Raw genomic sequence first — 72,089 nt, forward strand, 5'->3', positions numbered from 1 at the left:
TCTATTAATTAATTTTTCTCTTGATTATAGGTCATATTTTCGTATTTTTTGCATGTCTACTAATTTTTTATTGGGTGCTTGACATTGTGTATGACACATTGTATCAACTGTAGTTTACTTTATCCTATTCTGCAGAGTGTTCTGTTTTATTCTAGAAGACAATTATTTAATCACCTTAAATATGAAGAAACTTTAATTTGTTGAGTCTATTTTGGTTTTTCCCTTAAGTGGATATCTTATTCTTTGAATTGAGTCTATACTTCTATGGCATAGAGTTTCAGTAGAAATTCCAATGTGTTACAAATGCTCTCTAACTTGGAAGGACTTGAATTTTAACTTCAGTTTAAACTGCAATGGGCAGCAGCTGAAATCTCTGTCCACCTCTCTGTCTTCTACCTTTATTTTCCCCCCACTGGGATCCTTAAAGTGTCACCCAAGGAAGCACAGTTCAGAGATCCAACCAAAAATTTGCTGTTTATGTGCATAATTGAGAGCAGCTCCTCTTTTGGGTTTCTTCTCACTGGAATTTTTTTTCTTAGCTACTAGATGTTCTGACAGTCCCAATTTCCATCATCTGACTTGATTTCTGCCTGAGTTCTAGCTTCCAAACGCATCAAGTTTGCAGAATTCTCTCGGGGAAAACCCGTATAAAAGAGACCATATATGCAAAGATAAATGGTTCAACTTGTCAGTTCTTTTTATTTTGTGGTCAATCGTTGACCAATCTGATTTGTATGGATGTGTGGGTATGTGTGCTAAATTTTGTGAATATGGTAAATTGGACTTTAATTTTATACCGCATGAAATATATAATTTAAAATTGTGTGCTATTTTATACTATTGATACATGGAGACAGCATCAACTAGAAAAAAATAAAAATTCATTATACCTTTAGGTGTTGCAGAAAGAATATAAAGGTTGGAGGCAATAAAGTGTCTCCTACTTCTGGAGTTTTCAAAAGTAGCTGTATGATTTTTGGGAAATCACTTAATCTGTTTTTCAAATACTCTTCTACTCTAAAGGATTACAACTTTTCTGCTCTAGCACTATTGCTTGCATAGACATAATTCAGTTACTCATTCAAAAATATTTTCTGAATGCCTACTATATATGCCACACATTGTGTAAGTACCAGAAATAAAACAATGAATAAAATGCTGATATTTTCATTCAGCATGGAACTAAATTTAACTTTTAATCTTAAATTCAATATGGGGGAACATAAATTGATATACATTTTGAAAAGGAATCATGCAGTATGTCTCAAGGACCCTTTTTAAAAAATATATATTTTTGACAGCACAATGCTATTTTGGGAGGCTAAGAAACTGATGAAAATGCATTAAAAATGTATTAATAATAGTAAGGACAAGAAATAACTCACATTTTCATAATAGAGTTATGATTAGTAAAGAATGTTATGACTATATGACAGTAAAGTGCAGTCATTAAAAAGATTGTTTACAAGAGATGTTTGATGATGTGGGGAAATGCTTATGATATAACAATGATTAGGAAAAAGCAAGATGGTTTACAGAGTTTGTCCTCAGAGATGCATAACAACGGGTACAGAAAACAAAATGTACACTAAAATGTTCATAGTACTTATATTTCCTAATATTTCCCCCCTCTCTTTTTCCTACTCCATTATTTAAGGAGTATTGGTTGTGATTAATATTAGAATGTAATCTTTAGGGTATAACATATCAAGGCAGCTGATAGAACTAAAAAAAGCAAGTATGACTCAGATAAGGATGTTGTGACTGGTAGGACTTGTATCATCCCTTTTTGGGAAGGATGTAGTTTTCTTTAATCTTATAAGGACTAGTCGTGTCATGGTGTCATTGCTATTTTTACTGTTTGGCAGTTCAATGTGGATAACAGTTGGTTTATGAATGTCAAGAAGACAAAGGGGTACACTGTTCCACATATGGTCGTGGCTACTCAGCTCCTGTTTTCTTTGTATTGCAAGGATCTGGGAGCCTGTAAACAACAATTCCAAGATTCCCTAGGCAGCTGGATTGTGATTAGGTTCTATCAACGGAGGTCACAGCTAAGGGATTAAAATATGAAGGAAAGTGTCATGTTATACTGTTCCCTGTGGAGAAGTAGCAGGCAAATGCAAGTGACTGAGAGCATCAGAAAACTCCATCCATTTCAGTATGTATAATCACTGCTACTCAGATGCAGGAATGATGTAACAGCATCAGCAGTTAGAGTCAATAACTTCCTGATCTCTGGGTGACACCTTCTCCCTTTTGGACTCTCAGTCCTTCCAACATATTACTTTCTAATTCCTATGTTCCATCTCTATTTCCTTTACTTATTATGTTCCATCACCTTTGTTGCCAGTTCCCAGAATTAATCCCTGAGGTATCTAGAGTGAATTCTGTCTTCCTGACTGAACACCGACTGATATTTACACTTTCTGACTATAAGAGAGGATGGAGGAATGTGGTGCGGAGGGAGGGATTGGAGAAGGGAAAGAAACAAGTTAAAGCACTGACTGCAGTATTCTTCAGAAGAGCAAACTTTGTACAGCAGAATATCTCGATGAGCCATCTGGTTGTAGAATGATAGCCCTAAGCACACAGCAGGGTCTCACTAAGAAGGAGACCACATAAATAAATTCACGAGCATAGTAATGAACACAGGTATTTTGGTATTTTGCTAGTATCCAGAGATGGAGTCTGTAAGGAAGCCAAGAATCTAGAGCAGGGTTACATGGACAAGACAGTTCTGAAAAAATGGTGGAAATCCAGGACCCAAAAAGGCAAATAAGTGAGAAAGTCTTCATGGTGAGAATGACAAATGGACAGAAGTGACAAATGGACAAAAGGCAGAATTGTTCTGTGTTCCTAATATTACATAGGCCTAATATTCATTGTTAAATTCTTTCTTGCTGTACAGTAATGTAACATCATTGCCCCAGATATATGACATGATCTTCCACCATTCCCACAATCCACATTTTCCAGTAAATCTATTACACATAAATACCTAGTGTTTTGGAAAAGGCAAGGAATCAGGGTTACTTTCCACAATTGGGTTGATAGTTGGAGAAAAAACGTCAGCCTCAAAAGAGGCATAATGTGAAAGGGATTATGTATTCCAAGGAAGCAGGAAACCAGAAAAAGAGGTAACTAGAACAACCGTAAGCACCACTAGAAAACCCAGAGTATAGTTGAAATGCTAGGTTTCCCATTGTGTCAGGGGAATGGAGATTCAAGCTAACTTGATTTGAATCGTAATTAATAAATATTAGGAAGTGCTGATCCTTAGGTCACACTTTTAAATAATTATTTGAAGAAAGAACAAATTTAAACTCTTTCCTGCTTCATACATGATGAAAATGGCAATTAGTCCTGGCAATATTTATGAACTGCCCTACATATTCCTAGGTATGGGCTGCACATACCGATTTCCTTCCAAAGAACACAGCATGGAGAGGTGAATAGAAGAGTAACTTAGTAGTGGAAAAACTTGCTAAATATTATTTCAGCCAGGTGATCAAAGTCAACATTAACAGTGATAAGTCATCCTGATATTATATAACCTATAGATGATGTGATAAAAATGGGATTTTATATCTGTTGTCTTCCCCTACAAAAACACACAACCACAGTGTAATTATGATGAAAACATCAATTAAAAGACATTCTACAAAATACCTGACCAGTACTCCTCAGAAGTGTCAAGGGCATCCGAAACAAGGAAAGTCTACGAAACGGTCACAGCCAAGAGGTGTCTAAGGACCCAGGATAACTAAATGTAATGTGGGGTTCTGGATAGCATCCTGGAACAGAAAAAGGACATCAAGTAAAAACTAAGAAAATCTAAATAAACTATATACTTTAGTTAATCATAATGTATCAATATTGGTTCATTAATTGTGGCATATTCTACCATAGTAACATGAGATGACAATAATGGGGGAAAGTGGATATGGAGTGTATGGGAGCTCTAAGAACTATCTTCTCAACTTTTCTGTAAATATAGAGCTATTTTAAAATGTAAGATAATTTTTTAAAATATACGGACTGCATTATTCCACAGAAAAGCAGAGTGGGCGCTTGAATATATTGTCCTGGTAAAGTAGGGGGCCGCTCTTTAGGAAGATTCTGTGTGCTGGGGCTCTTGGTAGATCAGCTTCTTCGTTGTCATGGGTCCCTATAGCAGCAATGATCACAGAATATTCAGGAACCTGTAAAATAAATATTGTCCCATATTCTCTGATTTTCACAGGACTCAGGGGCCTCCTAAGAAAGAACGTGAGTCCTGTCAGAAGGCAGAGTTCAGACAAGTATTGAATATTTAGACAAATATTGAAATGTCCAACTGACATGAGCTGACCCAGACCCCTGCCTTAACTTGGTTTCTCATCTGTGACTGTATCCCTGTCACTTATTCTGTGTCACCCACAGTGGCCAGCTGGCTGTTTCTCAACCTACAGACAAATGGTTCACAAGTCCTGGCTGAGCTGTGGACCGAGGTTTGTGCTCATTACATGGATTTCACATGCAGTTAGTTATCCTGGGCATTTCTCGAAATCATAGGACTTCCTGTTAATCAGTTGGGTTTCAGTGCCTTGAGATTTGGGGAATTATTGCTCATAGTTAATGTGACCACGGCTGTACTTAGGATCCAATGGCTCCTTGGGTATTTAATTTACATCTTTCTAGAACCACCCATACTTTAGTCATCTCCAACCCTGCACTTCATAGAGTCAATCACAGATTCTCAAGATTTAGTGTTTATTTCACTACATTATGGAAGAGTTTGGTATCTGACACAGAAGAACTTGCATATTTTCTTCCTTTTCTCTGAACGAGTGTCCTTTTATATGAACTAAACTAGATGTTAGGGTCATTTCTTAACCCTACTGCCTTTGAAGTTTTAATTTTCATCACCATCATGCATCCTACAGCATAATGCTTTTACCTCATAGATGCTTTTAAAGCTAATAGTTCCCATCCATTTGTGGCACTACCTAAGAAACTTTCTTTGAAGCACCACAGTATCAGCCGTCTAAATGAGAAATTAGAGGCTTTAAAATTAAATTATTTAATTCCAAAAGTTTAGTGCAAAAAAAGTTGTTGCATATCAATATGAAAATTAATTAAATGTGGATACCCTCTTCGTGCGTGTGTGCATGCCTGTGTGTGCGTGTTTGTGTGTGTATGGTGTGTGTACATTTCATTTGATTTTGACTTTAAATAAGTCACCTCTCAAATCTCAAACAAATCACAGTGGACTGAACGAATCCATTTCTTCTCAAATTCTGCTGATTCTAATACCACTTGAAAAATATGTACCATTCACCCAAACTCGAATTTTTGTATTTTCTTTCAGGTAAGAGACTAGGTAGAGACTAGATAAAGGCATATAAAATTAATATGATTGTATAAATGTGTTATATTAACTTTATATTAATCTATGTATACACATATATTTAAAACATTTCTTCTATCTTATTTTTATTAAGCTTTCTTCATACAGTTTGAGTAGTGAAAGTGCTGTCTCAAATGTGACTGTTTAGATCAATTAGTAAATTAGATATATTGGATATTCTGCGGTTTTATCCAAAGAAAGTGTGGTCACCTAGTATTGTACATATTCATGAGGTCCCTTCTTTTAAAGCATTGGAACCATGATAGAATCATTAAAGGTAAAACTTATTAAGTGGCTTCATGAATTTCTTGCTGTGAAAATTTAAATAACTAAAGCATAGTGAGATGACAAGTGAACTAATAGCTAGTAAATGACCAGCCTCAAAGACACAGAAGTGCATTGGGGATGCTCAAGAAATCATGTCTCCTTCAGAGAAGCTGAGAGTTCTAATGCTGAATTTTGAGCCCCAATCTTGGCTAAATTATTCATAATTTCTATGGTTGGTCTCAAAGGATGGCAATTCTAACTACACGATGTAAATTCTTCTAACACTCTAGAATTGTAGACCTATTCATCCTTGATAGACCCTCCAAATGGTATTTATTCAGTTATTGAAAGTAAGTGAATCTTGATCTAAACTCTTGCATAGATTGACAGTACATGCATTTTACAACTGATTAATGATGTACTCAGTTCTTTATTAACAAGAAAACACTGTAAGACTTTTCATAGCACTCAGAAAAATAATTTCGGATTTTAACTCTACAGGCAGACACTTTGAACAGACTAGTCTTTTACATTAGCAGAACTGTTGTTAGTGTTTCTTCAAAGATTATATCTAAACAATTCTCTGGGACATCCTGTGATTTGCATTGCTACATTCAGTGAAATCATGAGACCATGTAGGAAGAGGAGGAAGAATTTCATTGAGTTATGATCCAGGATTACAGTCTCTTTTTTATGAGGGGAAACTCTTATTTGATATTTGTGTTGTGTATTGGTTACACTATTTTAAAAGATATTGCTTATTTTTTCAAGGATTCATAAGAGAAATTTCTCATTAAATTAACTGCTACAAAAGTTTTTTTCTCAACATAAGGATATATGTATGGACCAATTTTATATTAAACATTGATTGAATATATATTTTAATTAGAAAAAGGGAATTCAGTTATTCAATAGTTTTTCTTTATTCTTAGATATCAGGAAACTCAAAATTTAGATTTAATACTAGACTGACAACTCATTTCAGGTTTCAAATAATATCTAATTTGCTGTTCCTTCAAATTAAATTGACTGTCTTTTATCATTATGGTATTGTTTTATACCTTAATTAATTTATGTACATTTAAATGCCTTCTATAGACAGAATGTTGATTAAACATTATTCAAGTGACTGAAGTACATTGGATAAAGATGTCATTTGCTGATTATTGACCTTGAAAAAACATTAATAAGAAAAAGGCAGAGGTCATTGGGATTTAGTTTTGTCTGAAACTGAAAGGAATATAAATCTTAAAACAACATAATTAAGTTCCTAATATAGAAACACATAGGATTGTTTTGGTTTAAAAAAAATAAAAATTTAAATAAAATATAAGATTCTTATGTAGGAGGAGAAAAAAGGAACTGACAAATTCTGACATATTTTTCAACTAATTGTTTGACCCTGGTTTTGCCAGCTATTCTATTGGGGGTCTCAGTTCCCCAGCTCCAAAATGAAGGGTTTGGACTAGATGATTACTGATGATTTCTCCACCAGAAAAATTCTCTAACTCCATGACACTACGTATTTCTGTAACTCCATGATACAACAAACTTCTACAATTCCAAGACATAGCAAAATTCTGTAACTCCAAGATGTAAAGAAAGTCCATAACTCATGATACAACAAACTAAAACTCCATGACAATTCTGGGTATCATCTGTTAATTTTAATCTTTGGCATTTTGATGGATGAAATAGCATCTTATACTATATTTCACACATACATTGTATACTTATATTATTTTGCATCTCTGATTTCTAGGGAGTTCGAAAATGTTTTAAAACACATAAGCCATTTAAATTTTATTCCTCAGTACTTCTTTTCTCATTGAAATGCAAAGGCCCTTACATATTAATATTGACACTATACCTGCTGTACCTACTAACGACAACTTTTTTTCCCTGCTTGACAGAAATTCCTGGAGCTCATACTAAGATGAGAAGCAACTGCTCCAAATTAATTACCAAAATTTGGGTTGATTTGATCACAAGAAGTTGAACAAATTTTGATCTCTTTCTATGTGCCAAGTGTCACACTGAGTACAGAATGAGAACACATAGACCCTGTGCTCCAGTCACACTCAGGACACAGGGGGATGCAGGTACATAAACAACTAATTAAGAAATGGTGCTGAGGCTTGAGACATTTACATGCTGTGTGGCTTCCCTGGGGAAGTGAGAGCAACCGGTATTGTTACTGAATTCCCTTCCAAACCTTATTTTGCTCTGAAGAAAGGCTCACATACACACTACACAGACATCACACAGATAGACATAACACACACACACACACACAAACACATCCTCTCTTCATATAGTCTTTTTACAGATGTTTGCAGAAAAGGCAGCGTGGTAGGTGAAGATGGAAACAGAGGACAAGGCAGGTCTGTTAGAGTCATTACTTCCCGCAAGCAGCCCCTTTGGAATTCGTGTTCCGGAGACACTGTTCACGCAAATAAAGCTCTTTGCTTCCCAAGCTCTCTCTGGCCCCCCGCCATGCTAATTACAGAGGAACACAGGCCAGGCTCAGCTGTGAGATAATCATTCCACGTCCCACTGACTTCCTTGGAATTTCCAAAGAAGTGAACCAAGGGCACAGCTCGGCTAGCTGGCAGATTAAAAAATAACAATGAAACTTGTTTCAGACAAAATGATAAAATGGAGCTGTCTCTGTCAAAATAAGAGACACTTAAAATACTTTCTAGGATTATAAAAAAATAACCATTTAGTGTTCCGAAGATAAGCAACATTTGTCCCTGGAAAAGGGATAGACACCTCCTCTTCTGACATTTTCTGGCCTTTTCAAAGGTACCCTAATTTACACAGGAAATAGAATATATTCATAAAGTGACTTTCATAAGTGACACAGGTAATCAAAAGCAATACTGGAACTGAATCCAGGTATTAGGACACTTGGCCTACTGCTCATCTCATGCACAACGTTGCCTTCCCATTTAAGTATATGAAATATAGGCTTGATTTGCCCAAGCAAACCACTCATCCAAGAAAAGGTATATGGGCCATATGGGGGTATATTAGGTAGATGCAGGAAGAAGGCGAGTGAAAGGCAGGGGATTAAGTGAGGCCTGGAGGGGACAGTCCACAGCAGGCCTTGGCAGAGATAGTGATGTCCTAGTTCAGGCAGGCCTTTGTCATCATCATCACTATTAGCATCATCACCGATACACTGCCACAGCCTCCCTACAACTTACTGTTGTGAACTCATTCTCTTCAGATCATCCTCACACAGATGCCAAGGTGACATCTGTAAAACTCTTACCTGACTGGCTCACCCCTTAATTAAAACCTACTACCTATATGATTAAGTTTAAGCTAACTAACATGGCTCCTCTGTGGTCTGTCTCTGCCTACTCTCCAGCCCCCCTTTCCATTGCCCCTGGTTTGAACTTGTTGCTCTAGGTTTAGTTCATCCTTTTAGGAGGTCTCCTCTATCCCCTTTAGCTGGGTTACGTGCCCATCTTTGGAGCTCCTATATATTACTCCCATACTATACTTAAATTTTATTAATATTTTCTAAAAATCAAAGTCTTATTTTTGTGTTTGACTATAATAGGTGCTGGGACATGTTAGGAAAATCCACTGAATTTGGTAGTTAAGAGCATCAGACTCTGAGACCACATCTCTGGGTTTGAAACACAGTCCTGACACTTGGTAATTGTATGACTTTGTACAAGTTACTTAACCTCTCCGTTCCTCAGTTTTTCTGTCTATAAAATGGGACTAATAAAAGTCTATAGTGTTTGGGGGAGGGTTAAATGAGTTTATATATATATATAAAGCACTTAAAAGAGTCGCTGGCAAATCCATGCCATATAAGGTATAGAAGTATTTGCTATCATGATTGCAATTAAAGGCACATATAACACGTACCTGACCTCAAGGAGCATTAAAAGAACTACTAGAAAGACAAAGAATATATGTAACAAAAAAGGAGAACTAATAATTGTATTCAAACGACATTAGCATTAAACATACAGACTAGTAGATAAGAAATCTTTCTGCATTTCAGAAAAGGGGTAAACCATTTCAGGTCCAAGGCAGTTGGACATCAAAAAATTCTTGGGGGTAATAGGGCTGGAGGGATGAGCAAGATTCAGGGTCTGTGCTCTCAGTCAGGCTCGATGGGCATATGGCACAGAGCAGTTCTCTGTCTTCTGTTGTGTGCAGCCGTCCATACATCATGGCACTGCAGACTGCTAACCACCCCAGCTCCGGGCGCTTATTGCCAGTAGCACCCCCATTGTGACAACCATAAATGCTGTACACATTTCCAAACATCTCCTAGGAGAGTGGTACTGTACCTGGTTAAAATCCTTGCAGGTGGAGAAGAGTAAACATGGACATTCCAGGCAAGAATAGCGTGATCAAAAGAATGACTATAAGAATGCTCAAAAAGGGTTACAGGGCAGGGTGTAGGGCGAGGTGTAGCAGAGATATAATTCTGATAAAGACACCAGGGACCAGAATGTGAAGAAACGATGCTTGATTGAAAAGAGAGATTTCTCACGCTCTCTTCTTATGTCTCAGTTGCTGGAACTGAGTGGAAGGAATATAAGCTTTAGAATCAAAGAACCATAGGTTTGCATTCTACTTCTACCATTTACTTGGTGTATAAGTCATTTCATCTCTCTCATCATCCATAAAAGAAATATATGAATGGATCAATGTGAAGAATTAAGAGGTACATTAGTTAAAGCTCTTAGCAAAGTGTCTGGAACATATGACGTGTACCAAAAATGTGAGTTCGCTTTTTGAAGTTCTTCTGTCTGCCACCATTTCAGGTTAATAACTTGCACCTGGATAACTTTCCACTTCATTTTATTTTTAACTTTAAACACACCCAATTATCAAGTTTAGAGATTGGGAAAGGATGTATTCTGCTCAGAGTGTCTGCAACAAATTATAGTTTCAAGGCTCAATGGTACATTCCTAGGGGGTGCTGCACTTAAGGGGGGCCACTTGAGAGTGGTTTATTTAGAACTCTCATAACAAAGCATCACAGAGAGGCAATTATCCTGCACCTTGAATCTGGTAAGAGGAAGAAGACGATTACTTTGGCAGGCAGAATGAATGTTCTTTTTTATATATGGCCTATCATATATTTTTTTTCAATTTCACTGAAAAGAAAACCTTTAGAGGCAGATTTTTAAAACCTATTTTGAGGTCTCTTCAACAAGCAGAAATGTGCCTATAATTGGCTCTGCGGCTTCCATTTCCTATTTAATATGAAGCCTCTACCTTAACTGCATCTCCCTGCTTATTGTTTGTTCTTTTAGGGGATGCTTTGGGTACCCACACTGTTTCGTATCAAATGGGTAGTTGAATGATGGGTACAGCTTTTTGCATCTTTGTAAGCAGTGTAGACGATGGAAAGCAATCTGGCTACTGAAAAGAAAAACAAAAAACAACTCTTCATTTGTTTGAATGATACGATTGTATCCAGTAAAACGTCCAAGGTAAGAAGTCTCAGAAACGTAACTTTCCAGCCACTGTCAGAAACTCAAGCTTTTGACTGTTTAGAGACTAAGGTGTCTGAATTACTGGCTGGAAATTCCGTGCCTTTCAGCTGCCTACCTTTAGGATTTTGCTCTGCTCTTTGTGTTTCCAGGGGAGGACATAAAGAAAAGAGAAACTAGGGACTGGGCAACAGATTGTTGGGAGAGGAGGCTAAACTGAAATTTGGGAATGAATAAGGCCTTTAATTTTCCCTTCTATTTAATCCAATTCATTCAACTGAGTTGTTTAAAATTATGGAGCTTTGTTCATAAATTTCTGATTGGATTTGTGAATTGTATTCACAAATGCAAAGGTTATTTTTAGGACACATTTTTTTGTTATTCATGTACTTCATCTATAACCGTATCTAGGAAGAATGACATAGGCTGTTACAAGTTGAATTGTGTCTCCCTGCAAAAACAAAGATATGTCAGAATCCTAACCTCTAGTACTTCAGAAGGTGATCTTATTCAGAAATTGAGACTGTCATACAGAGCGAAATAAGTCAGAAAGAGAAAAACAAATATTGTATATTAACGTATATATGTGGAATCTAGAAAAATGGTATAATTGTATTTGCAAAACAGAAATAGAGACACATAGAGAACAAATGTATGGACACCAAGAGGGGAAAGGGAGGTGGTGGGATGAATTGGGAGATTGGGATTGACATATATATACCATTGATACTATGTATAAAATAGATAACTAATGAGAACCTACTGTATAGCTCAGGGAACTCTACTCAGTGCTTTGGGGTGACCTAAATGGGAAGGAAATCCAAAAAAGAGTGGATATATGTATACGTATAGCTGATTCACTTTGCTGTACAGTAGAAACTAACACAACATTGTAAAGCAACTCTACTCCACTAAAACTCAGTTAAAAAGAAAGAAATTGGGTCACTGTAGATGTAATGAGTTAAGATGAAATCATTAGAGTGGGTCTTAATCCATTATGACTGATATAAAAAGGAAAAATCTAATCTAAGGGACAGATACACATAGAGAATAAAAATTGTGAAGAGGAAAGCCGAGGAAAGAGGCCCAGAGCAGATCTTTCCTTCACAGTCATCACAAGGAACCAACCCTGCTGACACCTTGATTTTCAGGCTCCAGAATCGTGAGATGATAACTTTTTATTGTATAAGCCACTCAGTTTCTGGTACCTTGTTAGCAGCAGCCTTAGGAAACTAATACATAGGTTTACACTTTATTTTTTAACATCTTTATTGGAGTATAATTGCTTTACAATAGTGTGTTAGTTTCTGCTTTATAACAAAGTGAATAAGCTATACATACACATATATCCCCACATCTCCTCCCTCTTGCGTCTCCCTCCCTCCCACCCTCCCTATCCCACCCCTCTAGGTGGTCACAGAGCATGGAGCTGATCTCCCTGTGCTATGCAGCTGCTTCCCACTAGCTACTTTACACTTGGTAGTGTATATATGTCATGCCACTCTCTCTTTGTCCCAGCTTACCCTTTTGCCTCCCCGTGTCCTCAAGTCCATTCTCTAGTAGGTCTGCATTTTAATTCCCGTTTGCCTCTAGGTTCTTCGTGACTTTTTTTTTTTTTTTTTAGATTTCATATATATGTGTTAGCATACGGTATTTGTTTTTCTCTTTCTCACTTCCTTCACTCTGTATGACAGGGTCTAGGTCCATCCACCTCACTACAAATAACTCAATTTCATTTCTTTTTATGGCTGAGTAATATTCCATTGTATATATGTACCACATCTTCTTTATCCATTCATCTGTTAATGGACACTTAGGTTGCTTCCATGTCCTGGCTATTGTAAATAGAGCTGCAATGAACATTGGGGTGCATGTGTCTTTTTGAATTATGGTTTTCTCAGGGTATATGCCCAGTAGTGGGATTGCTGGGTCATATGGTAGTTCTATTTTTAGTTTTTTAAGGAACCTCCATACTGTTCTCCATAGTGGCTGTTATCAATTTACATTCCCACAACAGTGCAAGAAGGATTCCCTTTTCTCCATACCCTCTCCAGCATTTATTGTAATATTTGCAAATGAAGCAACTGACAGAGGATTAATCTCCAAAATTTACAAGCAGTTCAAAAAAAAAAAAAACCCAATCCAAAAATCGGCAGGTTTACACTTTAAAATTGCTATTTCTTTCTTTAGACATCATATTGTTTCATTAACATTAACTGTGTTACTCTAGATATTTATTATAAGAACAATTTCAGTTGAAAGATCAGAAAGAAGACACTTATTATACTTATAGTTTATTTTCAGTGAAGTTTCTAAAAAGCAAAATTATGCCAACACCTGTATCTGTCCTTACTGATACCACCGTGTACTATATTCAACCTATTTAAGCATCTTCCTGATGTGGTTTAGTTCCCACCCGGAAGCATTGAACAAATGGGTTCTGGACTTCAGATTTCCTCCTGCTTCTTGGCCGGGACAGCAGTTGTGTCAAATTAAATTTCAGATTTCTGAACATACCCTGAGACACACCTACATCAATTTACCCATGTCTCTCTTGACAAATCATACCCCAGAATACCCAACATACCTTGACTAATTGTGAGTAGGAAGAAGTGATAGAGTTTGTCAGGCCTTAAACAAGGAATGAGAACATGCAGTGAGACCTACTGGATGATTGTGGGAATACTTGGAAACCGTGGCCAACACACCCTGCTCTCCAAGCCTCGGTGCAGGGACCTTAACTCTGAAAAGCAGTGAGTAGTACCTGCTTTTTTATGTATGCTTGGTAAATAAATGCCCGAATAAAGGAATGAAAGAATTACATAGAGATAGACATGAAGCAGCATGAAGAAGTATGGATGCAACTGTAGAGTCTTCTATTCATATCACCCTCCTTTCTTACTGGCTTTAAGATATACAGGAGGGTTAGAGAGAGGTCAGGATGAATAATGAAGAAGAAAGTGGAGAAAGAGGCCAAAGAAGGCAGCACAGTGGGAGGTACCAGCTTTCTGGGCTTTGAACTAGACTAACTTCCCAGGCCCCAATCAGCTGTGGAGTGCTTCCTGGGGCGTCCTAGGAAGGAACTGAGTTACATATACCATTGCTTCCAATTAGTTGTGTAACCTCAGAAAAATCACGAAATCTCTTTGAACATTCCAGCTTCTTAATCTAAAGTTTGTGAAAAAATAGTCTTGATCTCATAGACTATAATGAGGGTTAAATAAGAATGTAAGGACTTCCCTGGTGGTGCAGCAGTTAAGAATCCACCTGCCATAAGACAGGAATAAAGACACAGACCTACTAGAGAATGGACTTGAGGATATGGGGAGGGGGAAGGGTAAGCTGTGACAAAGCGAGAGAGTGTCATGGACATATACACACTACCAAACGTAAAATAGATAGCTAGTGGGAAGCAGCTGCATAGCATAGGGAGATCAGCTCGGTGCTTTGTGACCACCTACAGGGGTGGGATAGGGAGGGTGGGAGGGAGGGAGACGCAAGAGGGAAGAGATATGGGAACATATGTATAACTGATTCACTTTGTTATAAAGCAGAAACTAACACACCATTGTAAAGCAATTATACTCCAATAAAGATGTAAAAAAGGAATCCACCTGCCAATGCAGGAGACATGGGTTCCAGCCCTAGTCCAGGAAGATCTCACATGCCACGGAGCAACTAAGCCTATGTGCCACAACTACCGAGCCCGCGCACCACAACTTCTGAAGCCTGCGTGCCTAGAGCCCGTGCTCCACAATGAGAAGCCACTGCAATGAGAAGCCTGTGCACCGCAACAAAGAGTAGCCCCTGTTCACTGCAACTAGAGAAAGCCCACGCACAGCAATGAAGTCCGAACGCAGCCAAAAATAAATAAATAAATTTATATATATATAAAAAAGAATGTAAAACATAAAACACAGTGCCTGATACAAAGCAAAAGCTCAATAAATATCAGTTGTCCATGTGTGCTATCTTTTTCAGGAAGAAAGAAGTTAATAGAGATTATTCCTTTCTAAGACTAGGTTTAAGGCTCTAAGTGCAAGGTGTATCCCTCCCACATACCAAAAATAATAATTTACTTATTCAACAAATATTTTTCAGCATCTTCTAACACTATGCAAAAACTGAAAATGTTGAGTAAAACAGTCTAGCAAGTAAAGAAGATGTGGTACATATATACAATGGAATATTAGGCAGCCATAAAAAGGAATGAAATGGGGTCATTTGTAGAGATGTGGATGGACCTAGAGACTGTCATACAGAGTGAAGTAAGTCAGAAAGAGAAAAACAAATATCGTATATTAATGCATATATGTGGAATCTAGAAAAACGGTACAGATGAACCACCTGCAAGGCAGAAATAGAGACACAGATGTAGAGAACAAACGTACTGGCACCAAGGGGAGAAAGTGGGGGTGGGGGGTGTGTGGGGTGGTGGTGGTGGGATGAATTGGGAGATTGGGGTCGACATATATACACTAATATGTATAAAATAGATAATAAGAACCTGCTGTATAAAAAAATTAAAAATAAATAAATTTTTAAAATAAAATAATAAAAAAAATAAAAAATTAAAAAAATGTATTTAAAAAAATAAAATAAATTAAATTAAATTAAAACAAAAGGTCTACCAGGTAATATGGATTTATGGCAGAGGTTATAAAGGATGAAGACCTCTATGACTCACTCATTTATTCAGTCATTGTCTCTTATGTGTTATTGCTACATAATGTGCATACCTAAGGATAATTTTAAAATCCCTAATCTGTCCAACACACTTATTTAAAAAGTCACAGAAGCTAGCATCTCCACTTAAAACGTCAAAATGTTTGTGGCACTGACGATAAACATCACATAGAAATTTTTTTTCTTAAACAGCTCAGCAGTTGTAAATTGTGCATTTAAGAATTATTAAATCCACAGTGTTACTCAGCCAAACAAATATTGACATGATGTATCATCACAATATGCTCTCAATAACAGCTTTTACATTGCTAATGAGTTTTGCCAGAAAATCACAGATTTATGCCAAAAATCTGGCTCTCAGCACTTGTCTGCCAACCTTGGCCAGTGTTTTACATCCAGACAGAATTTCCACAACACCCCCTATATAGCAAAGCAGGTAACAGGGCCATAAACCTACTTTTCCAATGTTCACAATTCTCTTTGTAGTTATAAATGTATATATATTTACTAAAAGAGTCTTAACTGTGTAGATTATTGAGTGTTCAATTTTTCAAGCAAAGTGAGATCACAGAAATGGTCAGTAGCAAGCTATGAGGTCCTCCCCAGATGTATCCTTTTCCTTTTTCGAAAATACTGCAATATAATTCTAGCAAAAATCATGGCCAACAAACCACAACACACGGTGTGGATTTTATAACCCACAGACCTAGGAGCCAACCTCATTGTTGTAACTTTGAACACAATAACTTAAATCTTGGCTCCCTTAACAGTAAAGAAATGAACACAGCAGTTTGTGAAGAGATTAAGGTTTAAATGAGATAATGTCGATTTCCTAGCTGTGCTCTGCCCATTAAAAAAGGGTTTGAAGTATATACCCTTCCATATAATTACTTCACTCAGCAGATTTTGCTGGTTTTGAAATGTATAAATTTTTGAGAGCCCAAGAAAAAGGAATGAATCTTAATCACATTTCATCTCCAGTATTTACCAATATCCATAATACAGCTGATGATTAATATATATTTGTTAAAAAGTGGGAGGATGCTTCACACTTTTAAAAGAATGATTAATTCGTTTCTGAGACAGGGTAAATCCCTGCTACAAGAAGTGGTGAGGAAATATGGGTATATTGGTTAATTAAATATTCTGACTAAAGAAGTTATCAGGTAGGAGACACTGTTGAAATTTTCAAAGTTTTCATTCTTTTACATAGTCTTTTTTTTTGGCGGTACACAGGCCTCTCACTGTTGTGGCCTCTCCCGTTGCGGAGCACAGGCTCCGGACGCACAGGCTCAGTGGCCATGGCTCACGGGCCCAGCCGCTCTGCGGCATGTGGGATCTTCCCGGACCGGGGCACGAACCCGTGTCCCCCGCATCGGCAGGCGGTCTTCCAACCACTGTGCCACCAGGGAAGCCCTAAATAGTCTTTTGATTATAAAGTCCTTACTGGGTACCTGCTATGTGCAAGGCAATTTTGGAAATCCAGTTTCAGTCATGACCTTATACTTTTATAAAATTTATAGTTTAAATCAGAGACAAATATAATTCTGTATTTAATAATTGTTGTAATGGAGGAATGTACAAAAGGCAATGGGTGCTTAGAGAGCTAAACACCTAACTCTACTTGGGAGGAGTGAGCAAAGGCTCCATGGCTTCTAAACTTGAAGAATGAGTCTGAGGCTTTGCAGGCAAATGGAGAAAGCAAAGGCATGGAAGCATAATATGGTACATCAGATACTGAATATTATTTGTAGTTCAGTGTAGCTGCAGTGTGAATTGGAGAAGGAAACTGTACGAAAGAGAGTAGCAATAACAGATGACTCTGAACAGTTCAAAGACCAGTTCAAGGGCCACAGATGTCATGAGAAGTATTTTTGTTCAGTGGGATTTTGATTAGTGGAACTACATGATCATATTTCCATGTCACAAAGCTCATTACAACGAAAGTGTGGAAAAGGAAATGGAGACTAGAGGCTTTTATAATAGCATATACGAGAAACTGAGGGCTTTAGATCATGGAGATGGCTATGAGATTATATTCTGTAAACAGAATCAATCGAATTTTATGATTGGTTTGCTAAGGCAAGATAAAGGCGAGAATCTAATGAGTTTCAAATGCCTGGCTTAGGTAGTTAGATGTGGCTAACAGTTTGGACAGATTGAGCTCTTTGAGAATGTTTATTTCAATTAATGGTTTAATTAAACAGCCTGGTTTAAATAGTGATTTACCCATCCCCGGCACTATGAGAGGGTACTTCCAGAATTTCTGTATTGGAGGCGCTTATAGGCGAGTCTGGTGGGAAGAGCAGGTTACTGGGGAGCTAATCTTGCAGCTGCGTCTGCAAGACACACAAGGTTCAAAAACATAAACTGTCTGATGAACGCGGAGCCATAGTCCCACTCCCACCAAGCCACCCTGTGGAGTCACACCAGACTCATAATCACCTTTATTTGATTGGTTTTTACTTAATGTCCTACAATCATACCGTATTTACACCATTAGTAAGTAATGCCATTCATGATTACACACATACTTGGTACTCTGAAATGAGAATTTAGGCCTGACGCGTTTCTCTTATATTTTTACATTTATAATTCAATATAGATCTAGTATATTGTGAAAAAGATACTGAAAAATTCTCCCAGTATGGTATGGAGAGTTCCAAAGTCAAACAAGGAGTCAAATTTTAAATCTCAACCTCTTTAAGCCTCTTTCTTCTTCAGTAAAATGGGAATAATTTGGCATTGTTGTGAAGAATGAGACGTGAAAGTAAATATCAAAATATTTGATGTTCAATACATATTGAAACTGTGTATTCATATTCAATACATATTTGTGCAATACATTTCTTTTAGATGAGTTACATATGTAAATTATATGTGTGTATATATATATATACTAATTCCACAGGTAAATACATAAAATAGATATATGTATACATACACATATATATGACTTACATATGTAATACGCAGTTTATAAATAGCCTTGGGAACACTAGTATTTGGTCAGTTAATTTATAAGTGCTCCATTAGAGTACATAAATGCTTTCAAGTTACAAATATTTCTAGGTCTTTGGGTAAAGACATGGTGGGTATTTTTAATGTCTTAATTTGGGGACTGGGGAGCTTAAATTGGACTGAGTTTTCTTCCCACTGGCTTTTCTTTCAAATAACTAATCTTAAGAAATAAAATATCCAAAAAACTATTGGACGTGGAACACTTTAAAAGGAGGCTTTACTACCGGTGAGTGAGAGACTGTTATAGCATCTCTGCACTTAGCTACTGGAGGAACAAGCAGTGGGATGTACACTTCCCAAGATTCTAGAACATATTCTAGTTACTCTGACCCCTTACGCTGCATTTTGTTCCTCTACAAAGTGAAAAGTTATCATTAATTCTCAAACTGAGCTGCAAAACAGAAATCATCAGGACTGCTTTTATAAACAGAAATTCTTATACATCATTCCAGATTAATGAGTAAGAACTTTAGGGGTGGCTTCCAGAAATCTGTATTTATAATTTCCGAGGTGATTCTGATAATCACCCCAGGTTTATTTAGGACCCACCAACCTACACACTTACTATAGACACTGTAACTTGAATTTTTTTCCAAATGGACTGGCATTTGGAAATATATATTCATTTCTAAGACCTACAGCCATTAATCATTTTTGCCCTTTGTTTTTTTTTTGGCTACATTTGTTATATACTGGCTCAAAAGGTGTGCTAATTAAACACTAATAATAAGAGTAGACAATATGGTTTATGGTATAAGAAAATGTATTTTCACAAGAGTACCAATAAAGCATTTAAACTAAATACAACACTTCAAAACATTCTGCACAAAGAAGTTACAGATCACATTTATTTAATAACAAAACGCCTAGTTCTTTAAGAAAATATTTTTAAGACCTTACTGCAATACAATTTTCCAACCAAAGAACAAAAATATTAAACAAATTATGGTAGAAGACATCATAAAACTTATTAATGTAACAAATTAGGCAGAATTTTGTGCTAGAAACAGAATGGGGGAAATCTAAATAAAACAAAAAATGCAGAAAACTGGGTATTCATAAATTTCTGGTTAACTGAGGCTTAATGTTGTTAAAGACCAGGAGTCTTTAAGCGTCAGACTTTGTTTATAAAAAATTCCCCAAACATTAGCAACATACTACCTCAGCACAATTTTTTTTCCCTTTACAATTCAGAATCGTGCTGTTCATTTGTCAAATATATGAACAATATCTAGTTACTTCCTTAAACTTAACCAATATTACTCTTTGGATACTGATTCTGTTGCATTGTTTTTTTCCCAATGAACCTAGAGCCTATGCATACTTGGATAAAAATTGGTCTTAGAAATACTTTATTCATGAATAATTCTACACATATTCATTGAAGGCCTACATTTCCAGGCCTAGAAAGAGCAAGACAGACACCAGGCCTGCCTCCAGAGCTTACCATCTAGAATACAGCAAGTCAAGCACTGGTTCTCAATCACTACGAGCCTTCGTTTCACCTTTCAAGATGTGCATAGATATTGATGTCCTCTCTAAAGGCAAACTAAATCTTCCCTTATGCATATCATTCCTTAGATTCTCTATGGGGAATTTTGAAATCTGTATGTTGACAAGGCCTATGCTTTGCTTTCTGTGATTGCCTTCTGCTCCTTATAACAATGTCAAGTATTTTATTTTCCTTTCAGTTCTTCCCAACACAGCCTCTGCGGTTTTGTCCATACAGTTTGGCCTTTTCCGTGACACTCGTTACAGCTTTCTGCTCCCCTTCATTTTTGTTTCTTTCCTTCTGACTAGAAGCCTGGTCATCTGGGCTTCCCCATCTTCCTTTCCTAGCTTCTTATTCACTCCAGTAACTAAGCTTAACACTTCCTTAAATGTTGGGTCTTCTGTAAGTAGAATTAGTGAGCATTTCAATTAGCATTTCCTTGAGCTCTGTTGTGAACGTCAGATCCTGTTTACGACAATGCTTTCTCCCTGAACACTATTTAGATATATTATCCTCAAAAAGATGGTTTCTTGAGGATTCCTGTTTTGAAGGTTTTTTTAAAAAAGAGATCAATAAAGGAACGCATAATTCAGCAACTGATGCTTCTACTTCAGTCTCAATTAAACCCTTTGGCGTGGGATACCAATGTCACACGTAAGGGGCTAGATCGAAAATTCAAGTTTTGGCTCTTTGATTTTTAAATTAAAGTTTATAAGAACTCAAGAAGTCTGAAAACTTCAAAGCAAGCTAAATGATAAAAAGATAGTTATTCACTGATGTGATCCTTTATCATAAACGATATTAATGAAGAATTCAACTATTTTTGTGTCTCCAGGTCAGATGCTATCAAGCAAATTGCCACATATGGATTGATAATCTTTTTACATTATTAACTCAAAGACAAATAGGAAGATTCAGTAAATATTAATTTTCCAAATGTTCTCAGAAAGAATGATCAGAAGCATCCTCCAGTTATAAGACACAGTTGGATAATCCATTTACCCCCAATGAACTACCTGTGTGTGCAGTGAGGTAGTAACGTGATCTTCTGTGGTGATGACACCCTCAACAGAGAAGTGTCCCCTCTTCACGTGAAGAGTGTGAATAACAAGAAGGGACAGTCACCTTTCATTACTTCATCAACTATTGGTGTCTTCATAGGATTTCAAATGCCTGATTCCAATTTTACAACAATAACAATAACAATATTTATTCTGGAAGGGGATTTTATGTTCCAAGCAGCAGATATTAACAACTTCCAACACGATCTCTAGGAATTATTCGCAGTTCTGAACCGTGCTTTAGAAAAACATTTCCTATACAAACAAACAAAACAAAAAGTTAGGTATTTAAAAAATGACACACTATCTTAACATTTCAACAATTATTATGTAAAAGAAACAAAGGAGTGTCAAGTAGGTACAAAGCTCAAAGATCATTAGAACCCGCGTCCAGGCTTAAGTCTTGTGCCTACCCCTCTCACATCTTCACAACGCAACTAATGTTTGAAAATTTTAAATAAGAACACTACCCAAAGAACTACTACCAAAACCAATCATCAAATAAAACATAAGGTAATTTAACCATCAATACTCACTTTAATATACAATAAAATACTGAGGGGCAGGAAAAATAATAAATCTAAATCTACCCCAAGCGACAGAAGTTTAGAAACCCTGACCTACTTTGGGTCTGCGTTGCCTGCTGAGATTTTCTTCACACCTCGTGATGCCCACAATTCAATTTTATAGGGTACTCCAACAGGCAACATGTCAGAGTAAGCAATAACTCAAATTAATGTAACTACCAACCATTTCTAGAGTAGGAAAAGCAAAACCTTTAAACCTAAGTTTAAAGGCATCTATACAACAAAATGCCTCCTGATTCTCAAAAAACAGACTTTTTAATTTAATAAAATTATACACTTAAAACAACTGATTTATGTAAAAAGAAATTATTTAAAATTCCTCTTCATTTGCTGTATGGCTAAATTTCAAGCCCAGGACCTAGGAGGACAATATAATTTTGTAGAAGTACTTTAGAATATTAATAGTTTAAAAATAACTATTTCTCAAGACTGAGGTTATATTATATTAAATCATGCTTAATTTCAAAATATAATTAGACTATAAGCTAAGGAAGGTACATCTAACACAAATATACAACTTAAAAAGTTTACTTTTACCCTTCCTGCTTGTTAGGACATCAATATTTAGCACTGTATAATGGTAGCAGCTTGAAACTCTGAGTGTAGACTAGGCCCCATGAAATTTAAATGACTGTACTTCTTTAAAATAATAATAGCCAGCACTTATTGAATGCTTACTATAAATAATGCAAACTTTTAAGCACTTTACATGTACTACCTCACAACTAGCTTATGACGTAGCTCAAAATCATTATTCCCACAAGAGCACAATCTTCAGACTTTTTGTTACATGTATTAAATACCTTTAAAGCTTATTGGTCAGGTTTTCTCTTTCTTGTAGCCAAAAGCATACATAACTGATACATGGAAAGAAACAAAGTACTTACACACATAGGTAAAGACTGCTATACAATCCCTAAAAATCAACTATTACCTTGGTTAAATCCTATCAAGTCTAATTAGAATGAATTAAATATTCAGTATCAATTGATAAATATAGCCTCACCACACCTCCATGGATTTCAGATAGATACTCACCAGCAGTCTGTGCAGGATTTATTCCTATTCCATCTAGAAAATAAGTCGTAAAATCATCTAAGTTATTTCTAAAGCTAAAAGGCTTTAATAGTAACAAGAAGAACTGTGCCAAAAAAGTGCTGCTGTGTACACAGGCATAAGCCAAACAGTTATACTGAGAACACGAATGACAATCTGTCAGGTGAGTTATCTGTTGAAATCTCTCACTATTATGTATTCACACATATTGCTGGATTAGACAAGAACATCTGTCAACACAATGATCCTGGTAAGTTTTACAAAGAAGATAGTTTTTTATACTATTTTGCCACATCCAGTGAAAAATAAAGCCAAAACACCTTAGGTATGTCATTAATCATTTAATATTGCTCTGAGGCATCAAATCCTAAGGCTGAAGAGCCCACGTAGTGATGTAAATTCCACTGACACTTGATAAAAGTTTACAAAGCACTTTCCCAATAGCTACTCATCTGTGAATTTAGAACTTTCCAGAAAAGTAAGATAGCTCTCATCTAAATACAGACACATTTCAATGTGACAGCATGCAGAATGTTTCAGAATAAGAAATTCCGTCATATCTAAACTAAATCATACTAATTATTGCACATTAAAGCCACCTTCTTGGGCTTCCCTGGTGGTGCAGTGGTTAAGAATCTGCCTGCCAATGCAGGGGACACAGGTTCGAGCCCTGGTCCAGGAAGATCCCTGGAGCAACTAAGCCCATGCGACACAACTACTGAGCCTGCGAGCCACAACTGCTGAAGCCCATGCGCCTAGAGCCCGTGCTCCGCAACAAGAAAAGCCACCACAATGAGAAGCCCGCGCACCACAATGAAGAGCAGCCCCCGCTCACTGCAACTAGAGAAAGCCCGCGCGCAGCAGCGAAGACCCAACGCAGCCAAAAATAAATAAATAAAATAAATAAAACATTAAAAAAAAACCTACCTTCTTTTTTAGTCTATCTTAACTAATCCCGAACCACTCACCAGTATCTGTGAATATTACTTTGTATTCTTGAAAGATAATAAGCATTCCCTGCAATCTTTATTCCTCATCTTGTTTCAGTATTTTCTCATAGGGCTATTTCCATTAAACTTAATTATTAGTAGTATCCTAAGACATTCAGAATTTAATTTATATATCTAACTGGATAAAATCCTCATTATTGCAGTCTATAAGAAATTGTTTTCTACCAGGAAAGCAATAACAAGGTATAGCAAAGGTACATTCCTGCTTAGCTTCCTATATTCTAAAAGCATTTACCAATATAACTTATTAAAAAAAAAACCCCAAAACCCCTTTTTAAATAAAATGACAAGTTATTTTTAATAATAATTTGTCATGAAGTTATAAGGACACAAAATATTATCAAGTGCTGTACTATATAACAAAAGCACAAAAAAATGAAAAGAGACAATTATGAACAATAACCTTGACTTAGTGTTTACAATCAAGTATATCATTTATCTTGATATAAGTTTTAGCCTTTTATATTTAAGTCAATTTTAACTAATTTGGTTTCTTTTAAACAATTTCTGTAACTCAAAGTTAATACATAGTTTTAAAATGAATTCTTACCATTGGTAATAATTGCACTTGTTGCTGCAGGAACTTTAAACTAAAAGGGAGTAAAAGATAAAAAAATACATATATATATATATAATATTAACTATGAAAGATGGTTAGCAAGGATGGGGTACATATAATCAACTCTATAATTCTAAAATGTGGTTTATCTTTTAGGATAAGTAACATCATCAAAGAATACTATAACTTGCTTTATCTTTAAAGGGCAACACTGTTCTCTAAATACTGCATTTCATTGTATCTAGGACACCATACATTGTAAAATGCATCTTTCTTATGCACTACAAAAAAAGAAAAACTGTCAATGAATCTATGACCCAATGTTTACTCTTTCAGACTTAGACATGATTTACTTTTGTCATATATAATGCTCAGGCATAAGCAAAAATAAAAGCAAAGCAACTGCTTAGAATATTCCTCAAATTTCTTTGTGGAAATAGTAAGTTCAAACAAATGCTCTCTTGTGTTTAATGGGAGGCCAACCAAGGCTCATATTCCCTCCTCAAGTTCTCCTTAAATGATTTGCTGACTTAAACCTCATGGGATTGCAACAGTCCAATTATGCCACGAGGAAATATCTCTAAGTACAAGTAGGTGCAGGTGATGTCAGCTAGACAATTATGTGACTGCCACATGGCCAAGCATGACAGGAAGACTCCACTGAGATGTAAAAAGAAGAGCTTTCTGAATCAATGAAATGTGGTATGGAGCTTATCAGTAGCTAAAAGCTAAATTCTCCTTTTAATGCTCCAGAGACCAGTATTTGTCAAAGTGTGTTCATGTCCTCATAGTTCATTCTTCCAACAAATATTAATTAAGCACTTCTATGTCATGGACTAACTTTATAAATATTAGTTGAGTTTTGTAATTAAATAAGTTTGGAAAACATTAAGTTAAACTACTAGTCTTTTCAAAATCCTTTAATATGAGGCTAATATAGTTTATTTAACTCCAGGCAAAAAAATAGTCAATAATGTGTTTCCCATACTTTTGGGCCACTGATCCCAGTTTTTAATTTTTTTTTTTTGGTGGTTCTGGTGGTCTGAGGAAAACACTCTCTCTGGGAAATGCTGCTCTTGGTATTTATAGTGGTCACGTATCATAGTTGAGAAAAACAACTAAAAGCTTATTTTAATTTATGAATTGAACAACCAAGTTTTAAAATAAGAACTTAACTATGCATAAGAACAATTACTTGTTACGGGCTTATGTACCTAAAAAACAAATAATTTTACTGTTCATGTCGCACATTCTTAAGTGTAAGTGTCCTCTTAAAGTTTTAAAAATTTTAAATAAACCTAATTTAAAGTAACTTCAAAATGTACTTTAATAAATTTAAAAATACTTCAAAAGTTTTTATAGAGGCTGTAATACTTATTAAAATTTTATCAAACACCTAAATTAATTATAGTCAATTTCAGATGTCTAAAACTTGAATATGACAAAGTTTCTATTTGTTATTCTTAGTTATGTCCATTTTAAGATAAGCTATGCGTTTTCTTAGTGGTAACATATTTTGTGACATTAAAAATCAAAAGCAACTGCAGACATAATTTCTTCCTTTTCCAGCACGTAGCAACAATGGTTAAACTGACATCTGGGGAAGCATTACCAGTGATGTACATACAGCAACTACCACTTCTGTCTACAGTACTGACAAGTTTTTTCCCAGATGCAAAGTGCACTTTATGTTCCTCAGCTGTCATTCATTCCTATCTCATATCCCACATGTCTTATAATTTAGGATGTTAAGAGGCTCTTTCAGGTTTGACAACTCATTCCTTAAATTAATTCCCAGTCATATGCTGGGGGATTTTATTTTATTTTTTATTAAGAGAATTTTACTAGGGATTTATATCCACAGACTTCTGGTTTCTTAAGTCAAATCTTGTTCTTACTGAAAGAGTCTACAATGTCATCTTGTGAAAGGCCTTCTCACTGCTGCCTTAAAGCTATATCCTTTCTAAGTGTGTAACACTCGTGATTCATTATAATTAAAAGGTACACTAAAACCTTAATCAATACATGTGGTTGCGTGAAGTTTGTTCATTTTCTGCTGCACACGTTAGGATTTTCACAAGCTTTACTAGAAGACCCAGATCACAACAATGCCTTTGCCTTGTAAAAGGACACACTATAAAATAAGTACAAAATTTAATAATAAATATTAATTATAGCTTGAAGAGATCTACTTCTCAAATTGGAATCTGTGGAACCTGCCAGGCCACAAGCCAGGAGCATTTCAACCAAGTGATCTGTGTAGCAAAAAGTAATCATGCTGTGTTCAGATTTGTTCCCCACCTCTTTTTAGTTATTCTTTCTGCATGAAGGATAGATCAAAATTGACAATAAAGCAAGTAATACCACTTTTCAGTTTAACTCTGAATGAGTGATGAACGATGGCAGTGGTCCCTGACAATAGTTTATAAGGAGCCGGAAGCACTAATGGGCTGGCTGATTTTCCATTAATTCCTTAAGTACAGGGCCGGACTATGGATTAAGCCGGTTTCTTATTTATTTAATTACTGAATTTTTTTCTGTGACTGTAAACTTGTAAGATTTCGAACGAAATATTCTGAGTTGGGTTACTCTGTACCTGCACTGCACCTTTAACTCCACAAAATTTTAGTAACTGCTATTATATTTTTACACAAAATCACTTAATCAGGTAGGAACGGTAGGCATTAACTAGTCCCATTTTACACATTAAGAAATTTAAGGAAGAAATTCGTGGGCTGGCCCCACGTCAAACAGATAATTAATGACACAGTTAAAAGAGGAATGCTAAGTCTCCTAAATCACATTTTCAGGTTACTTCCACCAGACCAAGTTTCTCTTCTAATTGTTAAGTCCAACGAGTTACTTTACAGATGCCTCTGATAAAAAATTCTGATGAAAAAATTTTATTTCTTAAAAACAGAAACCCAAACATATCTTTAAAAACACTTTTAAAAACAATAAATTTTACTGACAGTCCACATGCTTTATAGAGAAAATCTGAAAACTAAGATAAATATATAATAAAATTGTACTTCTAGAATCAAAGCTAGTAAAACAAAGGCGTACAGATTACAGTGATATAATGTTTTTTTAAAAAATTGACATATCATCACTATCTTTTCAATTTCAATAAAAATTCTCCTTATAATTTTCCATGATTACATTAAATAGATGTGTCCATTTAAGTCATTCTTTTATCGGTGAGTCTCAACTTTCACTCTACTTTTATCTATAAGTGAGGCTTAACTTTTTGACAGCGTAAACCTAGTAATGAACCCATGTGGCAGTGGTGGGTCAAGATGCATGCAGATTTTTGAGACACATCACTAAACTGCACTCTCTACAGGTTGTTCCAATTTCTGTACTTACTTCTTCTGCTGCAAACTTTAAGACTGCTGTAAAAGGTGTACTTTCAGGAACACTGAGTCTGCAAGAATTAAAAAGAATCTTTTAAAAGGCTGAGTTTTTTTTAGGTCCTCTGTTACTTATTTCGGCTACTGACAAAGCTGTCTTTTGAGTCTGACGTTGACGTATTATGATTGCACACTATGTTCATTAACTCTACCAAGAAAGAAAGCAATTATTAGCCTTATTGCTGAGATGGTGCCCTCGGCTCCGCTTGAAAATGAATAACCTACATAGGTGTGGATTTGTACATGCTTCATACTTTGATACAAACAGGTCTAGCGTGTAGGTTGCTTCTTGTTTCTAGAGATGGGTTTCAAAAAGTTGAATCTCTCCTCAGTCTTCAGTACACTTTGCCGCCTCCAGTTCATCCCATGCAAGAATGTGATCATTTTCATTAGAAGAAGAGGCTACCTGGGAAGCATCATCAGATCATAAGTCTTTTCACGAAGCTTTCTGTGAACTTTCAATCATCAAGTCTAAAATAGTAGTCCAAGTTGATGAAAATGAGTATGTTTACTATGGCGAGATGTTCAGTGATTTTCCACCTTTATGTCATTTGAAAATGGGCTCACTCAATACAAACATTTCAGAGAGTGATGTGTGATTTTGTTAACTGACCTGTACAGTGGCAAGTGTATTAAAGAGCACCAATAAACAGTCAATCCGCATCAATTTTCCAACTTAAACACTAAAAATTAATTGACATTATACCTTAAGAAAGCACTCAAAGACACAGAAATAAGTTAAATAAGATTAATAAGAGTCCTAATGTAAAATAAATTACAATGATTAAAGATCAAATCCTCTTTCAAAGTAGGGAAAGCTAACATTTCTCTTTGAAACTTCTCTATTTGTCACCACTGTATTGTTCTCTAACGACTTAATACCAACTACTACTATATAACACCCTCAGGTATATGTATCATCCCCTCACTTAGTCTACAGATCTACTGCTGAATATAAAAATCATTGTATCTGACACAGCACATTACAGCGACTTTCAGTAAGGAAAGTGTTAATAGATTTCTCAGCTGCCCTAGTCCACTCCCCCCAAATAATGCTAAAGAGTGAAAATAGATGTCATTTTTTTCCCTTTCCTTTTTTATATGGAATAAAAAGAGAAAAAAACAAAATTCTAAAGGATAGCCATTTGATTAAAAAATATCTAATAAACTGGCAATGTAAAAGTTTACAAAGCTGGGAACAGTACTTTGCAAGTATTTCTGTAGTTTATTTATAGTTTAGAACCTGAGACTCACTGTCCTAAAACTCTAGAGGAGAACTTCTTAAAGTTTGCGGTTTCAATTCACTTTTGGACTAGAGACTGAAAATGTCCTTGTATCATATAATAAAATGTCATGTTGATATTCATTAACGTAAGTTTCTATCTGCATATTAAATTGGTGAGACTGTCCAAATAAAATCCAATAATACAGAAAATAAAAACATATTTTAGTGCATGTTCTAATTAGCAGAAAATTGCAGAGGGACTGGGAGTTACTGCAACTCCAGAAACCTTACCTAGATTTGAAGCTCTTGTGTTTGCCAGTCACATCATTTTGTAAAACTTACGCTTACATTACATTGGTGTTTTGAAAAAATAGGAACTATCCTGCATATTAAAATGAACTTTTAAAGTAAATTACTGGCAAAATTTGTTTTTTTAATAAATATTTCACATAAACAGAACCATGGCATAACTTGACAAGTGTTATTATAAAGAATAAAAACAAAGTTTCTATAGGACACTATGGAAGGGTGAAATGAACTCCCTAGATCATCACAGAAATTGTCTCAGAGGTGAAATTTTGATCATTAAAGGATACTGTCAGGAAGTGGTAGTCACGAAACTACATTAGAAGCACACAGGAGAACGTGTGCTAGACAGCGAGGATCCAAAGACTTGCTTGTCAATTTGGGAACAGGATGGCTGAAACTTTGATTAAGTGATGGTGGTGGTAAGTAGCCGGGGGTGGGGTGAGGAGGAAGAGGGGGGGAGTAAGACTGGAAACACTGGAATTAGACTGAAAGAGCCAAAGGTGTTTTTTAACGCATCCTGTATATGAAAGAGAATGTTTGATTTCAACATTTCTATAACCAAGTAGCAATACCAACAGAGAATCTATCAACAAACAAAAAAACAAACAAACAATAAAAACCCAGACATTCCCCCGAATAAATCCAGGACTGAAACATCTTTCTTAGAATTCAACTATTAGCAACTCAAGGAACATTTCTCTATCGAAGTATGTATTTACCTGCCTGACAAGTGAAAAGTGGCCTTAAAAAGTTAAAGCATGTTTTCCCACAAATCTCAGAGCTGCTTTTACTAGTACTCAAATACTAGATACCATTACTTTGAATAGGAAACATAACATAATGACCCTGACACACCCATACATGTGTTGTGTCTATTTTATATACACATACCCATACGCAAATTACACATACATACAACTATACACACACTGAACTAGAAGTGTGCTGCTCAATTCATTCAGTCAACACATACTGAGTGAACTGGTACCACGTTCCAGGCACTCTTATAGACACCGATGCTGCTCTACTCCTTCATCTTTCTCCCTCCCGCCTTCTTATTCTTTTTTTCTACAGCCAACTTACACGTTGATGAAAACAATCCAATGTAAAGGGCGAAATCAAAGGTGAGAGAGGGAGTAATCTCTCTACTTTGTGAAGTCCAACTATCGAGTGAGTCACCCTCAACGAGTATCAGGAGCCTGACTGTTCTAGTAATTTCGGAACCCGGACTGGGATGCTTTCCCTTACTTCCTCTAACAGCTGGTCAAAGTGGTGAAAGGCCTTTCTCATCACGAGCAGACTGAGACTGTTTTAAGGACGCCAGCAAATCACCAGAGCCCCGTCCACACGTCCTCCCACTCCGTAAGCCCCCAAAGAGAGCTCGCAAATCACCAGCAACGTTCCCAGCACACATATCCGCACAGCCCCGCGCCTGGGCAAGCTGACACTTACAGGATATCTCAGTTCGAGTGGGATGTGGGAAGCTCAGGGGAGGAAAGGAACGCGGACCACTGGTGTGGAAGCTGCGGGGAAGGCTCATATCGCCCAGCCCATAGCGACCCCCCCCCCCCGCGACCGAGCTACTCACACTTTGTACGGCAGCCGCGGGTCCGACGTCAGTGTAATCTTAAAGGAAACCTTCGACCTGTGGAAGAGAGCGGGAGAGTTAAGGTCGGGCAGCGGGACGGGGGACTGGGGCGGGTGGAAAGCAAACACTTACATGGTGCTGCCGGTCTGGACACGAACCTCACTCCAACTCCGTCCACCAACCTCACTTCCTCTGCGGCGTCTGGCCCTACTCAGGTCCACGTCTCCCGCGGCAAGCTGGGGTCCTCCAAGGTTGCTGGTGTCCAAGGCACTGCCTGAAAAATCGGGCCCAGATGCTCACGCTGGGCGGCGCCTACAAGCTACAGATAGCTACTGCTTTTTCATGTATATCTCTGAAACAAAATTGCGGATCGTTTGGAATGAACGTTCTTCTAATTGCATTTATTTTCTTCTGTATTTTCAGACAGGCACAGACAGAGACAGCAGGACTCCAGGTCCCAGCTTGCCGGTTGGGTCGGAAGTAAGGGTCCCGGGAGGCGGGCGAAGAGCGGGGCGGTGGGCGGGGCTGGAGGCGGGCGCTCTCCCAAGTTGCCGAGGCAACCTGAGCGCGGAGAAGCTCGATTGATGCACTAGAAGTTGGAATCCTCACCTGGCTTTAATATTAGTATTTTATGCCTGTCCAGCAACCTAATCATGTTATATCTTGTAGATTTCTCGTATTTTTTTCTTTTACATTTTAAATTTCAACAGCTAAGGGACTTATCAAGCTGGTGAGAGAAAGACAAGATCCCTGCACTTGAGGAGTCCAGTTGAGAAGATTAATCCATGAATAGATTTCAATAGTTTGTTATGTGGGTCTAATAGGATTAAACCAGGGAACTAGGTTGCCTATCACCGGTCACATTTATTCAGCTTAATAAAAAATTTGAATCCTTTCTTTGTGTCAGGCACTAAAGCTAAACGATGGGTATGCCGGGATGAGTAAGGTAGGTAGGTGCCAACCCTCTAGGATCTAATAGTCGCAGGTTCTCATATAGTGAGGGAAGACGACTGTACGTCCTCTAAATTTTATTACAAATCTAAGCATCTGTGTCTAGAAGACAAACATTCTCTTACAATGTCTGTGATTCCCTCTTTAAGAAACATTGCAATAAATAGACAAAATGGGAAACACGTAGGCACTAATATAATAGAAAAAAATTGTTAATATTTAGTATATTATGTTAGATTCTTAAGGAGAGATATCTAAGAGAGGAATAGGGAAGCAACTGTAGTGGGAGTGCTGAAAACCAATTTCATCTTTGCCATAATTTTGCAGCAGACTACTTTTCTATGGTGGTATCTCCCCAGGCAGAGAGAGATGATTCTGACAGTGGGAAAGTAAGCCTTCAATATTCTCATGACAGTCATTGTCTTATTCACTTTTTAAAATGTAGGTCTTGCCATATATGTAGAAGGATGGAGGCAAATGTCGATTGATAGATTTGGGGATCAGCAGTTATAGCATTAATAGCTGAAACTATGGGCTTTGTTGGTATGACTAAGATTTTTGAGAATAGCAGTAGGGAGAAAACTACTGATTGTGTCTACCTGGTGTCTGCTAGCCAAACAGCAATGAAGAATTAGAGTACATACATACAGTCTCTATTTCTAAGAATACATGTCATATGTTTTTAAACAATATTTACATCTTGATATTTATAGTTTTGTTTCTGCTCACATATAAAAACATGGGGCAAAATCCTGAAAAGACAAACATGTTTTGATCAGCATTTTTATTGTATGTGTAAAAATAGTGAAGACAGGATTCAACCTCAGGCAGTGTGACTTCAGTTCACATTTAGCTGCCTCTTCAGAAAATATGTTAATATATTATAACAAAAGTACACTGGAAAAACATTGTGTTCCCAAAATACATTGACAAATACATGTCCGTCCTCTCACTCTCCTCCCCATAAGTGTGTCTCCTCAGTCATAGCATAATTTCTGCTTGTTTCATTTTATGCATAAAAAATGGTAAATGAATCCATTAATACTCAGTATTTACTCTTTTTTAACATTGCTAATACATTTAGCAAAATTTGGCAAATATTTTAACAAAAGAAGGACCTTCTTATTTACTGAAAAGTTAAAGTGTTGAAATATATTTAATGACTGTAAAGAGAAGCAAACTCTGGATTTTAGGAGGTTATTGGCAAATGTAACACTTTAAGACAACAAACAGCATAAGTGGACTAACGTGTTTTGGAAGGGGCCCAATTAGTATCATGTAGAGGCAGAAATGATTGTAGATGTGCACAGTGTGCCCATATTAGAACTCATTAAATGTCAATGAAACATGCCAATATTCTGTTTGCAAAAGCATGTAAAGTTCTCATTATTAGAAAGGAATTGGAGGGAAATTAAATTTACTTAAGGACAAAAGAAATTTGCTAACAGAGTCATAAAATTCTTCTTACCAGTTATTTTTGTAGCCACATTTAAATAAAATAGAAAACATGTCAGATTTATTTTTATTTTTTATTTTTTGGGTCTTCATTGCTGCACGTGGGCTTTCTCTAGTTGTGGCGAGCAGGGGCTACTCTTCGTTGCGGTGTGCGGGCTTCTCATTGTGGTGGCTTCTCTTGTTGCAGAGCACGGGCTCTAGGCACATGAGCTCAGTAGTTGTGGCTCGCGGGCTCTAGAGCACAGGCTCAGTAGTTGAGGTGCACGGGCTTAGTTGCTCCGCGGCATGTGGGATCTTCCCAGACCAGGGCTCGAACCCGTGTCCCCCTGCATTGGCAGGCGGATTCTTAACCACTGCGCCACCAGGGGAGTCCAACACGTCAGATTTGGAGGCCATTTTTTTTTTTTTTTTTTTGTCTTTCTAACTTTTTCACCCTAATTTGACTGTATTTATAATTATGACTAAGATCACCCGATAGTCAAGGTTTTTAATCCTGGAAGGTTTACACTGGGATAAAACTTAGGGTCTTCTACTCCAAACACTTTATATTACAGGAAACAAATTGTAGGCTGACCAATTAATAATAAATGGATATTTTTAGAGAGGTTTAATTTGGTCATTTTTTTCCTGTTATTTTTCTTTCCCCTGCAATCCTCTAGCAGGTCTTGGTATTATTGGGGCAATGATAATAATAATAGCTCAAAATTCATCAAGATTTACTGTGTGCTGGGTATTATGTTAAGCATTTAGTATAAGTGGAATCACAAAATATAGACTTTAAACCTTCATAGACCTTGGCTGTAGGTTATAATTCAATGACAAGAAGCTTTATGCAAAGAGGAAAATGATCTGGTAGACAGAAGTATGTGAAAATATGTAAATGCTGTGTTGATCCTAAGGTAACTATTATAAGGTTAGGGAGAGTTTACATCCTTGTATGCCCGAGAACAAAGAAATATAGGTAAGATTAGAGCCTAGAAAGGCTAGACAATGGCCTTAGAGGTGATACAGCTTAAAATGTGCTGCCTCTGATTATTATGATTACATACCCTTCCCAAATATTTCCTGAAATTTAATGAGAAAAGAAAGGAAAATAAAATGAACAAGGTTTTCTAAAAAGGTCATTGTTTGACTATAAGCCTTGTAGATGTGAGAATCACAAAACTTGCAATATTTTAAATACAGAAATTATAAAATACCTTTATTACAAAAAAGCACTTTAAATTGTATGAAGTAGGAATTTACCAGTGCTGCATAATTAAATTTTCTCTCTAAATACTATGTGAATTATTTGTTTAATGGGAATATACTTGTTGGAGAAATTAAAGTCACCTCTCACAGATCTATTCCAACCACAAGATTGTGTTTTTTCTACATACATATTTACTCATTTTTATCCTTCCAGTAGCTCTATGAGGTCAGTACTAGTAATACTCTATTTTCAGGAGGGGAAAGTAGCAGAGAAAGTAAATAGTTTATCCCAAGTTTAAGTAAGTGGCTGAAAGGAGATTGAACTCAGATATCTGGTATTAAAAACTGGTTTTTAATCACTGTAAGAGGTTAAGGAGCTAAGTCATATCATTAACTAGTGGCAAACAATTCTTTGAAATAGGAAATATTGTTATCCTTATTTTACAAATAAGGAAGTTAAGACACAAAGGCACTAAATAATTTTTTCAAGGTCACACAGCTGATTACTATTAAATATTAATATTATTAGTATTATATTAATTTGATATTGTTGGTCTTAAATATATTTGAAAATTATTTATGACTCTCTTGCCTAAACAGATCAAGAAATAGTCATTGATAATACTCTCTCATATTTATACAGCATTTTTTTCCTTTGAAATATTTTACATTCACTGTCTTATTCAATGTCTAAAATAAAATATACAAAGCAGTCAGGATGTGTACTATTATCTTTTTTAAAATGAAAAAATGGACAAAAGAGGTTATGAACAGGCCTAAGGTCACACACATGGTTTGTGAGAGGATAGTGACAAAACACAGTTATTGATGTTTCTTTACGAAATTCACCTAATTTGACCCTATACAAGTTTATTTTTAGTAGTTACTATTTAAAATACAAATAGTTGAATGGTAAATTCATTTGATGAGCTTCTCAAGGAGTTCTTACTCAATTTTTCTGTCCCAGCACCTAGAAGAGTATCTGGCATATAGCAGCTATTCAATCAGTATTTGTTGAATTAATTAATGTTACTTTAAAAATGTTGTAGATTGGTAATGCTTCCTAATTGCAGTGATGTTTTTACATTCCATTAACTGCAGTCATAAATGTTCTTAACGCAGTAGATTATACACTTTGTTTCTTGCTTTGTTCTTATTTTAGGCTTATCTGCTCAAAGGACAGTCTACTCACTCAATTCACTGCTCCTGCTGAAAGCAGAGGTTAGAAAAGGCTAATTAAAGATTCTTATCAAATATTATTAAATAAAGAAGCCATTTGAATAAAAGATTATGTGAATATCCTCACATGTTCCCACACCATTACTTTGTGTGACATGTTTATTCTGAATCAGAGACCCTGTGCTAGAAATCTCATGACTGATTTTTCTAGGACTATATACTTCTTAGAGATGAGGAATTGCTCATTGATATTAACCTTTCTTGTATGGTTGTGGTGGGAAAGCAGAGGTTGTGAGCTGGTAGCAAATGGCCCAGGAGAGTTTGGGGCTTGGTCTGTATAGTACAGCTAAGTGAGTATTAACATTTGGCACAGACACCTGTCGTCCTAATCACACTTTCATGTTTTCTATTGATCCCCTGCAGTCATTCGAGCTTATGACCCTTGGTATAATTGATATGATTTAGGGAAAGCAACCCAGGTGTCAGGCAACTAGAGACCACCCCTATAGCCCAAAGCGCACCAGAATTATTCCAACTAGCCAACCCTACCTAAGCTGTTTACCTGGTCCTGCCTTGCCTTTCCTGCAGAAATTCCAATAAAGGCTCTGACCTAGGCTTTCCCCCACACTTCTGCCTCTTAACCCAAACCTGGTGATTTCCATTAGGCCCTGTGTTGTTGGTGTGCCCCCTTCTCTTGAGAAATGTGAATTGAAAAATTTTTAATGGCATTAACCTCTGTGTTATCACTCAGTCACCTCTATAAATGAAAATCCCATGAGTACAATAATTGGTACACTGTGTGATAAATGAGTGAATTTACATTGTCTTTAGTAAAGGAATAACATAATTGATTATCTGGTAAAATTACCAAAATGGATTTCTCGGTTCAGAAAGCATAATGCCAATAATCTCTAATGCAGCCTTTCTAAGATCTCTTTGAAAACACTGATGAAGGTATTAAACAAAACATGAAAAATGACTGCATAGCAATAGGGATAAACAAACTTAGCCTCCCAAGAATTTGAAGAATTAGATTAAACAAAAATATCATTTTAGCCTTAAAAGAAAATGATGCATTATGGAAAGAGGAAATTTTGAAAAAGAAAAATGATAAATTCTGAAAATAAAACTATAGTAATTAAACTGAAATTTTAAAGGGCATGAAAAATAGAAATAAAATAAGTTGAAATTGTAATGAGTAAGCTATTGGGTGGGCCAAAAAGTGCCTTCAGTTTTTTAAGTAAAGGTAAAAGACACATTTTTCATTTTCACCAAGAATTTTATTGAACAATGTATTCACACTTTTGTTCCACTACCTTCTGCCATTTTTCAGGCAACTTCATAATTCCATCTTGCCAAAACTTTTTATCTTTTGAGCAAAGAACTTTTCCAAGTACTTTTTACAATCTTCCAGGGAATTGAAAGTTTTTCCATTAAGAGAATTTTGTAAAGACCGAAATAAATGGAAACCAAAGGTGCAATGTATGGTGAATACGGCAGATGAATCAGAACTTCCCAGCCAAGCTCTAACAGTTTTTGCCTGGTCATCAAAGAAACATACGGTCTTGCGTTATCCTGATGGAAGATTATATGTTTTCTGTTGACTAATTCTGGACGCTTTTCGTGCTTTCAGTTGGTCTAATTGGGAGCAGTACTTGGAATTAATTGTTTGGTTTTCCAGAAGGAGCTCATAATAGAGGACTCCTTTCCAATCCCACCATATACACAACATCACCTTCTTTGGATGAAGACCAGCCTTTGGTGTGGTTGGTGGGGGTTCATTTCACTTGCCCCACGATCTCTTCCATTGCACATTGTTGTACAGTATCCACTTTTCATTGCCCGTCACAATTTGTTTTAAAACCGGAATGTTTTCATTACGTTTCAGTAGAGAATCTCATGCGGAAATATGGTCAAGAAGGGTTTTTTTTTGCTTAACTTACGTGGAACCCAAACATTAAAATGATTCACTTAACCAAGCTGGTGCAAATGATTTTCAACGCTTGATTTGGATATTTTGAGTATGTCGGCTATCTCCCGCGTGGTATAACGTTGATTGTTCTCAATTATTGTTTCGATTTGATCACTATCAACTTCAACTGGTCTACCCAACCGTGGCGCATCGTCCAGTGAGAAACCTCCAGCATGAAACTTCGCAAACCACTTTTGACACATTTGATCAGTCACAGTATCTCCTCTATACACTGCACAATTCTTCTCGGGCATTTCAGTTGTGTTTTTACCTTTCTTGAAATAATAAAGCATGATATGTCGAAAATGTTGCTTTTTTTCTTCCATCTTTAATATTAAAATGACTATACAAAAGTTCACCAATTTTGATGTCTTTTTTTAAATGCACGTTGATATGACAGCTGTCACATACAATCTAACAAAATTGTTTCGAATGAAGATAAAGACAACTAAGTGCTACTAGAGCCATCTTATGGAAAAAACCGAATGAACATTTTGGCCCACCCAATAAAACTTCTGAGCATAACAGAACAACAGAAACCAGATCTACTCCCCTGCATTACATGACTAGAAAACGAGATAAAACATATGAGACAACTATCTTCAAATATTAGAAAGACAAACAAGGTGAGTTCTATGAATGCCACAGCTTACTGCTTATGGACCACAGCACAGGAGAGAGACTCAAGCAGAGCTCAGTTGTCTCAATGTGTCCAGGAGACCAGAGATTAGAATTTAAGGAGTCAAAGATGGATAGAATTTTCAGGGCAGCAATCAGAGAGGGGAGAGCTGAAGATAAAGTCTGTAAGATATTCAGAGGGTCTTTCACTGAGTTTTCATTTGCATATGCATGAGAGGAAATTCCTCAAGGCTAAGGATAGATGCAGAGGGGGTTGTAACTGAAAAGTAGTAAGCTTAACAACTGCCGGTGCTCACAAAGAGCTGGAAATAATTTGTTTCTACTCAGCAACTGAAAAGACCTTAATACACAGGCCATTAATTAGAATCTTCTAAAGGGTTAGGGTTAGGGTTATGGTTTCTTACTTACTTACTTTAGTAGTAGTAGTAGTAATTCTAAATTAACTATAGGCTAGATGGTGTACTTTACCCACACCAACAAGCCTTAAAAGCAAGCGTCAAAAATTCAGACTGATTCCAAGTAATGTAATTACGTGTCATAACATCACCCTGTACTATTTAAAGGAGTACAACAAAATCTGCACCCAGAAGGTTCAGCATCCAATAAAAAACTAACAGGCATTCAAAGAAGCTGGAGAAAAATCACTCATTAAAAACAGACCAAAATGACAGAGATAGACAATTTGGCAGACGATGATCTCAAACAGTTGTTATAATTACCTCTGTAAGTACAAGAAGATAGAGGAAAATTGAACATGATGAGAAGAGACATGGAATATATAAAAAAGACCCAGATGGAACATCTGTGTGAAAATGACACTATCTAAAATGAAAATCTTACCAGTAATGGTTAACTGATTAGACACTGCAGGAAATTTAGCAATGAAAACTATCCAAAATGAAACACAGAAGAAAAATGAATGAAACATCAATGACCTATAGGAAAATATCAAATATATTTTAGAGAAAGGGTGATATCCAGAAGGTTATGGGTACAAAAATGTTATTTGAAGAAATCATGGATAAAAAATGTTCCAAATCTGATGAAAATTTTAAGTACAGAAATTCAAGAAGTTCAACCAACCTAAGTAAAAGAAATAACAAAAACAAAAAAACCAATTTCAACGAGGTACATAAAAATCAAATTGCTGAAAACCACTAATAAAGAAAAAAAAATCTTAAAAGAAATCAGAGGGGAAAAAGCACATTATTCACATAGGAACAAAAACGAGAAAAACAGTCCATTTTTTTGCCAAACAGTTTGCAAGCCAGGCAATAATAGAGTGACATTTTTAATGTACTGGAATAAAAAACTGTCAATCTGGAATTCTATAACTATGAAAAATATCTTTCAAAAATGAAGATGAAATAAAGATTTTTCTCGGCTAAACAAAAGAGCTTTCATGGTCAACAGTCCTGCATTATAAGAAATACTAAAGGAAGTTCTATGGCAGAAGTAAAAAAATGCCAGATACCAGGATGAAATTTGGATCTACACAAAAGAACAAAAAGTGCTAGCAATGGTGGTTATGTAGATAAAAATACAAGAGAGTTTGTCTAACTTTTTAAAGCTCTTTAAAGGATAATTGTTCAAAGCAAAAATAATAAAAATGTCTTGTGGTTCAACATATGCAGAAACAGAATGTGTGACATCACTAGGACAATGAACTTCAAGTAGGTGGGGAGTAGAAGTGTAACCTTGTTAAGTCTCTTTCAATAGAAGTGAATGATACAGTATTATTTGAAAGTAGACTATAACTAAAAGATGTATATTGCAAACAATAGAGTAGCCACTAAAACATAAAATAATTTTAACAATAAACCAGTAATGGATATAAATAAAATCATAAAAATTCAATCAGTCCCAAAGGAGGCAGGAAAAAAGGAAATAAGAAATAAAGAAGTGACCAATGGAAAACAATAAGATGGTAGATTTACCCATTTTACCATGTTGATAATTACATTGAATGTAAGTGTTCTAAACACAACAATAACGATGCAGAGATTAAGATAAACCTCCAAAGAGAATAAAATGGGAACATTTGAGATAACTATACAGAAACCTGCTTAAGAGAGTATATATTTCTTCATGTAAAGGAATTGCTAAATTCATGTGTAAGACTATATAGCCCTAATACAATGCCAGTTAACTCATGAATATGGTTTAAGCTTTGTGGGGGGAGGAATTTACACAAACGTTAGAGAATGAGAAATCTGAAAACTTGGAAGGAATGCAATTGTTGTTTTGTTTTGTTGTGATTTTCAGCATCATATCTGTTAAGAATTGGGTGGTGATCACTTTTACAGTTTTAGATTTTGCCTGTAGCTAAGCAGGAGAAAAAAGAAATAGTTCATCTGTTCCATTGTTGGGATACTTTCCAGATATGTTGAATACCCGAGGCAAGGCTGTTGATTGAGAAAAGCTTCTAAAATTGAAATTTTTTGGACTTAGCATTTCTTGACCAGCTGCTTGGTAGCTAATGGGTGATAGATTCAAAGATTTAAAGACTTTCTGAAGGACTTTTTTTTTTTTTGGTAACAAACAGATTTAAACATTTGGCTTAATAGTATAATTTAGACTGAATATATGTGACACAAAATGAATTTTAATTTATTTTATATTCTAGGAGCTATGGAAGTGTGGTCTAGCAGTCTGAGATTAGGAATGCAAGCCAAAATCACTGAAATTCTTTGGCTATAAACATATTAATTGCCTTGCCTTCTAACACTTTCTTATTTTCTTTTTTTAAATTTTCATCTTTCCTGAATGTTACAAAATTTAATTTCTTCTGCCCTGAAAAATTTTAATGTGGATATAATCACAATTCCAAATTTTCCTTCTCAAAATTTTAATGAAATTTCTCTCCATTTTGGAATCCGAAAATGACTCACAATTTTCAGAGGAATGAGGCTACAGTTCTTGACTTGTTCATAAGCTTTTTTGTTTGTTTGTTTGTTTGTTCTTTGTGGTACGCGGGCCTCTCACTGTTGTGGCCTCTCCCGTTGCGGAGCACAGGCTCCGGACGCGCAGGCTCAGCGGCCATGGCTCACGGGCCCAGCCGCTCCGCGGCATGTGGGATCTTCCCGGACTGGGACACGAGTCCGCCTGCATCGGCAGGCGAACTCAACCACTGCGCCACCAGGGAAGCCCGAAGTTGTGTGTTTTTAAGAATAAAAATATATTCGAAATCTGTCTGAAACATGATGACATCTAAAAACATGCCTTGGACTGCATTTTAATATGTAAATTTTCTGAAAATAGTAATATTAGACCAATGAGAACTAGCCAGCGAGAGGAATTATGACAGAGCAGCTTCACGGACTCTGCTGCCACCAGACCCAGCATCCATTTCAGTGTGTGTTCCATTCTGGCACCTTCCCTGACCAAGTGGATTGGGAGCTAGCACTTTAAGTGCTCTAATTCATACAATAAATATATTATATATCTACACCTGTCGTCATCCAAAATGGAAGCCTGGAGATCTGAAGATAAATTTAGGATATTGGTAATAAGGGATGGATACGGCAGATATAGAACAAATACAAAATATATACACACAGCAGAAGTGTACACATTATAGAAACAAGCCAGTTTGAATTTTTAAACGGAGGCAGTTAGCATAGTGAGATTTTACATTACTTAGTGATGGAAAATGCCTAGTTGTGTTTTAGTGTACTCTGAATAAACCACACATTGTTCCTACAAAGAACCAGAAGCTGAAGGTTTCAATAACCAGGGAAAAGGGAATGAGGGAACTCATGTGACTTAATCATATGCAATCACATTATTCCTTTTTCTTTCATTGACACAATAAACGGTATGTGGACACTTGCTCTGCTCAGTTTCTTTGCTGGGATTATTAAAACACATACAAGCACAAATAGAAATGCAACAAAACTCTATTTTAGGTTCCTTTCAAGGAAGTTCTTGACAAACCCACTATGTAGCTTCCTATACATTTGGAATAAGATGTAATGAAAGAGTTTTATAAGAGATGAGGGTGGGGAGAACAGAAAAAGTTTGATGGAGAAAGAAGCTTATGTACAGAAGCGTTGATGTTTTCATTCTTACACTGAATGTAGGGATTTTATTAACTATTCACTTGTTAATATAATTGTATTTGATAGAGTATATATATTGTTACAGTATAATTTCTAGTTCAGATCATGGACCCTAAAAAACATGTTAAAACTATATATGTAAAAGAAATTATTTTTTTACATCTTTATTGGAGTATAATTGCTTTACAATGTTGTGTTAATTTCTGCTGTACAACTAAGTGAATCAGCTATATGCATACGTATATCCCCATATCCCCTCCCTCTTAAGCCTCCCATCCACCCAAAACTATATATTAAACATCTGTTTAATAACATTGTTCTGTAATGAAAACCATGAAGTGTTAGACAAAATTCCTGGCCTTAAAAATTGCTATTTGTTAGAGATTCAAAACATACACCTTAAAATATAGAATAGAACGTGTTTTTTTAAATGATGGACTAGTTACCATAGTTTGATATTACAAAGGATCTTTCTAACCTTTTCCCTATTCCTGAATTGCCTTCTTTCTTTTCTGTTCACATTTACTTGTGATATTTTTTCCATCAATCAATTTGAGAAAGGTGACTGTCACTCTGAAAACGGTTCTAGTACTTTCTAGCAGAAGTTGCTGCCTCCAAAAAAAGCATTTTCCACAATATAAATGTAAGTGCATCCATCTCCCTTTCTTTCTTGCATCTTCAAATCTCATTTTTTCCAGTCCCTATCCCCAGCCTGCAAATGTTCTCAGATCCCTTTCATTCTTAAACTTTTTTTTTGTTCCTAAGAAAAATTTTGTTCTTAAAAAATTCTCAGAACATGCTTTTTGCTTGCTTTCTCCTTGCAGTTTCTCCCATTTACTGCCCTCAGTCTTTAAGGAGTGCCATATTCTTGCTGCTTTCATTTTTTCTTCCTTCAGTAATTCTTCAACAAGCGTGTGAATTTCATTCTAGTGAATTTCATTACTCTGTTGAAACTCTTTTCTTGAAGCACAACAATGATCTCTTTTACTTATGACTTCCTCAGTTACAAGTGAGAGAAACTATACTCATCCTAGACAGAAACTATATTCACTTCAGTTACAAGTGACAACAACTATATTCACCTAACAAAACAAAACGAAACTAAAACTAAAACAAAACCAAAACAACACAAACCTACAAAACTGAAGCTACCACCGGGGTTAAAATGTGTTCCCTCTCAGAAAAATCTTTCTTTATGCTGTGGCAGGGTGACCCCTAACACATCGCAATTTATAAGACTTTCGCAATTTTTAAATCCCAGAGAATGATGTCTGATTCCTGATAGCTACTGCTATCACCTGAAAGGGAGAATCCCATTGGTTCGGCTCAGGTTGTGTGTGTTTCTGAATCAATCCCCGTGACCGGTGTCATACTTTCAGGGCTGAACTGAGAGATGGAGTAAGTCCTACTTAATAACCACATGGATTGACCAGAATTACTGTAGCACATGGGAACTGTGGGTCACCAAAGAAAGAGACACACATGGTAGGGGTGGGAATTTATGTCTCACATTCCTACTGAGAGCCCAGGCCTAACGCTTCCTCTCAGCCTCTCCTTCAATCCAGTGACCAACTTCACCTTCTTGGAAACATTCTCCATTAATTTCTATGACAAGATGATTTTTCATTTTCATCACTACCTCTTTGACTGCCTCTCCTTTTTTTTTTCTTTCTCTTTAACACATAGAAAATATCTAAGGGTTTATTCTTGCACATCCTATATTTTCTTTTTATCTCTATCTAAAGTTATCTGCATCAAATTTGTATTATCAGCTCAATGCCATTAACTGCGAAGTTTTAACAATTGTGTATTTGCCAAGACCTTGACCTCTTCATTTGAGTATCTGGAGAGTCTAGTAGGCTCTCCAAACCCATAATTATCAAACCCAAATTTGGAATCTTCCTCTTGTAATGTTTGCCTCTTTTCTATATTTTCTTATCTTATTGAGAAGAATTGTCTAACATTCGGTAAGAAATTTTCAAGCTGTCTTAGGTATACTCCTCCTTTACTTTGAGGTCATCAACCTTCCCTTACCCATCTGATCGAGGAGGGAAAGGTTAATGTTGCCTGACACGGTTATGTGAGCTTTTTTACAGAAGGATAAGTCATTTTTAAAACATATAAAGTCATTTGTGACAAGGAGTCTGGCAAGGTAGAGGATATTCTAGGCAAACTAATCAGCATGAATCAAGATATTGAATTATTCATTATGTTCAGAGAATCACAATTACTTCATAGGACTAAAGCATATGTTGCTTTAGTGGTTGAGGCCAAAATGGTAGGCGTGGAGCTGAACTCTGATGAGCCATGTCTGCCACGCTAAAGAGGTTGAGCTTTATTCTGCAGGCAGCAGAGGAAGAATGTTATAAAAACGATGCTATTTAGTTTTTGTTTCTTAGGATATCTTATAGCAGAGAACTATTCCCAATTACTCCCTCCCATCCTGTGGGACATTGCTGTCATCCACTTAACCTATCTTTATGCCATAATTACCTAATACATTGTTATTTTTTATTATTACTTTACAGTTATTTTTAAATCAGTGAAGAATAAAAATAAAAGATACTATTTTATTTTTATTTTTGCCTTTTCCAATGTACTTCCTTTTTTTATATAGACCCAAGTTTCTGACCAAGTTTTCCTTCTGCCTGAAGGATTTCTTTGAACATTTCTTGTGGAGCAGGTTTGTGGGTAATGAATTCCCTCAGTTTTGCTTTTCCAAGAAAGCCTCTATATCTCCTTCATTTTAGAAGAATAATTTCACTAGGTACAGAATTCTAGGAAATTGATTTTTTTCTTTCAATGCTTTAAATATTTCATTCATTTTCTTCTTGTTGCTTTGGTTTCTGACGAGAAGTTGGTTGTAATTTTTAATTCTTGTTCTTCTGTATATAAAGTATTTTTCTCCTCTGGTTTTTTTCAAAATTTTACCTTGCTTTTGATTTTCTACAGTTGGAATATGATATGTATAGGCATATTAAAATATTTTTTTGTTTATTTTGTATTTATCTTGCTTGGTGTTTTCTGAATTTCTTAGATCTGTGGTTTGGTGTTTGCCACTAATTTTGGAAAGTTCTCAGCCATTATTACTCCAACCATTTCTTCCACATCGTGCTCTCTTTCTTCTCCTCCTGGTATTCTGGTATTCCAACTACAACTATGGTACGTATACCTTTTGAAAATGTCCCACAGATCTTTGATCTTGGATGGTCTCTTCTGTTTTTGTTTCTGTAATTAAAAAAATTAAATACAGGTGCAATAGCAAATGACGTGTAGTATTATCTCATGGAAAAATGTGTAACTATATAAGGTTTATGAGATGATTTTCTATACCATACAGAAGCTGAGTCCTATTTTTATTCATTGAACAGCAGATAAAATGTACTAGTAATCAACTTCTGCATGTTGGTCTGCTTTTCAGAGGAGAAATTTCCTAATTTGCAGGTGCCATTCATGTGAGTGGTATTACGTTGAAGAATTGTGGATGAGGTCCTTTATGCTTTGATTGTTTAGTCGTATCACAGACTTATAAGAAATAACTAATAACAATTTTAGGTGAAGAAATCATCTCCCGTATGTTTACATTAATTCCTAGATTTTATATATGAGATAAATAAAACTTGGAGAAATTTGATGACTTGTCAAAATTTCAGAGGAGATGAGGAAACCTAGATTTTTTTTTTAAACAGGTGGATTGACATTTTAATTTTTTTAAATTGAGATATAATTGTCATATAACATTGTGTAATTTTAAGTGTACACCGGTTGATTAGATACATTTATGTATTGTAGTATGATTACCACCATAGCATTAGCTCACACCTTATCACTTCACATAATTCTTTCTTTTTTTTTTGTGGTGAGAACAATTAAGATCTAGTTTCTTAGCAACTTTGAAGTTTTTAATACAGTATTGTTGTCTATAATCACTATGTCGTGCATTGGACCTCTAGGAATTATTTATATACTAGATGCAAGTTTTTACCCTTAAACAACATCTCCCCTACACCCTCCCCCCAAACTCCCACCCCTGCTAACCACCTGTTATTTATACATTTGGCTTTTTTCAATATTCCACGTATAAGGAATATCACACAGAATTTGTCTTTCTCTGTCTGACTTATTTCACTTAACATAACGCCTTCAAGCTTCATCCGAGTTGTTGCAAACAGCAAGATTTCCTTCTTTCTCATGGCTGAACAATATTTCATTATACACGTATACTGCATCTTTTACATACACGCCCATGTTTACTGTAGCATTATTCACAATAGCTAAGATATGGAAACAACTTTGCTGTTTTATCTTTCAGTGCAGAGCTGAGACAGGCAAAAAGCAGCCTGTTACAGTAGAAAAGGCATCTTTTGGAGCCAGGCCGTATGAATGAAAATTTCCAGTTCTTTCATTTGCTAGCTGTTAGGCCTTGAGTGAGTAAGCTCAATTTTCTCATCTTTAAAATGGTGAAAAATCATGCCTAATCTTATGACTTTTGGGAAAGATGGGAGGTGATTCATATTTGACATGTAGAGAGTGTTCAATAAACTGTAGCTATAATTATCAGAATCAAAGAACTTACACGTAAAACCGGGTTAAGTATCTTCCTGGTTGCCTGGAAGGATGGTTCACTGCTTTAGTCAAGGATTCTTTGCCTTCAAATAACAGTATCTAGAGAAACTGGCTTAAGAAAAAATAAAATTTTTCTTAAAATTTAAAAGATTCTTGGATGTCTTATGGAATATGATGATTCTACCAGGGCAAGGATTTTGCTGCTTTGTTCTTTGCTATATCCTCAGTGCCAAGGGAAGTGGTTATCAGGCACATAGCGGGCCATAGTTACTGTTAACTACAGAGGAGAGGGGCTACAGCAGTGTTCCTCAACTTTTGTTCATTATCACCCTCCTAAGGATCCTTTTTTAGATATTCTGTTCTAATCATTCTCCTCCCTATGAAATTACATACTAAGGAGCAAGATTTTAAAGCCACAGAAACATGAGATAAATAAACCATTGCTGTTTTAAACCACTATCGTTTAGGGCGGTTTGATTTTTCAGCAAAGGCTAACTGATATAACTTCCCTCAGGAGGGCTTCCTAGATTACAGTGCTATCATTATCCATTTTGATGGCATCGTGGCATACATCATAAATTAGTTCAGTATGTCTTCTAGATGTGGAATTTCTCCAGGCAACTTAAAACACCATCTTTGTAGAATTTGGAGACTTTGTTGATAGCTGATTTACCGTTCCCTTGTTATCAGTTTTCTCCTAGGTTCTAGCTGCCTGAATTTTTTCATCCACAAGGTTACCTAATTTATTTTTTTTTCATTTTTAAAAAATGTTTATTGGAGTATAGTTAATTTACAATGTTTTGTTAGTTTCTGCTGTACAGCAAAGTGAATCTGTTATACATATACATATATCCACTCTTTTTTAGATTCTTTTCTCACATAGGTCATTACAGAGTATTGAGTAGAGTTCCCTGTGCTATACAGTAGGTCCTTATTAGTTATCTGTTTTATATAGAGTAGTGTGTATATGTCGGATAACCAATCAATTCTGTAGTGCCATCAGAATTGCATCTCAGTAAAGTAACTTCACTCTCTTCATCATTAAGGCCTCACCAGGTTGAGAAAGGTGAGAACAGGTGGTTCTGAGGATGTGGGTTAGAGAGCGTTGCTGTGAGATGTCACTTCTAGACTTATTTTAAAACAGCGGGGAAGGGACAAGAAGTATCTATGAATAGGATAAAAAAATCTGGCAGCAAATGCTTACACACAGAAAATAATATATTATTCAAACAAGAAGCAAACTATCTTACATCCACATAACTGTTGCCTAAAATAGGCTTTCTGTGTTGGCAGTCACCTGCCTCATGCAGTGGATTTATCCATATTCATTCTGTTTTCTTCTCTTCTATAGTGACTTCCTAGTAGAGATTTTCCCAGCTTACATTGTCCTCTGATTTGTAGTAATAGAGTTCTCTCTCCCAGCTCCTAGTCTTTCTAGGTCATAGCTTTGTTTCTGCTCCGTATTCATCTCCCATATTGGATTTCAACCATGTCTAAGCTAGTACACTTGAGATAGGTTATGTATCTAATGCCCTGATTAAATCCCAATAAGCAGGCATTTCTTGTTCTAGGTCCAGTATCCTAAATTCCTCTTCTGTGACAAGGAGTCATTCTTCATAAACCTCTCTGTCTAGAGCTTTCTTTATAACTTCTGTTCTGTCTAATGCCTTATGGCCAGAACTGTCCATCAGTTCTCAGAGTGCACTTAAAAATCCTAATGTAATTTTCTCTGGAAATCAGTCCTTTTAGGCAGGTCCTATCCTTATAATAAGCTCCTTCAAGCTGCTTCCTTGATCACATTACCTCTAGTAGTTGCCAATGTTTATTCTCCAACCTAGATAGATTTTCTGGAATCAGGACAAGGATACTTATTTGACTACAAAATTACTGATTCTGCTTGTATATTCCTGCTGCTGTGACCAAAATTGATCAAATTATGATAACATTTCCTTAGAAATTGTTATAAACCTAAGACTATTCTTCCACCTTCTTTCCGGTTATTATAATTTGGACAGCCAACACCACTCTTTACCTTGGCAATATCCTTGACATGCATCACAGATGAAGGTGGTTGAACTTGAAGTCTAAAGTATGTACATGAATATTTCCATCTGAGACATCGTAACTACTATTAAACTGTAGCTTACTTTACTCTCTAGCTTTTGTTTGGTCCGATATTATTTTGCATTGTTTGCTACCAAGGCCTATTTTTAATTAGTTTCTATTAATTTCCTATTCAGATTTTATAGTTATACTTCAGCAGACTCTGATGTGAAATTTGCTTTGTTTGATTCTATGTATTTAACAGGATAAATGTTTTTAAATGCTTTTGTTAATCATTAAGTTAAATGATTAAGTAAAGCCACTTAGTGGTAGTTATTTAAAGGCTACTAACATTACTGCATATTTTTTTTTTTTTAGTATGTTTTCCTTTTCTTCTTAGGTTTAAACCACCAAAAAGGAATAAATGACATGTTTTGGACTCTGTGTCAGCTTAGAAATTGTAAGAAGAAAGTAAAGATTTTGACAACGAACCCTTTTCTGAACTTCAAGATTGAGGGTTTTTTTCTCCATAAACAGCAACAAAATAACCATTGAAGTCTGTCAAAGTAAGAAAACTGATTTTAAAAGAAAATATAATTATTTCTGAATAAGACCCTAAATCTGGATAAACTTAAGAATATACACTTGTTGAAACAGTCATCCTTTTTTTTTGCCTCTCCTGAATCCCCACTGCAGTATTGCATCATGATAAAGTTATTCCACTGTCTGGTTAGTGTTGTATATAATCATAGGCTCACTCCCGAACCTCCTTCACAGTGAAGTATGTCCCCTGGTTAGATGCTGTATTGTGTAGGAGTCTATGCCTGTGTACCAGACACTCAATAAGACTCTGGATAGTAGTATTTGCTGTCGACAGTCATAGTTGGAATAGGTTTATCTTCCTGTTTGGATCAACCACTGGCCCTTCCGGAATGAAAGGGACATCATATTGTCAACCCGTCATAAAGTGACTGGCTGTTCTCTTGAGAATCAGGTTTGGAGAAGAAAAAGAAGAAAAGATAGGTTACTTCTGAATATGTTAAGTTTGAGATACCTGTAAGACATTTAAGTAAAGGTCTCATATGGGCAAGTAATTGCATGTGTTTAGAGTTCAGAAAAGAGGGAGTGTGGCAGATCTGAATTTGGAAGTTGAGAGGGATAGTGTTACAATCGAGGAGGTGGATAAGTTCCATTAGGACAAGAGCGAAGACGGAGAGAAGAGGGCTTAGAACAAAGCAATGCAACCTCTTACATTTAGAGGTCAGAGAGAAGCAGCTGCCTTAAGGTACTGAGCAGAGATATTCAGAGAGGTGGTGGGAAGATGACTAAAGCTGGGTGCCACAGAAGTCAAGATAAAGGCCAGAGATTATTGATAATTATGTCAAATATTGTGAAAATTCAAGAAGAGATTTGTAAATGGTTCACTGAATGGTAGCATGAAGACCACTGGTGAAGCTAACAAGAGGTGTTCAAGTGGAACGGGGAGACCAGGACTCATCAGAGCAGGTTAAAGAGCAAGTGAGATGCGAGAAAAAGGAGTCAAAACAGTAACTGCACAGCCAACTCAAAAAGTTCTCTTGTGAAGGGGAGTAGAAAGATATGAAAATGGAGCGAAATGGGTGTAGGCTCATGAATTTTGCTTGAGGAAGGGAATTATAGCATATTTGAATGACAGAAGGGATCAATTAAACAGCAAGAATTTAAAGAAGAAAGACAAAAATGTGTAGCTCTTCGTGGATTTTGAGAGGGATGAGATGACGGAACCAGAGATGCACGTGGAGCGGTTTTCATTTGATAGAAAGTATACTCGTAAAAACATCATCGTTAATTGAACAGAAGTAATCACAGTTTGCAGGGTCCTGTATATTCTTTTTTTAAAAAATTTTTATTGGAGTAGAGTTGCTTTACAATGTTGTGTTAGTTTCTACTGTACAGCAAAGTGAATCAGCTATACGTATACATATATCCCCTCTTTTTTTGGATTTCCTTCCCATTTAGGTCACCACAAAGCACTGAGTAGAGTTCCCTGAGCTATACAGTAGGTTCTTATTAGTTATCTATTTTATACATAGTATCAATAGTATATATATGTCAATCCCAATCTCCCAATTCATCCCACCGCCCCCCCCCCCCCCCCGCTATCCATATGTTTGTTCTCTACGTCTGTGTCTCTATTTCTGCTCTGTTAAGATCATCTATACTGATTTTTTTCTAGTTTAGAGTTATATTCTTTAAGGAAGCAGGTTGGAGGGTGACTAAATTGTTGTAAGGGATTCGATAAGAGGTGAATGAAAAAGCTGTGCTCCTGAACTAGAAATCAAGAAATTTAAAATTTATTATTACATCGGGACTTCAACATTCTATGTTCAACTTCTTCATCTAAAGACCAGGAGTTCTTTAGTATTTTCTGAGCCTCTGCTCTATGCTCAGTCTTGGGTTATGGCTATATTTATTTTGGTTTACTTACTTATGGCAGCCATAAAGCAGAGCTATTGATCTCTTTATTTTATGGGTGAATAAAACGAGGTAAAGAGACAATAAGTTACCCAAGGTCATAGGGCTAAAAAGGAGGCTAAGAAGAACTAAAAATGTACGTCTGCATGATTCTAGTTCCATGTCTACATTACAGGAGTGCTGAAAAATATAAACATATCATAATCAGTTAAAGAGCCTTATACTCTTTTCAGAAGAAAGTCCCATTATGTGCTTAAGATAATTTTTTAAAATATGGTAATAGCTCCACTATTATATCTTTCATGTATAGCTTGAAAATTTATGTAACTGGAGACAGGAGTAAAAAAAAGTCATCTGCAAATATTCAGTATTTCTTGCACAATTTGCATTAACTCTATTTTCCAGAGCCGTCCCTCCTCTAGTCACAGCCATCTGGTTTCCTTCCAAATCCTGCTCTCTCAATAAAGCTGAAGGAACAAACTGAGCTGCCGGGAGCAAATCAATTTCTCATTATCCTTAATGTGTGAAGACGAGACTACTGACAGCGATCGCAGTCTTTGTCTGATTGGTTGAAAACTCGTGTTTACATAACAGAAAATGTTTTCATGTAGAAGAGAAGGAATGGGCATACATGACTGTGGGATGCTGTGCCTTAATATGGGAACTGATTCCTCTCAACATGTAAACTTGGCATTTCTCTGTGTAGAGGGCTAGGGGGCCTCTTTCTGAGAATGTGGAGGGATTTGAAAGACATGTGTACTTATCAAATTCTTCAGAGTGCTTGAGAGAATGTGTCCAGCAGAATTTAGAGGTGGGAAAATAAAAGCAAGGAGGGCGAGATGTACAAAGATAAAGAGCCCCACTCATCCTCCCTCCCTCCCTCCCTTCCTTTCTTTCTTCCTTCCACCAGTACTCACTATGCAACGCACTGTACAAGATACTGTTGTTGACCAGTGGGAAAAAAGAGATAAGGCTCCTATTCTCATAGAATAAACATTCTAGTGGAGGAAGACATAATACAAACACATTCAAAAAATGAGAAGATGCCAGCGGTAAGTACCATGTGGAGAGGTAAAATAAGTTCTTGTGATTGAATATGGCTGGATGACTTCATTATTTTGGTGGTTATGAAAGGCTTCTCTGAGGAGGTGACATTTAAGTGAAGAATGCACTTACAGGAATAACTCAGCTGTGCACAAATGAGGTAGAAGAGTGTTTCAGGCAAAGAACCAGTGCAAAATTCTGAGCAAACTTTGGAGCTGGGAATGACAGAGAAAGTAAGTGAAGGTGCCCATAGCTTGTAGAGAGTGGGTAGATAGGATGAGATGAAATTAGAGAGATTGGCAGGGAACAGATCTCATGGGGCTCTGCAGAACAGAGTAAGATGTCTACTTTTAATTCTATTTGTATAGCAAACCTTTTGGGAAGTTCTAAGTAGAAAAAGAAAGTAATCTGTTTTACTCTAGGAGATACGTGGGGAACGAATTCTTGGGATGCAGGAATATAAGCAAAAAGGACCTGTAGAAGTCTTACACACTTACCTGTCACATAGTGGAGAGTATGTAGATTTTTACATAAAAATTTTTGGAAAGGTTATGCTACAAAAGAAAAAATAATGATCAAAAAATCACAATTCTGGTCTACGTCAACATTATAAAAATTACAAAAACATTGATCAGTCCACCCAAATGTGTCCTGCTATGCATTCCCATAGGTGTCTAAGTTGTTCCCTGGATCAGATATGTGAATATTTGCTAAGTTGGTCCACAACACTCATACTCTTGTCATTAATGCTCTGAAAGTCTCCAATTCACTTTATTTCTTAGATGCATTATAAATTTCCATTTGTTCCCTTTCCTGAGGCTGTTAATATTTTAGTGACATAATTTTAAGAATGTCGGTGTGCAGTACACACTGTATAGGCTCAGGAAATTGTGCCCAGCTGTAAAAAGGAGTAGGCTATTACAATTTTTGTAATTCTTAGTGAGACTTTTCCATTTTACAAGAATGCCAAGTGAGAAATGTCTTTGTTTAAGACACATGGACACCTGGAGTCTGAAAAAATATAACAAATCTGAAAACTAGAGCCAGAAAAAGTATGTTTTGGATATTGTTAAAGTCATATAATAATTGTAAGGGATGCAAAATATTTTAAGGCTTTTCTTTTATGTTTATCCTTGACAATCAGCAAACATTTAATCATTGCCAACTATAATAATAAGCAAACATTACTGAACGTTCACTATGTACACGGTGCAGGTTTTATAATCATTATCTTTTTAAATTTCCCAACATTGTGCTTTTCACCATTATTCTAATCCCTATGGGCCAATCATGTGTTGTATGCTTTAGGATATCAAGAATACATGAAGTTGTCAGTTTTAATGAGCTCATGCTCTGTAAGACAGATAATTACTTTGCGCTCTGTAAATACACTAATAGCTCTCTATAGCGAGGATCTGGGCTTCAGTTTAGTATATTCCATGGCTGGTTCATGAATGTTTGGAAAATTTGGGGAAAACAGAACAAATCTGACAGAAGTTAATATGCATGAGAAGTTTTGGATTTTGACCTAGGGAGAAAAGAAATATTTGTGCATGGGTGTCTGTAAGAAAGAACAGAGTAGTGAAGTGGGATGACCTAGTGTGTTAGCCTCATGAGTTAGATATGAGCCTTGTGGAGAGACATGGTGTAGGCAGAAGGAAAAACCTCTGCATTAACAAAGGACTTAATGAGACACAGGAACCAAGAAGGGAAACTTCGGGGGTCAAACAACAAAGATAGCTGAATACATAAAGGCTGTCGGTAGCCCCCACGTTAAAGGCTGCTACTAAGAACTGAGGGAGACAACCCTTGAAGGACTTAGTTTGAGGCAGTAGAACTATCCCTGTTACACCTTTTTTTCCCCTTCTTTATTAGAAAGTTGGTGAAGGCAGGAAGGGATCACAGTGAATCATCCATTGGCTTTACGGGGAAAGCAGCGTTTGCGGTTAGAAATGGTCAGAAATTTTTCTTTTCTCCTTGTAGGAAGGGAAAAAGAAAGGGATGTTTTCTCCATTATAGCAATTCCCCACCCCCTTCCAAAGCTAAGTGAACACAGGAAGCTTCCAGTTAATCATTCATAGATTCATATGAAAAGTTGCAGGTACACTCTGGAACAGAGGGTGCTTACAGTAGGGACAGCTTATCCAGGCAGAGGGTGGAGGTGAACAAGGAAATCTGTTAAGACTTAACCGGACAATGTGATGCCTAAGCTCACATTTAAACATGAGAAGGGGTCCAGGTGATGAAAGTAAAGGGCATTTCCAGCAGGGAGAACAATTTGGCTAAAGTGGTGGAATTACCAGGGAAGTTACTTTCCAGGAACATAATGTGGTTCAGAAGAGAGAAGAGGATGAATCAGAGGCTGGAGAACAGAGAGTGTTCACATCATGACAGATCGTACATGCTATGCCAAAGTTTTGAATTTTATCATATAGGATAGGATCACTACAGATTTACATCTTTGAAATTATTTTGGCAGAAGTTTTGAGAATAGTTTAGTGTAGGAACTATTAACCTATGGTCCAAGAACTGCTTGGAGAATTAAGAATGGGATTCAAGGATATATGATTAATTTACAATTGTAGGCAAAATATCCTGTGTAAGGGCATATGTACCTTTTTGTAGACAACGTGTTCTTTACTCTCATCTGAGAAGGGTTCTATGCTTCCAATAAAGGTCAAGACACATTGGATTATGGGAAATACTTTGAGAGTCAAGGAGACAATTTAAGCGGCTATCATCATAACAGAAGAAATAAATGATCAGAGTCTAAACAAATGAAAAGCACATTTGTAGGGAGAGACTTGAGAAGAATCAGGTAAAGGATACCAGTTTTGACATTCTGAATTTGAGATTCCTGGTGAGATCTGCAATTAGAATATTCAGTTAGCACTTGGATATATCCCTTTGGAGTCTTTTAGAGAGAGCTGGATTGGGAAAATATATTTTGGATTCATCAGAGTACACACTGCAATTAAGTCCATGAAGTTGGGCATGCAAAAATTAAGTGATAAAAATTTATCTGCTATTATATCCTGAGGTGCTTTGTTAACCAAATGCATTGTTTTCTTCTGCTTGCCTCTTATTGGTCATCTTCCAAGGCTACTTATTTTCCCATTCTCTCCTTCCCTGCCCTGAAGATTTTTAGTTTTGTTCTCAACTAAAAGACTTATTTCCTTTGTTGATGTTCCTTTCTCTCAAAGTAGATGGAGCCTGAAGAAAATGAATTTTATTTTCTAGAGTGCCTTGGGATTTATTTATTAACTTCTTACTTTGACAATGGTGTTAAGGTTCTCACTTGCTTTTACAGCCAACACGTGAAACTGAGCATGAACTCCTCTAAATACCCACTCTTTAGAAATGTGGGTATGGTTTCCCCAGAGAGCTAGTCTTCAGAAAATGGTTTGCTGCATCTATGAATAAGTTTTGTGAGCACACATAATACATATTTATTATTTTTGTTCATTATTGCACACTGAGAACATCAAACTCTTACTGAGGATAAATTTTTAAAAAGGGCATGAGGAAGAAAGCATGCACATGTTTCCTTAGAATATTAAAACAAGTACTTTTAAGAGGAAATAAATATGTAGTTTAGAAATTTGAAAGTAATGACTTAGAAAAACATTTCAAAAAGTTAAAACTGTTCAGTATTTATAACTGATTTTTACCACCCCTTCATGTCTTGGGAATAAAACTGGGTGGTATACAAAATATTTGGTTGGGGTCATAACCTGAAGCATCAATCTTGAGATCTCACTTTCCTCCCTTGGGATCATTTCCCACCAAGATCACGCAGGACAGACACTAGATTACCAATGTCAGTATTTACTGGAGATCTTCATAAGGGTGATGAAACCTGAGTTAGAAGGTCTAGAATGTCTCTTTCTACCCTCAAGCTATTAGAAAAAGTCACTTGTCCTTTCCTTCTTCTTTCTTATATTTCTTATTTGTCCTTTCCTTTGCGTTTTTTATATTTATATACATGAGGGTGGTTCAATATATTTTCCCATGAAAGAGAGTCCCCAGCACAAGCCATAATAAAGATAAGTGGTATCTTCACTTATCATTTCAATCATGCTGAGTGGCAGAACCGATAAATACATTTGGAATTGCTAAGTGTTAGGAATAGCAGAAGAGATATGTCAACGTAGCACAGAGGATCAGGAAAGAATATGGATCATCTTCCTGTTTTATTTGATATTTGGGATTTTTTTTGCCTCTTCTTTTGATTTTAGGGATGATGATGAAATGTACATGGGGGATGGATTGATTCATCAGCTCCCCCCAAAGACTACATAATAGGACAATTAAGTCCTCCCATAGAGATTTTGAAGTGTATTGCTGGCTAAGGGTAGGAAGAAGGAATGTGTTAATCTTCAAATTCAGGAAGCATTGGAGAGTGTGTCCGATTTAGTGCTTGTAGGCTGTGCAATATGTACAGCTATAGAACTAGGAGTTACAAACTTTAGAATGAGTAAGAACACAAGCTACAGTGGAAAATCAAACACAAACCAGTGTGCAACCTCATATTTTTCAGTTATACCTGTTTTAGTAGACTTTTCTTCCTTCCCAGATGCTGTCACCGTGAAGAACAAACGTAAGTCTCTTTCTGTGTTCTTCTGAAGTTATATAGTAAAGGCAAGGAGGGAAAGCCCAGAATGAATTTTTTTAACTGAAGTATAATTGACATATAACATTATATTAGTTTCAGATGTACAATGGAATGATTCAATATTTGCATATATTGCAAAATGATCACCACAAGAAGTCTAGTTAACTTCTGTCCCCATGCATAGTTCAAAATTTTTTTCTTGCGATGAGAACTTTTAAGATCTATTCTCTTAGCAACTTTCAAATATGCAGTACAGTCATCATGACATAACTATAGTCATCATGCTGTATGTTACATTCCATGACTTATTTTCTCTTAACCTCTTCCACTCATTTCACCCACCTCCACCTCCTGCCTCTGGTAACCACCAATCTGTTCTCTGTGTCTATGAGCTTGTTTTTTTTTTTTTTAAGAGTTTTACTTATAAGTGAGAGCATATGGTATTTGTCTTTCTCTATCTGACTTACTTCACTTAGTGTAATGCCCTCAAGGTCTATTCATGTCACAAATGGCAAGATTTCATTCTTCTTTATAGCTGAATAATATTCTATTGTATATTTATACCACAATTTCTTTATCCATTCATCCATCAATGGACGCTTAGGTTGTTTCCAAATCTTGGCTATTGTAAATAATGCTGCAGTGAACATGGGAGTGCAGTTATCTTTCCCAGTTAGTGTTTCCATTTTCTTTGGTTAAATACCCAGACGTGGGATTACTCCCATATGGCAGTTTTATTTTTGAGGAATCTCCATACCATTTTCCGTAGCGGCTACACCGATTTTTATTCTCACCAACAGTGCGCAAAGGTTCCCTTTTCTCCACATCCTTGCCAACATTTATTTCCTGTCTTTGATAGTAATCATTCTAACAGGTGCTGCGGTGATATCTCCCTGTGGTTTTGATTTTCATTTCTCTGGTGATTAGTGATATTGAGCACTTTTTTTCATGCACCTGTTGTCCATCTGAAATGTCTTTTCTGGAAAGATGTCTATTCAGATATTCTGCTCATTTTTTAATTGGACGGCTTGGTTTTTGTTGGGTTTTTTTTTTGGGACAATGCTCTCTGGACTGTTCTATGCCTCTGGTTAATTTCTAGAGTTCTGAAAAAGTTTATTTTGACCATTTTAAACAGTGTTTTCATTGATTTTATGGAGGAGAGGGTATTTTATGTTCCTTGCTCTGCTATTCTTGCTGATGTCACTACTGAGAATTATAATATCTTAACAGGATAATAATAAATACAGCTACAATTTTTATTACCATGGAAAAAGGGGGAAAATTGCTAATAGCACTCTATGCTATAGTGACACTTCAAAATATCTGCCTCTTTTACCCAAGTGAACAAATATTAGAGTAGAAGCAGCTCAAAATGAGTTTATCAGGTCGAGATAAAGCATGGTGTCTGTTCTAGGCAGATTGCAGGTTTTAAGTCAAGACGAGTTCCAGATGCACGATTTAAGTTTGCGTGTATATAACCTGTGACCATGCAATCACATGCACAGTAGCTGTATGAATGCTTATCTTGAGTCCAGATAGAGATAAAACGTTTAAAATACAAGTTATGTCTCAGTGTGACCAACCAGGCAATAATTAGAGAAGATAGGATTTCAAAAGACTGAGAGCCTTAAAGGTAAGCCACAGTGTGGGAATATTTAGTATATCAGTTTTCTTCTTTTTTCTGCCCTGTGGGAAAAAAACAACAACAAAAAAAATTGAAAGGTGAAACAGGAAAAGACGAGAGGTAAAGGTGTCTGTTGCTCCTATAGAGATTTTCTAATGACTCTTTTCTATCTGAAACGATAAAGACAGAATAAAAACGTTTTTCATAGACCAGAGGAGTTATTTGGCTCTGAGGCTGAAGAGCTGTCAGAGATATCCTTGAGATCTGAGACTCAAGAGAACTGAAGAGGCCACGAATAGGGCCAGTGAGGACTGACCCGGAAGTCACACCTGTCAGGGTATCAAAGTTAGTTAACAGAGGGAAACGTGATATGAATGCAATTACCAGATCTATGGCCAGAGGTCAGATGTGGGTTTCCTAACAGCAGTAAGCTTCAAATATTCATGTACCCACTAAAATAATTTTGACCAATATGTATTCCCCCCAGATTTTCAAGTTAATATCTAAAAGGTTTTATTATAATTTTAAGTTTAACTAGTTGCAAAAAATATAATTTCTATCAAATCAGAAGTATTATTATTTAAAAAGTAATTATTGTATATAACTTTTCAATGAATGCAATGATAGCTAAATACCAGAGTGATTTGAAATAAACCACCATCCATTCTTAGAGTACATGAACAATTTCTTCTTTAGCAGTTGGAAAATTTAAATTGTTTCTTGTACTTGCTGGAACTCTGATTTCCATTTTATTTATATCACAGAATGTTAGAATGCTTTCCAATGTAATATAAGTTTATGCTGGAAAGTCTTTTATTGATCACTTGTTAAGTAACTGCATAACAAAACATGTACGTATATATATGTGTGTGTGTGTGTGTATATATATATATATATATAAAAATGGCTTTTCTAAATTTCTCTGCAATCGTAAGGCAGAGAAAAAAAATTTCAGTTCATACAAGTAGTAAACAACTGGTGGGAATAATAGAGATATAAAAATATTCATAAATACAAATTAAGTAAAAGTAAGCTTTATTAGATATGTTTTTTAATGAGATAAATGAGGCTTTCTTTTCTATTCATTTACATATTCATGGATACGTATTACCAATTGCTAGAAGAAGATAATAATAACAGTAGTTTATTTCTGTTCTTTGTTGTCATAAATGTAAGCATCAAGTAAGTTTATTATATAAACAATGAGGTGGGTTAGAGGGTGTTTTGCAATACCACTTCAGCCAGTTTCTTGAACTTCTCCTGAGCTAAAACCTAAAAATCCCATGGTGATCTCTCCTCATATGTACTTATTATAATTTATCAGCTGACAACTTGATTAGGTGATTTTTACTTCTGTAGAAAGTAAAACTTTGAAACCATTTGATTGCCAGATGACTTTATTTCTTAAATATTAGAGTTACTTACTTTTTAATTTTTTGGAAACATAATGATATAAATTACCAAATATATCACTACTCATTTGTTATGTTTTTACTTAAATCTATCTAGTATAATCCAATGCACTGAGAAAGAATGAAAAATAAGTGTTGATATTTTCAATACATCTTTTTCATTAAAATATTTACTTTTACCTCATACTTTAAATACATCTATAATAAAACCTCAGAGCCTACAGACATACCCTCATTTTATTAATAGAAAATATCAGTAATATAATCTAAGCAGGCAAAAAGTAATTATTTTTCTGAAATAAAAAGGTAACTACAAAAAAAAAAAAAAAAGGTAACTGCAGTTACCAACCCAAATAAACGTGTTCATACAATTTCAATAAGTATTATAAAAACACTGAAAACTAAGTTAATATAAGTGTTTTGCAGGAGACTTTACCAAAAGCAGTTGGGATTAAAATTTTCCAGGTTTTATATGCTCTGTTACCCATTTTGTAAGCTATAAAATATAAATTCATATGTTTTTTCTTATTATTTAATTTTTAGCATTATATAATGTGTATCTAAAAATTATTAGTTATTGATAAAGCAAATGGCATGATAAAAGGCATATATTACTTCCATAGCATGCATGAGTGAGTGTGTGTGTGTGTGTGTGAAAATTATGTTGTTCTGCCTTTGAGAATAATGGAAAAAATTATTATGTGTTAAAATTATGAATAACTATAGCATTTTTTTTAAACATTATGATAAATTTCCCTATGTGTTTAGTGAAAGGTATAGATGTTTATATATGTACACACATACACATATTACATATATATGCGTATGGATATATTGTTACTAAGACCAATTGATCCATAAACTATAATGTAACTTTACTTTTGTTATAAATTCATAGAAAATTTATAAACATTTTATAAGAAATAAGATTAGACTTGACTGCAGTTGGAATCAATACTTCATAATATGATTTTTTTAATTGGTTTTAACTATCTCCTTGAGTAATGCACATCAAATATGAAGAGTAGTCAGAATAGCTGGAAATAATTGCTTATGTTTAAATGTGTTTTAAAAATTGGTTTTAATGTTCAGTGATTTCACCCATGTTCTCTTCGTTTTGCACTCATGGGGCTTTCCTTTCTTTCAATGTTGGTGCACACTCTAATCAGGCAGTTGAATGTCATTAAGTCAGTCCTGTCCTTTGACCTTGCTCCCATCTCCCCACTCTCCACTCTATCTGAATTCATAACATTCCAACAAGAGTCAAAATTTGCTCTTTCTAGTGTTGTTTCCATCTTTAACAGAATATGTATTAGAGTGACTGTTTTTACGGCTCACATTCAATCTGTTCAACCTGACTCATCTTCTCAATGACCTCAATAAACATGTAGAGGATGCATTAAAGGCACTAATGCTAGAAATAAATTCCTTGAACTCCTCCCCTTCAAATACTGTGCCCTCCTTCACACCGTCTCAGCCATTCACCCCACAGCAATATTCTTGCATGGACCTTGTCATTATAAATAAATGCAACTGCTGCATAGTCTAAAGGGCCATTCGCTGATCTTATTATCTTTTCACTCCCTCTCACTTCTTTGATATATTCTTTGCCTTCCTGTCTGACTTAAATCCCACAGTCAATCATCATTCCATTGCATTAATGCTCAATTCCCTGGTCCTTCTTTCCCTTCATTGACTTGCTTGTCAAAACCACAACCCTAGTTAAAAGCAAATGTCTGCTTATTTTGCATTTGCTACCATGCAACTGAATGTGACTGGAGATAACCACACAACCAGAATGACCATTCTCAGTTCAAATTCATCCCTATAAATTTCTAATGCGTCCTTTAAGTCTCAGACAATTATTCCATATTTCCTAATCCATTGACTCTCTTCTTTTCCTAGAGAACTATTTTAAAACCACCCATCATACATCACCATCTCCCCAGTCTTCACTAAGCTGATGATCTTGCTTCTTACTTTACCCAGAAAATCAGAAGAGAACACCCACCTATTAACATTTGCACATATACTCTCTGCCTTCCTGCCTCCTATACTGGAGGTGAAAATATTCATGGTTCTATTTAAAATCAATCCTCACCTTTTGCACTGAGGTCTAGTCCCCTATTGCATCCAAGGACATCAATCCAGCAATTTTCCCATCTTCCTCCTAGTTTTAATTCTGTAAGGCTGGATTAGTCCCGTTAGTATGAAAACAAGCGGTTATCTCTCCATGTTAAAAAGAAGCTTCTCCTGAACTCACATCTCATACCAGTTATTGCCTCATAAGCTACAGCCACACAGGTTTTCTGTTCCTCAGACATAACGAGCCAATCTTTAAAGTAGGGCTTTTGCACTAACTGTTCTCTCTGCCTTGAATTCTCTTCCCCTACAGTTTAGAACGGTTGCGTCTTATCATTTAGATATCTAGAAATCCACTCATTTTGAAGGTTCTCCCAGTAGAGAGACCAATCAAACCTTCCAATTTAAAGCACCTTTCCTGTTAATCTATCACAAAACCCTCACTCTGTCCTATTCAGGACATTTTCCACTCTCATATGTTGCTTGTAGAGTCATGTGTTGGTCTGCCTTTCCTCTCTACAACATAACCTCTGTTGGAGTAGGTATTTTATCTGTCTGTTCTCTACTATGTGTCTAGTATAACGTCTCTTAACTTTTAAAAAGTTGCACTCCATGTAGAGTCTTTAAAGATATTTTTCTTAGTCATCCACACCCTATGAAATTTTAATACTACAATGCATTATAGCCCTTTGGAGGTTTACAAATCACATAGCGCTTAAGTTTCCCCCCTCCTCCAGACCAAGTTTGTCTCCTTGGGGGCAATGTTCCCTTCCTTGAGCATGTGTGATCTAGAAGAATGTCTAATATGTGCTTGGTATATATATATATATATATATATATATATATATATATATATATACTCTATATGTATATATAGTATATACTAACTATATATAGTATGTACTTACTAACTATACTTTATATATAAACACTATATATATTTACATGTTTTATATATAAAAATATATATGTATTATATATATATATAAAATACATTTTAATTAATTTTAAAAAATACTCCCTTGAGAAAAGAAAACCCTCATTTCCAAAGCAAATGTATAGAGGATTATTCATTAAAGCATTATTGAACATTTATAATGTACAAAGTACTGAGGAGTCGTGCAGGGATGCAAATAGTGAGGTAGAAATTTTGTAGGAGATAAGAGTGCACAAGCAACTGAGTGGAATACACGATAGGATAAAGTAAGTACACAATAGAGGTTGAAACAGTTCTGAGGGACCAAAAGGGAAGATGTGATTGACTCAGAAGAATAAGGAAATGCCCAATGGAAGGAAGGGTAGATGAGTAGGATTTTAACAGATAAGAAAATGGACTTTGCCTAGACAAGAAAAGGAGTCCTGAGGTCCTTAGATTCAGGCTTGAGAAACTCTGCACCAGCAAATACATGATCCTGGAAAAGAGAATGGAGGACTTAGAGATGGCAAGGATCTTTTTTTTGAATGTTATTCTGTTGGCACTAGTAAGTCTTTGAAAGTTAAACTACACAGAGATTCAAAAAATATAAGGAGAAATTATCACTCTAGTTTTTATAGCTTCTTTTAGAATGAGAAAATCTGCTGCTGTTTAGCATTTCATATTTAGGCTTCCACATTGCCGCCAGCTTAATTTACCTAAAATGCGCATCCAACCATGGCAGTTTTCTGTTTAAAAGGATTCAGTGACTTCACAGCACGTTCCAGGCGAAGTGTTAATTCCTGAGTTGAGAAGAGGTTCTTGATCTCCATAATCAGCCTCTTTCTTATCTGTTGAGTCTTCCCTCTTATCATTTCATGCCGCAAACTCTATTCACCGGGAAATACTAATTTCTTGTAGTTTGCAAGTTGGAGTTTGCTGATTCCCATCTACTTTTCCAGGGATGTAGCTCTGGTAAAATCTATGGAAAAATCAATATTTCCTTCTGGTCAAAACTTCAATACAGTCCTTCTCTAAATAGTAACTTTGGTAGTAAGAAGACCTTTTATAAAGATATCAGAGAATTTGGAATAGCTTCAAAAGGCATTCAAAATTTTCTTTTATATACAAGTAAGATGTGATTTTTACTTTGAAAATATATAAAATACGACTATTTTTGTAGAAAATTGTTCACTTTCTTAACATTGTTTCTAACTGTGAAACATACCATACTTGTGAAAGAGTAAATAGAATTGAGCACTTTAAAGGACAATTAGAATGCTACCAAAACCACCACCAAGATTGATAATTGACATAATACTTGTACTTTTGAGCACCCTGAGTCTCTCTCCTTGACCAGTCATGGATTTTGTAATATTTCATTTAATTTTCTTTAAAATTTTAGTTTCTATGATGAACATGTAAATATATAGTGTTTAGTTTTGCTGGATTTTGCAACGCATATATTCAATCATGTAATAAGTACTCCCTTATGTTGGGTTCCTCTGTTCAATATGATGTTTTTGAGGTTCATCCTTCTACATGTTCATGCTGCTCCATGTAACTGTGTTCATTCATTCTCAGTGCTCTGTAGTATTCCATTGTGTGAATATGCTGTAATTTATTTATGAGTCTACTATTCATGGATTTGGGGGTTAGTTCTGGTTTTGGGCTATGATAAATAAGTGCGGTAATGGACATTTGTACATGCCTTTGTAATGTAAATATGCATCTTTGCTTGGTACTTATTTTGGAGTGGAATTTTCTGGTGATAGGCATGTACGTACTCAGCCTTAGTAGATGCTGTCAAACAACTTTCCAAAGCTGTTGAACTAATTCCGGTACTGTACTCCACGGTACTATTATCTGCATTTTAAATTTTAGTCACTCTTAGCAGTGTGTAGTTGTATCACATTGTGGTTTTAATTGAATTTCACTCGACTAAAGAAGTTGAGGAACTCTTCGTGCTTACGGGCCATTTAGATATCTTCTTTTTTTTTTTTTTTTTTTTTGCGGTACACGGGCCTCTCACTGTTGTGGCCTCTCCCGTTGCAGAGCACAGGCTCGGGACGCGCAAGCTCAGCGGCCATGGCTCACGGGCCCAGCCGCTCCGCGGCATGTGAGATCTTCCCGGACCGGGGCACGAACCCATGTCCCCTGCATCGGCAGGCGGACTCTCAACCACTGCGCCACCAGGGAAGCCCTTATTGCCCAACTTGTGGTCTATCTTGGTCTATGCTTCATGCACACTTGAAAATCTGGACACTTGACATCGTTGCTTCTTTAAAGGTAAAATGTCTTTTTTTCTGTGGTCATAAATAAGATTTTCTCTTTATTGTTGGTGTTAAGTGTTTTGCTCTAATGAATCTTATTGTTGTGTTCTTTCAATTCACTGACTGTTTGAACCCATTCATAGAAAAATCAGTAGCTCCTGCCTCTCTCACCATGAAAGTTATGCCCTCTGGATATTTTAAGTTAGCTTTTAAGACACTCATGTGAATTCAAAATGTGACAAATATCTTGAGGAAGAGAGCTCTCGTGGATTTACTGCAATTCCCTCTGGTGTGAATCTGTCTCTGTTACATGTTCAGACTTTGCAGAGGACTTACTTTTTTGGCTGTAATACCTGTAATATTTCATGCTGTTAGAGAGATCTGTGGTATATAAAGAAAAAGTATTGAATCTCTGGAAATACTTAAAGGAAAATTACAGCATAGACACCTAGAATCCTGCTGGAGGGTCATGCCTCAAGACTGTGGGAGATTTGGCCTTGCATCTTAGGCTCACACTCCCAGTCTCCTGTGCCACCGCAGACTTAGCAAATGTCCTAGTTGATAAAATAGGCAATGTATTTGAGCATCCACTAGATTTCAGCCCAAATGGCCATCGAAATCTCTGTTGCTTTGTCTTCTTTTTAGAGCATTTCTCTGCCTATAAAATGCTTGATCACAGATCATGTCCAAGAACAGCAAATTTGCTCAGGAAATAAAAGGGCCAGCAGTTATCAGCTCATATAGGTAAGTATTTTCCCTATTTGGTATTGGAGGTCATCTAGTGCTTTTTGATTTCACACCTCTTTGATGGCTTTAAAATATTATTTTCAAACATATACAAGTATGTTGTTACTAATGGGAAGGCTGCCTCTATCAAATACATTCTACGAAGAAGGTGAAATTCTAGACCATTTACATTTTTTAAGCTTTTCATTTAAAATAATTTTAGGTTTACAAATAGCTGAAAATGGTGTGCATGGCTGCCCTACCCTTCACCTAGATTTCTCTAATGGTAACATCTTACATGACCACAGTAAAATGATTTAAACCATGGAATTAACATTAACACAATTTTATTAGCTACTCTATAAACGTTCTTTAAATTTTGCAAGTTGTCCTACTAATACATTTTCTTGTCCAGCATTCACACCTTCAAAGTTCATTTAGTTGTCAAATCTCCTAGTCTCCTCAAGTCTGTGATAATCCTTGAGAGTTTCTCTGACTTTCATGGTCTTTATGTTTTGAGGAGTACCGGCCAGTTATTTTGTAGAATGCCCATTAATTTGTTTTCTCATGATTAGATTATTTTGTAGAATGCCCATTTATTTGTCATTATGTTCTGTCATGATTAGATTGAGGTAACACATTTGGTAAGAAAGCTACAGATGTGGTGTTGTACCCTTTTTAGAGCATCATACCAAGAAATGCATGATTTTAAAATAAAGGATTTTTCATTTTTTAGCCAGGTTTATAGAAGTATAATTCACACAAAGTAAAATTCACCCTCTTTAGGAGTGTACAGCTCTATGAGCTTGGATAAATGTCTACTGTTGGACAACCGGCACCACTATCCAGATATGGAGCAGTTTTATCATCTCTCAAAAATTCTCTGTGTCCTTTTTTCATCAAACACTCTACCTCACTCCTTATTCTCTAACAAACATTGATATGTTCTCTGTCCCCGTCTTGCGTTTTCTAGAATGTAATATAAACAGGATCATATAGCACGTAGCCTTTTGAGTTTGCTTCTTTAACTTCGCATATTGTATTGTAGATTCATCCATGCTGTGTGTTTCACTAATTTGTTCCTTTTTATTGCTGAATATTATTCCATTAGGTAGTTGTGCTACAGTGTGTTTATTTGTTGACTAGTTTTTGACTGGTTGAAAACCTTTGGGCTGTTCTGGTTTTCATTGATTATAAACAAAGCTACTGTAAATTTTTGCATATATCAGATTTAACTTTAAAATATAAATCCTTCACATATTTTTTATTTTGAATTATTCTATTGAAGTTATTTGTAGTTTCCACAAAGGGCATTTTCTCTAGAAGACTTAGAGATCTAATTCATGAATGTATAACAGATGATATCCCTCTGTTATACGATCTGTGTAGTCATGCAATTGAAACGAACTTAGAGTATAGTCTGTTAATCATATCCATAACTTGTAAAAAAGTACCCATTAAATGCTTTTGCTAGGATGCAAGACATAGAAAGAAAAATTTTCATGCTTCAAAGTGTGTGATAATATTCTTCTCAGGGACTGCACTGAATATTCTGAGAACCATGGCCTGAGAAAGAAAAGTGAAAAAATAAGACTAAAGTTGGCGAACTGAAAGTTAGAAATTTAGAGAGCTATTTATTGGTTCACTGGAACTAGACTGATATCCAGAAGGTGTTGTTTAAATCATTTTGTGAGTAATCTAGTTAAAAAAAGTGTATGTCTACACTTTTGTAAAGTGGATAAGTACGTCATACTAAATTAAGAAAAATACATTCTTTGGATAATTTACATTTATAAAACATTTGTAAGTGAAGAATAGAAACCAGAACTATGGATGAAAAAGAACACGTTGTATCAAATCTCTGAAATAGACACTGTGTTTGAAATATACAGGATTTTTGATACAATTGAGTAAAAAGCATTAGATGAGCGGCAGAATACTCATACTTAATGATGCTTAAGTTTACACTTGGAATTTGTCACCATTAGTGCCATTTTTCTAATTTTAAACTGTGATTTCACATTTTTCTAAATATAAGCTAGTATTTATGATAGATCATCAAAACTATTCTTTTCAAAATATTGCTTATGGAATGAAGTTTCTTTTTCTTTTGTTTATTAAAAACAAAACCAAAAACCTGGCTTCATAGATTCTTGACCTAATCAGCTCATTTACCTCCTCTAGATTTCGTTCACCCTCCAATATGGTAAAAATAAATATATTTATTACCATCTGAAGGTGTTTCACCTAGAGTATCTCAGTCTCTGGCCATAAGATCTTCAGATTTTTCACTTTCCAGCTCCTTCTTTCTCCTCTTGAAGACTTCTTACTTCTTAGGTTGGCTTTATCATGCTCTCTGCCCAGCTGACATTTTCTGAAACTTCAATTGATTTCAAATGTACATATGATCTAATTAATATTAGTAGGCAATGATTACAGTTCAGTTTGACATTTATTAAAATCTCAGAATTCCTTATTCCCTGATGTTATAATGTACGACACTTGGATTATCTGTCCTCTGCTTTGCCTGCAATGCTTTCTTAGATAGAAACCCAATCGTGAAGTCAGTGGAGTACCTTGCCCGTGAGATTCAACCCATGTTATCAAACCTAAGGTAAACTCTTAATGAACTTCAATAGTCCTTAAGATCAAATCTTATGATTTGTCCTTTACTTTATTGAAGTTATTCCAAATCTCACCCACTGTTCTGCACCCTCAGTTCTATCTGTGCCCTCGTTTTCTCTCAGTACATGACTCCACAGAGTCCTGATAAGAACTTCTTCAGTTTCCCTATAACTAACCCTCCATCTTTAATGCTCCTTCTGTTCCTTTATTTCTAGTCTTGAGGAAGAACTTTCACTCCTCTTTGGCTAGGCTAACTCTCTTCTTGTTTTAGTTTTCCTCATCCTATTCCATTCTATGTCTCTTGGCCCATCAATAGTCTAGACTTGTACTCCACATCTTTACATTATCAATTTCTTCTCTGACATCTCATTGGTTTCTGAGGATGTAGTGTTCAGATTCATCAACAGGACATGCCTGCCTTGTCACAAAAACACAAAAATGGAGCAAAAACTTTGGCTCTACTCATAGCAGAGATACATCTTGTCAGGTAAGATATAATACAAGAAAATGGGCTTTTGTAACTATGAATGTGATTGTACACTCTGACTCTTCCTAAGTACTTGCAAGTTGCTTAATCTGTAACAATTATGGTATATTTCAGTAAAAAAAAAATAAAAATTTTGAGCAAGAAAGGTATTCTGCTTTTGGTAACGAGAGAAACTCAAATTGTACTATCCTTACTGCTGAAAAAATTATCAAAGTTGGACAAAATATATTTTAAAAAATAATGGTTTAGGGCCTCCCTGGTGATGCAGTGGTTAAAATCTGCCTGCCAATGCTGGGCATATGGGTTCGAGCCCTGGTCCGGGAAGAACCCACATGTCGCCAAGCAACTAAGCCTGCAAGCCACAACTACTGAGCTGGCATGCCGCAACTGCTGAAGCCTGCGCATCTAGAGCCCATGCCCCGCCACGAGAGAAGCCACTGCAATGAGAAGCCAGTGCACTGCAATGAAGAGTAGCCCCCTCTCGCTGCAACTAGAGAAAGCCCATGCACAGCAACGAAGACCCAACGCAGCCAAAAATAAACAAACAAACAAGCAAACAAACAAACAAAACCCCACAATGGTTCAAGGGCAATGGAAAGCAAGAAAAAGTAGGATCTGAGGCGATTAGAGTCCTTGAGTGAAGGACAGTGTACCATGTCATTTCCACATCTGTCTCAGCTTTTTCTCCTTAGGAAATTTCTAGTTTACCCACTGGGGGAAGAAACACCAAGCAGCAATCAGCAACCCTACTTAGCTGAGAATAAAGAGATTGGAGTTTGAGGCTTCCAGATTGATTGAAATTAAAGCAACAGAATTCTGGAGAGAAGGGGATTGCAGAGAAATGAACCCCAAAATCTGTATACAAATTGTGAGTTAACTGCTGACCCTCAGCTGTGCATGCATGGAGAAAAACCCTAGGAAACCCAGAAAGAAAAACAGCTGGGAGGCTAAAAAGCCGGACCAAAATATTAGCAGCTGTGTGGTCCAACTTTGACCTTAGACCCCAGAGGAATCTTAAAGTAAGAACCATCGTCTACAAGTGAGTATGACAGCCTATAGGTAAATATAAACCTGATGTATAACAACTATTATAAAGCTCAAACTGATGCTTGAAAAAATCAAGGTGATTCATTGTTTATCTGCCTACCAAGAGAAGATTTTAAGTTCTTTGGAAGTAGATAACATTATCCAGAATCTCATAAATATTGTACACAAAATGTTCATCTTCTTATCCAAAATTACATAGCATGATTAAAGCAAAACAAACACACACGAAGGCTCACTGACTGAAAATGAAGAGAAAAAAAGTATTTTATTTATAAGAAGCTGACCAACTAGTGATTGATATTTTGGGTTACCATACAGAGACAGTAAAATAATTTTGATTAATATGTACAAGGTCATAGAGAAAATTATGGAGGATTTTAGTAGAGACCCAAAATTCATACACACACACAAAGAGTAAAATAGTAAAAGTAAAAAAAAAAATTAATAACCAAAGTTAAGAATTCAAAAGTTGTAATGGAAGGTTAAAAACATCAGAAGACAGGATCAGTGATCTGGAAGGTAGATCAGTAAAAAAGTATCAAGATGATGCCAAGAGAGAAAAACAAAATATATAAAAGAACATAAAAGACATAAGGTTATGGTGAAAAGTTTTGACATATGAGCAATGAGTCCAGAAGAGGAAGAAAGAAAAGCTGGGTAGAAACCATATTTGAAAATATACCACAAATCATCAACACACATTTAAGAAGATTTATGATTGTATATTTAGAATATCCAAAAGAATTTACTAGTAAATTATTAGCATTACTAAGTGAATTAAGTAGTTATTGGACCCAAGGCAACACACAAAAATTAACTATATTTCTTGATGTCCTATTAAGGAATAGAATTTATACCAAAATGATTTTCCTAAAGTCCTATTTGACTTTTCCCCTTTCTAACACCTACCTTCCTCTGATCCTTATTCTCCCTCTTTTCCTCCCTTCTTCTCTTTCCCTCCATGTCTTTCTTCCTTTCCTTCCTTCTTTCTCAACCTTCATCATTTGAAATAGATTGAAAATGTTAAAGTTCTGTTTATCCATTTATTTAGTCATATAGTATGTAGTGATTGGATAATTGTTAAGATACTGTCTTAATTGAACTCTGATTGTCACCTAACCTCACAGATTATTTTTAAACTTACTTAATTCTTACAAGAGTTAGTTGAAAAAATCTTCTTATATAACTTTAAATGAATTTTATTTATAACAAATTTGTTTAGTAATCCATAAGAATATTGGAGACATGATCCTTTCACTGTTCCTAAATAAGTGAATTCTGGGACTCAAAAAACCCCAGATAAACCGGGTGGCACCAGAGGAAGGCAGTATCAGATCTGCGTATATCCCAAACCACTTTCTTAAACACTAAATTTGGAAATAATAAATCAAATACGAGTTAAATTGTCAGTTGGTGAGAATTGGAGGAGAAGACACTGTCCAGTTTAAAAAAAAAAAAACAACACTCAGCTACTCAGGAACATTGTTTATTTTCCTAACAAGGTTAAATTATACTTTTCTCTCTTTTGCTCATCTTTCCTTTTCAATTCTCACAGTTCTTCCTGTGTCACAGAAACTCAGACCATCT

General features: G+C 35.9%; 1 protein-coding gene across 1 annotated transcript; it reads right to left on the reverse strand.

Moving 5' to 3' along the window:
- Positions 1-19,662: 19,662 nt before the first annotated feature.
- On the reverse strand, positions 19,663-31,336 carry UFM1 (ubiquitin fold modifier 1). The gene is made up of 6 exons (XM_082675895.1): positions 31,276-31,336; positions 31,144-31,200; positions 27,978-28,035; positions 24,600-24,639; positions 23,022-23,054; positions 19,663-21,651 (listed from the first exon to the last, which is right to left on the reverse strand). Coding segments are annotated over exons 1-6 (258 nt in total). The 5' UTR covers positions 31,278-31,336; the 3' UTR covers positions 19,663-21,583.
- Between the last annotated feature and the right edge of the window lie 40,753 nt (positions 31,337-72,089).

This window comes from Grampus griseus (genome assembly GCF_964374135.1).
Source record: "Grampus griseus genome assembly, chromosome: 18".
Classification (NCBI taxonomy): domain Eukaryota; kingdom Metazoa; phylum Chordata; class Mammalia; order Artiodactyla; family Delphinidae; genus Grampus; species Grampus griseus.

Excerpts from the sequence above, each read along its gene's own strand:
- UFM1 (XM_082675895.1), bottom strand. Across the intron at positions 24,640-27,977 it reads TAAAGTTTGCAGCAGAAGAA|TTTAAAGTTCCTGCAGCAAC; the intron begins GTAAGTACAGAA and ends ACTCCCTTTTAG. Across the intron at positions 23,055-24,599 it reads AAGTGCAATTATTACCAATG|ATGGAATAGGAATAAATCCT; the intron begins GTAAGAATTCAT and ends CTTATTTTCTAG.